The sequence below is a fragment of the Arachis hypogaea genome, chromosome 5 (genome assembly GCF_003086295.3).
Source record: "Arachis hypogaea cultivar Tifrunner chromosome 5, arahy.Tifrunner.gnm2.J5K5, whole genome shotgun sequence".
Classification (NCBI taxonomy): Eukaryota; Viridiplantae; Streptophyta; class Magnoliopsida; order Fabales; family Fabaceae; genus Arachis; species Arachis hypogaea.
The window spans coordinates 108,772,272-108,844,360 of NC_092040.1; the positions used below are offsets into that span (position 1 = coordinate 108,772,272).

General features: G+C 33.5%; 2 protein-coding genes and 1 long non-coding RNA gene across 13 annotated transcripts; 2 read left to right on the top strand and 1 right to left on the bottom strand.

Moving 5' to 3' along the window:
- Positions 1-10,053: 10,053 nt before the first annotated feature.
- On the bottom strand, positions 10,054-19,340 carry LOC112802638 (uncharacterized). 6 transcript variants are annotated; one of them, XM_025845936.2, is made up of 10 exons: positions 18,931-19,340; positions 17,176-17,645; positions 16,926-17,062; positions 15,454-15,567; positions 15,275-15,358; positions 14,712-14,885; positions 13,090-13,249; positions 12,482-12,642; positions 12,239-12,365; positions 10,054-12,090 (listed from the first exon to the last, which is right to left on the bottom strand). In XM_025845936.2, the coding sequence occupies exons 2-10, from the start codon at positions 17,491-17,493 to the stop codon at positions 10,564-10,566; spliced, it is 2,802 nt and encodes a 933-aa protein (XP_025701721.1). In that variant the 5' UTR covers positions 17,494-17,645; positions 18,931-19,340; the 3' UTR covers positions 10,054-10,563. The 6 variants fall into 6 exon arrangements, with proteins under 6 accessions (XP_025701721.1, XP_025701723.1, XP_025701724.1 ...); XM_025845938.2 differs by having other exon boundaries at positions 17,176-17,589; positions 18,931-19,263; XM_025845939.2 differs by having other exon boundaries at positions 13,090-13,246; positions 18,931-19,249.
- Positions 19,341-26,656: 7,316 nt separating this feature from the next.
- On the top strand, positions 26,657-28,571 carry LOC140184762 (uncharacterized). The gene is made up of 2 exons (XR_011882407.1): positions 26,657-28,371; positions 28,503-28,571. It is a non-coding gene; the product is annotated as an uncharacterized lncRNA (long non-coding RNA).
- Positions 28,572-45,285: 16,714 nt separating this feature from the next.
- Positions 45,286-56,398, top strand: LOC112802639 (uncharacterized). Of its 6 annotated transcripts, none has more exons than XM_025845942.2 (10): positions 45,286-45,524; positions 46,306-46,531; positions 46,629-46,763; positions 47,674-47,896; positions 50,614-50,800; positions 52,605-52,789; positions 54,065-54,202; positions 54,886-54,976; positions 55,710-55,860; positions 55,960-56,398. In XM_025845942.2, exons 1-9 carry the CDS (start codon positions 45,425-45,427, stop codon positions 55,814-55,816), a joined length of 1,392 nt encoding a protein of 463 aa, XP_025701727.1. In that variant the 5' UTR covers positions 45,286-45,424; the 3' UTR covers positions 55,817-55,860; positions 55,960-56,398. The 6 variants fall into 6 exon arrangements, 5 of the variants coding, with proteins under 5 accessions (XP_025701727.1, XP_072093886.1, XP_072093887.1 ...); XM_072237785.1 differs by having other exon boundaries at positions 45,292-45,524; positions 46,292-46,531; XM_072237786.1 differs by having other exon boundaries at positions 45,292-45,524; positions 46,292-46,531; positions 55,999-56,398.
- Positions 56,399-72,089: the final 15,691 nt, after the last annotated feature.

The window sequence follows — 72,089 nt, forward strand, 5'->3', positions numbered from 1 at the left end:
CCTAACACTAAATCCTTGCACTCTGTAAGAACCCGCATTTTCACGTAAAATCGTTTTAATAAAATAATTTTAGTGCCCGGAGTAGATTCGAAATTTAGAAGTTTTAATTTGAAAATAAAAATGTGAAATTTGATTTCAGTGAATTTTTCTGAGTTGGAAAATGTATTTTCTGAGAAAAATCGAGAGAAGCCGCAGACCGACAGCCGAACCGGTCGAACCGGTTTAAGTCTGTCCGGTGCTATATTTTTAGAAAAATAAGATTTTGAAAAATTGGTTTATTATTTTAAAAGGACAAAAATAATTTTTGAATTGAAAACCGGGCACTAATCTTAAAGGTTTTGGCCCAAGGTGGGCTAAACGGACCCAAAAACGTTAATGGGTTGGACTGGACCCAAACCGAGTCCAAGACCCAACATATATAAGCTCATTTAATGAGCTTTGAGCTCATTTTTCCAACCCTAAAAGTGAGAGGGCCGCGGTTGTAGAGAGGAGAGGAAGAAGAGAGAGTGTTCTTTTCACCTCCACCTTCCGGAAGCCATAACCTTTGATCCGGAGCTCTGATTGACGAGTCGTTTACGACCACGCGAAGCTCTTGTCGAGCTCTACGTTTCTATGTAAAGAAATCTGGTAAGAACTCCTGTCTCACTTCCCAGTTCTCTGCCCTAAGTTCTGTGCAATTTTGGTTATGAGTTTTAAGTAGATTTTGTGGTTTTGCTTGTTTAGGTGATCTCTAGTAGCGGGTAATTGATAGATTTTACCCCTACTCTCGTTTGATAAGGTAAAAATCTACTAAACCCTTGTGTCTAGTTATTTTGTGTATCTTAGGTTTTGATTTTGATGATATATGTGTTGTTAGTGTGAGCCTTGGTGCTTGTGGGTGTTGGTTGAGGCTTTGGATCAAGCTTGGTGGTTTCGCTGTGGTGTTTGGAGCATTTTGGGAATCGACCAAGGTATGATTTCGGTTTCCTTTATGTAATATGTAATATTCATGGACACTTAGGCTAGTTGACCCTAAGATAGGATTGAATGTTGTGGGTGTATGAGTAATTATATGTGAATTAATGTTAATTATTAGTGTATGGAACTATTGTGGATGATGATGATTGTTGGAGATTATTGATGTTGATAAGTATTGGTGATGATTATTTATATTGATGGATAATGAGCATTTTGAGAAATTAAGATGATGAGTTAATGTAAAATATTTAAGGTGGGTTGGATTAAAGGATATTGATGATTATGATGTTTGATGACATATATTGATGATGATATGTGATTGTTGGTTATTGTGGTTGTTGAGGATTATTGGATATCATTGGTGATTGATGAGTTTTATGATGGATTTGGTTAACGATGGATAGGGTTTGATAATGATTAGTGGAATTTATGAAGATTTGTTTTGGTATTTGAGGTTGTTGTTGATTGATTATGATTATGAGTGTGGAATTATGATTAAGAAGAAAATTATGGATTTGGTAGTGAAATATGGTATAATGGTTGAATAATTTAAGTGAAATTGAGGAGAATGATATGAAGAGGTAATGTGTTGTGTGTGGTGGTGGTTTATGATGATTGGGTAGATTTTGAATTGGTTTTGGTTTGAAAGTTGGCTAAATTGAGCTTACGTGGTTTTTGGGTAAAAATAGATTTTTGGTGATCTTTGTCTGATCATAACTTTTGCTTCGATTTTTCAAAATTTGTTGAAATTGGATTAGAATGAAAGATTATTGAAAACCTTTTGATTTGATATAAAGTTTGCAAAATTTGGAATTTTGTAGAAGAAGTTATGATCATTTAAAGTTGGTGTTGAAAAACTAAGATTCTGCAAGGTTGCAGAATTTCAGGATTTTCTGATATGTGTGGACGCACAGCCTTGTGCGCACGTAAAACTCTGTAAAAATCATGATCTGTGCAGACGCACAGACCTGTGTGCACACACACGCAGAGGCAGGCATTCTGCTTGCAGCGCTAGCACAGCTTGTGCGCGCGCACATCAAGAAAAAATTGCAACCTGTGCATACGCACAGACTTGTGCGAACGCACACGTTGGGAAGGTTGCTCTATTGGGGGCGCTAGCACACCTTTTGCGAGTACACAGACCTTATAAAATTTTGTACCTTTGCGTACGCACACCCCTGTGCGTACGCACACTTTGAAAATCGTCATGGGCGTGCGCATGCACACCCCTGTGTGGACGCACACGCCCTGGTTCACAAATTTAAACTTGTTTTCAGCTATTTCACCTTCCCAACAAGGTTGTAAGCTTCTATAACACAATTTTAAGGCTTTTAGGACTAATTTTGAGCATGGGAATCTGGGAAATAAGATAAGGGCCTTAGTCGATGATTATTGTGAAAGGTTAGCAAACAGAGGTTAGGTTTCTGGTATATTACGGATGAGTTAGTTGAGAAGGAAGGAAGAGTGGTGCATATGGTGATCATTGACAATGCGTTGGGAAGTTGATGACCTAATGAGCTCGGAAAGAAAGTGATGAAGGGATGATGGCTGTGATGAGTTAAGAACTTGGAAAGGAATAATGAGGAAATGCTGGACCACATGAGAGTGTGCGGGGCCTATATCTCCGACGTGGCAAATGTGTCTGTTGCATGTTTAGTTGAATGTTGAGAGTGTGCAGGGCCCATATCTCCGGCGTGGCATATTGTTCTGCTACATGAATTGTTTGTGGATGGTTCCTTCTCTGCTGCAAGAAGTGTGCGGGGCCTATATCCCTGACGTAGTAGACTCCCTACTACAGGAGTGTGCAGGGCACTATATCTCTGACGCAGCAGACTGCTGCTGTATGAGTGTGCAGGGAACTATATCTCTGACGTGGCAGAAAAGGCTACATCCGAGAGGATGTGTCGGGTTGGCATTTACGGACCAACAAGTGATATCACGAGCCAATAGGATAGGCATTCATTATATGCATCTCTTATGTGCTTGCTTGCTTTGACTACTTGGGCTTGCCTATTTGTATAATATGCCTACTTGCTTCTTGAATTACTTGCTATATATGATTATTATCTGTGTATTACTTGCTTGCATTATTTGTGCTTGTCTGGTGCTGAGGAGGTTAGGTAGGCAATGGCGATGGGATCACACAGAGGTTAGGTTGGCGAAGGCTGTGGGACACAACGGTGTTATTAGCATTAGTTAGAATTTCGCTAAGTTAGATAACCCGATTTATGGTTTAAGTTCTTTATGTATATATTTATTTTGTTCTAAGCTTGAATACCCGTATGCGATGTGAAGCTCTAGGATTGCCTTCGGCGTCCCGGGGCCTTACATCTTGCATCATTGGGCACTGTTACCATACTGAGAACCTCCGGTTCTCATCCCATACTTTGTTATTGTTTTTCAGATGCAGGTCGCAACCCACCTCGGTGAGTTGTTTGGTTGGTGATAGAAGCGGGGGATCCGGATACCTTTTGGAGTCTTTTTTGTTTGTTTTGTTTTTGTCTCTCACTTTTATATTTTTGTTTTGGCCTAGAGGCCTGTATTTAAGGGAGAACAAAACTTGTATAAGTCATTTAAAACTTCAGTTTCCTCTTGTCTGTATGTTTGGCTAGCTGGCTTAAACTCCGCGAGCAATGGCTAGTTTCTTATGATATTACACTACTATGCTATTATCCTTGTTTATATCACATCTGTTCTTGTAATTTAAGTTAGACGCGTCGTTAGGTCGCTTTGCGCTTTTAAATCCTGTGTTTGAGCTATATCCTTCATCAGGCTTCTAGATTATATTATTTCTTCTACATATATCCTATGTATGAGCCTTAGGACTATCGTAACCTTTGATTGACCTTTGCTTTACGGCTAGAGGTAAAGTTTAAGAAAATTGGGGTGTTACACACTCAGCCCTCTCCAAACTCACCAAAACATTTACACTCTCCAAAACCTTTACCACCCACCCTCCACCCTCCCTCCACCCTCCTTCACACACAACAAAACTCCGCCACCCAACAAAACTCCCTCACACACAGTAAAACCTCAACCCTCACTCACACACAACAAACACCCTCACACACAGCAAAACCCCAACACCCTACCTTTTTATACACGCCAATACACTAACCTACCCTTCACCAACCTCGCATGCATTTACTCAGGACACTTCCCGTTGCATGTGTTGTCTCCTGCATGGAGACACCTTGAGAAGTAGCAGCCAACACGCACCATGCGTGCTGTTGGGAGGCTGCCATGTGTCCTAGACCAGCCTGCGTTGCACGGTCAACACGTGACTTTCGTGCTGGTGGGAAGCAGCCAAGTGGAATCATGCAGCCTGCGTGTTGAGGGGATGCTGCCACGTGTCAAATTCCTGCTGAGAATCTTTGCTAAAGTGTTTTTGGGAAAGTGCGCGGAATCTCTGTAAAGCTATCACACATGGTGCGTGTTGAACGAGGGCTTGACACGTGGCGAATTTCTGCTGAGAATCCCTGTTCAAGCTGCTTCGAATCTATGCTAAAGTTATCACGCAGGTTGTGTGTTGTCAGTGTAAATATGACAAATTCACATTTCTGTAAAGCACCCAAAACACCAATATTTAACAAAAACACCACTTAATTTTCTATATTTAAAATAATTTCTGACCAACGATCCAACCAATTATCTTAAATAGTCGTTATATCATCTAAATTTCCATTGGAGGGACCATTTGAAAAAATTAAAGGGAACAGGAAGTTGGTTATCAAGTAGAGATGTAGGAAAAGAAACACAAAAAGAAAGAGAGTTAAACAAATGTATTTTATATGTTTTAAAAAATAACCACGCTTGTGTTTAGCTAGTTGTCAATTTATATTTTTTTTTGTAATTTTCAAAAAGTAATTGCTGATTGTGAATCGTCACAGGTTATTTTATTTTTTTATTTTAAAAAAGCAAATTTGCCGGAGGCCAATTTTTTTTTTACTTTTTTACAATTATAATATGTTATGGGCGAATTTCGATCAACATATCTCAGTAAATAATGATATTATACCATTTTTCTAAAAATCACCAAACTCTGAATCATATACTGATTAAAAGGTGTCACTCTTATTGTGTGGAGCTTTTTCTTTCAAAAAAATGTATACTATATGTTTTAATATTTAGATTATATGTATTATACTACAAAATTTTGTTTAATAAATAAAATAAATACTAAATTTACAACTAAAATCGTGGGTTTAAAAATTTACATTCTTCCCCTTCATTACATGTCTCGTCCTCATAAAAAATAATTTAAATATTAATGTATCTCGGTCTCACTAGGGACAAGATATGTATAGAACACAAGCATCGTATCATGTTTACAATTGTGATATATTTTTTAATATGAGTTGGTGCTATCTCATTCGTGCTGAGGATGAGATACATTTAAATTTATTTTATGCATATTGATGACGAGATATGTGTTTAAGCATATTGTTATTTATGTGCATGTGATATGCACGAGACAAAAAAATTTTTTTTACTATATAAAGAGCTTATTCATGCCATTCTAACCATTCTCATTTTAATTTTTTTCTCATATTCTCTAAACATGTCTAGTAATGAGTATATTATTGTGAGTATTTATGCAAATAGTTGTATAAGAGATAATGACAAAGGGGTTGTGTTTGAATTTCTCGGTCCTATGTTGTTTTGAATCCTTTGGGTTGATACCGTTAAGGCTCTAAAGAAATTGATTTTGATAAAGATGTGGTTCATAATTGGAGGGAGGTTATGAGGATCGGGTACAAGTTTCTCACAGTGTTGGCAAATTCTCCAGCTCTCGCAAGAATTGTTTGGGAGTCGTCCTCGGAGGGACTTCCCGAATGACCGTACCGGGTCGCACGACAGAAGAACACCCAACATACAGATGCACACTCCAAAATGTGCAATATTCATCTGAATTGGAGCTTTTTGGTGGTAGTCGTGACCAACAGCCATCAGCTGTCGGCTCGTTGGTAAGGCGAGAGCTTCAAGCCCGATTTCAGGTTCAGGTGGCACACCCCCCAAGATTGTATGGAGGGAACCGGTTCGGTAGATTGCCTCTTCGAGTGACTACACGTACCACTGAAAAGCAAGAACTCTTAACCGTTTGTATCCCCTACCTATGGGCTACTCACTTATACTATTGCTGCTTAAGAGAAATAGCTGTAAGTGCTAACATAATTAATAGATTATATGGTGGAGAGAGGTAGCTGAATGCTTACTTAGTACTTGTGCTAAGGTTAGTCTCTTTTTGGATTTAGGCGATAAACACGTGGGTGTGATGTTTGAGGTTCATGGGAGACTCTTAGAGCGGCAGGTCATGGAGCTATGTGTCAAATGAGATTGGTGGTGATAGAACAGGCCCGTCTATATCACCAGCATTAGATCATCGATTGCTGCATCTCCATAACATTACGCTACACCAAGAGAATACATGGAGGAGGACTTTGAGTCACATGAGGAATATATTACTGAGACCGAAGGGTCCTCCAGTAGTTCTGAGGAAGATAAATTTGTAGTGAATACTACGTTGAGATAAAGATTTTTATTACCTGCACCGCTTTCACTTCAGGACCTATCTAGTGTACTTAACCACTAACAGACATTGAAACTTGATGTGACAGAAGAGGATCCACTTTGAAGTATTGATGGTGTAGAAGATGAATACAACTTGGACGGGGGCATTGAATTCAGGGTGGGCCACTAATTTAGGAGCAAGGAAACTGTGCATATAAGGGGTGAAGAATTATAGTATTTGGTGAGTTGTGAAGTATAGAATTGTAGAGTTTGATTGTTTGAAGTACTATTATCGTGCAAGCAGAGCTCAGTTGGATATCCTTGGAGCATACGCATCTTACTTAAACAAAATTTTGGCTATTGGTAAGTGATTATATTAAGGGAAGATACGCATAATTTATTATTTAACCAAAAATGGTAAACTAAAAAATAGTGCACAAAAGTTTATATCTTTATCAAACTTCTAAAAATACAAACAATAACATATTCTTTTTTATAAAAGGCAAACGACTTTTGTTTTTAGTAAATAACTTATTCATTTGATCTGAATTTTTTTTGAAACATTTGTAGATTTCATTTAGAGATATCATTTTTTTTAATTTCAATAATTTATAATAATAAAAATTAAAAAAATCAATTGACACAAATTACCAAATTTTTAAGGATAAAATGATCTCATTTTTTTGCGTTACATTGCGATTCTCCAAGTTAGCTCCAAACCCGCTAGTCCACTCCGCTTTACCATTCTAAGCAACCCATTGTACCCTATTTTTTGTTTTAGCTTGGGTTGGACTTCTGCCCTATTGACCGACATATAGAAAAAGATTACCAACGTTTTTTCGCCTTTTTCTATATACCAACTAATAGGGTGGAGACCCAACTTAAGCGAAGCCTAGCAAAAGATATTGTTTCTATCCAACCTTAAATTAATCACTCTTCTTCTTTCTCTATGAAGCTGTTCAAAGTACCTTCTCTCTAATACTTAGTCATCGAGCTCTGCCTCTCCTCCAAGACATGTACTCATCATCGCCATTGTCATTCTAGCTCTACCTCTCCCTTTCAAGTATTGTCATAACCTTTTTTCTTACTCACGCTGTCTCAATCTGCTTCTGTTCGTGTTACTATTTTGCTTTTATGCTCTCAATGTATTTTTTGTGTGTGCTCACCGTTGTCTGAATCTGCTTCTAATTAGTTTGTTTGTCTTTATTTATTGCTATTTGAATTTATTCTTCCTTGCGTTGTCATTCAATGACTGAGGAAGAGGGATTTAAGATTTTTTAATTTTTTATATTCTTTTTAATTTTTAAAGATTAAAACAATGTCTTTTTGTGAATTTTGCCAAAACCGGCCAGGTTCCAATTCAATTCAACCAATCGATTCTCGGTTGATTTTTTAGTTAATTCAAAACTTAATTTAAAAGCCATATTTCGATATGTACATTTTTAGGATGCCTCTAATAACTATTTAATGACAAGTACTCTTTTTTAGGTAGATCCTATTTTAATGAGAATTTATTTAGATAAAAATTAAATCCAAAAATCTCAATTATTTTAAAAAAATTAAAATCCAATAGCACTAAGGATGGCAAAAAAATCCACACCCTTAAGAATTATTCGTGACAAAAAGACTAACGAAAATTTGTAAAATCTCAACGAGAATAAAAATTTACTCTCACAAATAAATAGAAATCGAGACAGAGATCGAGGTACTTATTCTGCGAAGACCTGTAAAATTTTTCAAAAAACATTTATTTAAACATTTTTATATGTAAGTTATATAAGTAATTCTATTTTATTTTATTTTAATTTATATATTAAAAATTTTATATATATATTATTATATTAAATTTGTATTTAATTTAATATATTTAATTAAACTGTATAAAATTTATTATGATTGTATAAATTCAAAAAAAAAATTTAAATTTAGTATATTCATAAATACCTGCAAATATCTATCTTCTCCAAAAATAAAAATAAAAATCTGAGACAAAAATTAAATTAAAACCGAAATATCTTACTAAACGGGACAAAGGACAGGGGGCCGGGGGAGAGTCCCCGCCCAGTGGAGACCCATTACCGTCCTTAAATAGCACCAACCTACTATCTTATTCAACCCTTCCCTCCCCACGGCCAAAAAGAAAAGCCTCTCCTATTTCCGCCGGATTCTGCCTCCGTCAAGTTCTAATTGGAATAATGGAGGCGGAGGAGGGAGCAAGTGGCCGTGGATAGAGAGACGACCAGATTGGTTTAGAAAGCGCGATCACAAAGCACAACCGTCAAGCTCTGGCCGCAGCAGCAGTGCCGTCTGGATTCCATGGAGCTGTGAGAACTGCCAAGGAGCAAAGATTGATTGCCGTCATCAGAGGCAGCAGCTCATCAAGAGAGGAATAGAAGCTCGCTCACTGTAAGGGAAGCCAGAGGTGCGGCGCAGTGAAGCTCGTTCGCCGTCTTCAGAATCGGAACCAGCAGCAGAACCTCCGACAGCGCAAGCGGTGCAGCTTAATTGGGATGGCGGAGGAGACGATCGTGAAGATCAGCGAGTTAACACGGATCTCTGAGGACTAGATCGAGAGTAGACTAAGGATCCGTTTCCTTCGGCGAAAAAAAAGAAAAAAAAAAAACCTCTCCTTTCCAATAGCGTCAACCTGCAACCATGGCTGCCTGCACTTGGCAGTTACGCCTGCAACCACACCTTTCCGACACTACCTAATGTGAAGTTACAGTTATACCCCATATATCATTAATTTCCACAAATAACCTTGTGATAAAAAATTTGTGTTTACTGCACTAAACATTATTAAGAGACTGTCACATATAAATTACCCTTCACTCATGCCACATGTTAAGCTATTATGGGTTGGCCAAAATCTAGCCACCTATAGCCATAAACTTGGCCACCAGAAACTTGACCTTGATATATTTTTAGGAGATTGCTTAACTTTTTAAAAAAGTTAAAAATTAATATTTAATTTTAAAAATATAAAAATAAATAATTATTAAATATTTAAAACTTACCGTAACAAGTTAAGCAAAAATTAGATATCATATTATAGGTACTATAGAATTCCCCATATTTCTACATACAAACCAAACAAAAACACCTTAGGAGGTGTTATCCCACACCACAATGACTCCGAAATTTGACGAAACTCATGATGACCGTGGAGTAAACTGTAAACCCCTTCTACTGTCGAAGTAAGTATTTTACCAAATACACACCATCAGTGTTATACTTCCAAAATAACTTATCACTATTAAGCAGTATCTTTAAAAGTGTTTGTTATTCCTCACACTCACTCCTATTGGAGGTTCCAAAACCAAAAAAGCCATCCAGAAAACCACACTACACGGCTCCAAGTCTCCAACCCTTTCGATTTCAGATCATGCAAGGATGAGGTGACTTGTTGCATAAGGCTAAATTTGCGATCGACTAATCTTCCCGGTGTTTTTTATGTAACAAGTTGCGAATCCCCTTTATCTATAGTGAACGGGACTAAATGATTAATGTGACGACAAAAGTATAACTCGAGAAAGGTAAAAGGGAAAAAGAATCAAAAGCAATACGACAATTATATAACGTAACTTGGCAAAGTAACAACAGTTGTAATTCTTGAATGTTATCTTCACAATAGTCGATTACAATTAGCGAAACTTATAAAAGAACAAATTAGGCGATTATTTCAAGCACATTTGTTGTCTCGGCATTATGAATATAGGACGAAATTATTGATGTGAGCAACAAATTATAACTGAGAAAGGCACCAGCCTCCAGCATTTCTTACCTTCCAAAATTATTTTTAAAAAATACCTCTCCAGAAACAAAGGGGGAAAAAGACAATAAGAAAAAAAAAACTAAAATTATGTAACTTTCCAAAGTAACAAGCTGAAATTCTTGAAGGTTATATTTACCCCATTGCCTTCTTTCCTGCTCGTCTAATAATTAGATATGTACATGGTGTTGAGTTGAACTCGGTCTTGTATGTACACAAACCTATCTCATCTTCCCAGCTTGTGGCTTTACTCGCAAAGAACAATCACACATGAGCGTGCGTATTTCATCTCACAATGCCACCAATGGGTAAAAAAACATTCATTACCGATTCCAAGATCTCAAGTACGGCTTTCCCATTTGATCATTCTGATGTGGCAAGCTCATCCATGCCATATCATCAGGTACCAGGCCACTACTAGGTGCCTCGCGTCCACTGAAGTATTCTAGCGGATGAGAAGCCTGTGGAGCAACAGCATTGGTCCTGGAGGTATCAGTATCTACTACTCCATAAGGTCTTTGTGCTAGAAAGTCATCAGTGTTTCGGAACGAATCATAAGAGCTACGCGGATGTAACTGGTTACACTGTGATAGAATACTAAATAAGCTCTGATCAGAGTTTGTTGCAGTGCCAAGACTGTGACTTGAAATACTGCTGCCATCAGATCCATTCCAGCCACCATGAACTTGATCAGCAGGAAACCAATGATGACCACTAAAATCTGCAGTATTTAAGTGAGACTGGGAAGGTGTGCGAGCAGTATTGGAGGTCCAATCCGGCATATTTACAGCGGCCAATGAATCTTGCCCGGGAACTAACCGAGCTTGCCTGGGGACTAAGTACCTTCCTCCATTGGAATAAATATTCTGTGGCATGCTTTCTGATGTGTAAACCTCATTAGCTCTCCTCTGCCCCTGGTCCAAAGACAGTGATGTCTGCAAAGGGTCCTTAAAATGGCTAGATAATTGGCTATCCCCCATTATAACATTGTTCGAAGCCTGGAAGTTCATTTCGGATCCTTTTTGCTCATGATGATAGGATATCACACCATCTCCCTTGAGGAAAGATTGAAGTAAGTCACTTCGACCCTGGCTTTGGTAAGAACTGAAGGTTTGATCATGTAACTGTCTGTGTAACAATTCTTTACCAGTCTCTTCCTGATGTAACCCAGCTTCAAGGTCAATCAAACAAGCTCGTTCTTCATTCTCTCTAGGATTCGCCAATGATAATCCATGGGTTGTGTACTCATGGGTCCCAGCAGTATCAAAGAATGGATGTGGCATTTCAACTGCTTGCCATACATCACTGCTAGAATTGAAAGGGCGTCCTTCATCAATAGAAACATCCCGCGTGTTCTTATCCCCTGGATAATCTATTTTATTTTGTGATGCATTGCCCAATGTTGGGGAAATTAAATTCTTTTCTAACTTCATACTCATTGAGTTGAACTCGTCAATCCTACCACCATAAGTGTCTTGTGGGGATTGGTTCTCTGGGGTCCTTGCAACAGAAACTTCATCTTTCAGGCTAGACTTATCATTTTGAACTTCATCCTCTGCCAGTTCCTGAAGCTCATTCTCCAAGCTCACATCATCCTCATCATGACCTTGAATCTTTCTACCTGCTGTATTATCATCACCCGAATCCTGAAGCCCACTGCTTGATTTCATGTCATCCTCATTCTTATCCTGAAGCTCACCCCCTGATGTCACGTTATCCTCATCTTTATCCGGAAGCTCACCACTTGATGTCGTGTTTTCTTCATCCTGATCTTGAAGATCATCCCCGGAGCTCATGTTAGTCTCATCCTTATCCTGAAGCTCGCTGGCTGGGCTAAAACTGTCCTCTTCCTGAAGTATAAATGATAAATGGAAATGAAGGCATTACCAAAAATAAATGCTGGTAATAAGATATTCAAAGCATTTGAGAAGTTTATAGAAGACGAGCAATCTTGCTCATAGGAAATATGAATTCAGAAAAGGAACCACTATAACAGACCTCGCCGAGTGGATTAGATTTTTCCTTCACCTCCACCAGCAACGAATTTATCACTGCGTGTCTCTGTCTGTGTCTCTCCATCCAATTAGCGTATGCTGCAGGAAGGGCTTTGTTCACCAACTCTAACCTATGGAAATAAAACAGAGTCTGCTAAGAAATACAGATGAAATTTTCAAAAAGATTAATAAAATCATATGTTGAAATGATAACTACTAAAAAATAAAGTGCTCAAATCTCACTAACCAATGCTCATGCAACTTATTCTGTTCTTCTTTGACAAAAACTTCATATGGTTGCACATGAATGTTATCAAGGTTGCCCAAAACACGGTTAAGGGTCTTGGACTGAATGATTCTACCAGACTGCTTCATACTCTTAACAAGTTCATGTTGCTGCTTACTAATCTGAAGCACAGAAGAAACATAAATTAACCTATGAGAATATTAAAAACATTCATAGTTAAAATTTAAAATTTTCCTTGGTCTCCTCATCTTGAAGGAAAAGACTCAGGCAAGTTAAAAAACTCTTTATTGTAAAGAACTCTTAGCAAGTTACCGGAAGAAGTAAATAAAGAAAAAGTTAATAATTATATCTATAACAAAGGCTAGGAGATCCTAAACATTATAGCATGTTCCCTTGGAATAAATACTTCATAAGGAAACAAGTACACGAATAATGTCAGTCAAAATATAACCCAAGAACCCATAAGAAATGAAAATAATACACGTAACTGGAAACAAATTTTGGCTTTCCCTCTAATTACTGACACGAGTGAACCAACTGACCATTCTACCAGGACTTCTCTCCCTGCCATCACAGTATATCTCAGAAACAAGGTAGGATGGTCTAACCTTTATACACGACATGTATTTGTCACCTTCAGTGGAGTGAATATTGCGCTTGGACAGTTTGTCCCCTTTCTTAAGCCTCTCTCCAACATTATGCACATCATCAGATGAAACCATCAAATTCGTAGATTTACCTTTCATGCTGCCTATTTCCAGCACCCTGCTGAAATTTCCAAACAATTATATATGCATTATTAAAAAGACAAGTATTGAGAAATTAAGACAAAAATAGGGAGTAAATAGTTAAACTAGTCCTTGAAAGATCACTTGTTCTCCAAATTGGTCCTCAAAGGATCTTTTTAATCAAATTCATCCTTCAAAGATTTAAAAATTAGTCATGTTCGTCCTTCCGTCACTTCCATTGCTAATGACGTAAAAATTTGCTAATATGGTACATTAAGTGACATCACAACACACACCTAGTAGTTTTAATTGGCAGCTAACATGATAAGTTAATGAAATTAGATCAAATCAACCCCAAATTAAGGGATTCTAATGCCTCAAGTTCTCCCCTCAATTAGATTTTGATTTGATCTAATTTTATAGACTTAATTATGTTAATAGTCAATTACGACTCTTAGTTGTGTGTTGTGATGTCACTTAATGTGCCAAATTAACAAATTTTGACACCATCAACAAAGAAAGTGACAGAAGGACCAATATGATGAACTTAAAATCTTTGAAGGATGAATTTGATTAAAAAAAATCTTTCGGGGGACCAATTTGGAGAACAAATGATTTTTCAGAGACAAATTTGACCATTTACTCCAAAAATAGGACAGAAAAATAGCAAAGCATCTAGCAGGAGTCTTAAATCTAAACAATGCGAACAAAAGCATACAATTATGGCAAAGAAAAATAAACAAGCCAGAAAAGTAATGTGCCCAAAATGATATCAATATAACTTTAGCATACTAAGATTCTTCCATAATAATGTTGCATACTAACATGCTTGTCATAGACAGTCATCAAATTAAAGTAAGAACTTCTTATAATAACAACTGACAACAGTCACCAAATTCAAGATTTTCACAGCATCTCAACAGTATGAGCAAATATCGGAAGCAACCTGGACATCACCTAACAACATCTAGTTCATTCAAAAGCAACCAATGGGGAAGGTTGGGATTATATATATCGCAAAGCATATCATAGGGTATACAAGCATTGTACAAGAGCCACACAACATTTATACAAAGGTTAGCATTTGCCATGCTACAAAAAACTATGACTAGCAACCAATAAACATTGCATCAATACAAATGAGCATCTCATAAGAAAATAAATTTTTGATGATTGTTCAATAAGCAGGGGATAGTGCCAAAAGGAGCAACCACCAATGAAGAAGTTAACAATCATTCAAAACAAGACAACAATCATAAAACCATGATAGTGCCATCAGCAAATATGTGTATTAGTTAAGAATTCATAGATTTATTAAGCAAACATTCAGGTAGATCTATTAATTAAGCAGTCTTGGGTACATAATTCATAGATTTCTTTATCACATTATCTCAGCTTTACAAAATGCTCAAAAGATGGCAAATTAATCAACTTTGTAAACAATTATCATACATGTTGCAGGCCAACCCTATGTGAACAAACCATCCAAATTCACAAGTTACCTTCTTTGGAGTTTTTCATCCCTTTTCACTGAGAAAATTTGATTGTCACAACTAAATTCCTTCTCCTCTGCATCCCAGGAACACGACTCAGATGTAACTGTAAAATTTCCATCATGATCATAGACTTTCAAGTCATTCACATTTGAGGACACTCTTTTCTCTACATTCTTTGACCTGCATAGTACAACGAAAATGGGAATGACATCAATAAAGTCTGAAATTCAAATAAAGAAGGTTCCCCATAACAACAAAGCTCAATATTCAACATGAATTCTCTCCAAGTATTATACATAAGTACATAGGGTAAGATGACATTTCAGATTATCTCTCCATAAACCAAAAATCATGTGAGCAATTTTTAGGATATCTTCCAGTTATTTTCTCCCCTGCTTCTACAGCAATGAGCAGCTTTTTCTTACTGAAGTACTACTGAACCACTAATGCAAGCATTGGAAGCAGCAAAGAGTAAAAAGGCATGCTTCTACTATATGTCCTGTCTGACTTTGTGTGTGCAGGTGTGTTGCGAACAAATAAAATGGATAGAAAGTCTTGCAAGCATCAACCTCCATATCTTCTGCACAATATCCTTTTCTGGATCTTTGCAGCTTTGCCATCTTTCCTTCAACTTAACAAGAAATCCTATCATACTGAAAAAGAAGTGTGTCAATACTGGATTAAGTGCCATGCCAAAAAGACACAATCACACAAGCTGATGAACAGTGGATATCAATGGATGACTTACTCATTATGATAATTATGCAACTGTGAATAGTATGCCCTCTTCTCAGACTTCAGATGCCGCTCCTGATCAACAATTACATCAGGATGAAGATCACCTGAACAAAGTGAAGCACCCCTGCAAATATATATTTATAAGCTACTTGTGACTTTGAAGAGAAGATTTTCATGAAAAGTAACAACAACTAAGCCTTTCCCACCTCCCAGGGATGGCCTGATGGGACAGAACTTTACGGGTCAAGTGACACCATGGTGTCCTGTCACACGTTCAAGATTCTACAATCTTTTCAACAATAAATGCTACCACAACTTTCTCTAAAGTACATTTCCAATTCTACCTAGTCCAATGTGAGAGTCACGCAATGTGACACCCTCATCTTTGACCATTTAGCTTATTTTCAAGTAGGATTTTCACCATCCAATATTCAATCCCATGCTGCTCTTATAGCAGTTCAGTAAAAATCTTCCTTAAGATTTAGTTGTATTTTCTTTGTACACAATAATTAGTTTAATTTCACAAAGGATCAGCAAACCAAGGGAAGAAAGGTATTCCATGTTTAACAATATGACAATAGTAAAACGCAAAAGAATCATGCTGAAAGATAATCAGAACCTATATTAGACAGGCATATAAGTGGTATTGTAAGGAACCACACAATAAAACAGAAAGAATACGTATGGTGTATTATTTACTCACAGTACGCTGGGGTCTCAGCTCTACTGCTTGAGAAGAAAACATATCAGAATTAGCAAAGTAGAAGGGCGAAATGAGACACTGTAGCCAACTCACTCTCCTAGCCAATTCCTACCTTGTCTGTGTACAGGTTTTCCTCATAACATATTCTACTGCCAAACTGGGAGTCTCTCATTCCTCACTCCCCAAAACAAGTTAGTTAGGCTCTAAGGTCCCACTCAATCCTGCCCTATTCTGATTTTGAGTAAACCCCAAACTTCCCCTGAATTTCTTACACTTACAAACTTATAGCCCATTGAGGAATTTGTTTCTAATCCTAACAGGTAGTCAGATAAAACAAAGTAAAATGTGAAAAATAGAAACTACGAATGATGATCAAAGCAAAACTTCCACCAAACAAGACAACTTCAAGTAACGAAAAATAGATGAGTGTTTCTAATGCAACAAAAAGCTAATTCAAGAAAACTGGTCAAGCATGCTGCAAGAATAGTTAAACCTAGACTGAATTAAAAAAGTTCAACAGAACTTAATTTATACTAAATATATAATATATAATTGGTAAAGCTGGTGAACTCAACCCAACAAATTAATATCAGGCCGTCATCTAGACTCAACAATATATCAACAACAAATATCCAATCAATCGTTCAAAATGGAAAATAATCAAAATATAACATGTAGTATAATATAATCTGCAAGATTAGATGTAAATGCTACAAACAGCAGACCATGTATCTAAAGAGCTAAAGAAAGAAATATAAAGAAATTAGAAGCGATATTACCATTTCAAGAAGGGGTTTCCAAAGTGAATGTTATTCCCAGCAAGTAATTCTTCCACAACTTGATGTGGCTCCAAGCCATGAGGAAGAAAATGCACAAGAAGGTTTCTCTCATTTTCTGAAAGATGGTTCTTCCAAACCTGCAAATTTCCAAAATTGTAACAAAAGATTATTTAATAATTTAATTACTAGAAAAAAAAATTAAGGTTAATTTAGCTGATATAAATAGAAACTGAGTGCAACAGTATATTACCTTATATGAAAGCACTTCCTTTAAATTATCCAGGTCAAAGAATTCTTTAGGTACGGTCAACACATCTGCCAGGACATTGTGATCATTGGATACAAAATTGAAAAATGGTTTCATTTGTCTCCAGGTGATGCCAATCTGTTCCTGTTTGGCAACAACCCTTTTCTGACTACTGTCCCACTCAACAGTAATGTGAGATTTCATCCTTAAGTCATGCTGCATCAATCCCAAATTTTTTCTCTTAGCCCTTTGTTGCTCTCTGGAACCATAACTGACAATGCTTGCACCATTTAACCGTTTTCTCCTCTGATCAGCAGCCATGGTTACAAAGGAATATGATTCAAAAAAACACTATACCGGTATTGAGCAAAACACCACCTTGTTCGCACTCAATAAACATATTTCATTCTAAGTTATCTGGCAATCACCAATAGAAGATGAAATCAATTATATCACCATTTTCCATGAGCGATCTACAATTTCCATAAAAGAATAGTTATTTTCTACACACAAAATGAAACTTTAATTAATAAAACTACTAGTAAAAAGTAAAATCAAGTCAATCACTCCCCTACTTAAAAAAGTAGCAGCAATTTTGATATGCAAAATTGCCATTTAATTTCTACAATTATTGCATTTTCAGCAATTTTGGTATGCAAAATTACCATTTAAGTTCTACAATTATTGCATAAATACAACAACAGCAAAGTTCAGGAGAAAAGATTTTAATTGAACACCATAATTTTAAAAAAGCATAAACCTTGTAATTTAGATTAATTCTATGTGGCAGAAGCTTTGAACCAGCATAGAATAGAACAAACACTTAATAGTATCATTTAAACACCAGAGCTCATATCACATCATACATCAAAAGGAAAGAGGTTATTCACAATGAGTATACAATTCAATCAAATAAAACACATACTTATATTTGTACCAGGTTAGTTGGTCCCAAAATTTTACCACTAATGCTGACATAAAAAAAGGTTTCAAGGTATCATAAGTTATGAGCTCAATAAAACAGATTTTCAAAGAACAAATATTCACATAATCAAAGAAACACAACTGTGATAGAGAAACTATCCACAATGTAATGGATGCAAAATGATCAAGATTATCTATAATCACACCATCACAAGCATCATAATTAAGCAAAATGATCAAGCGTTTCCCAGTAAAACTGCAGTGCAGCTTCGCCAATAACAATCAAGTTGACAACAACAACTAGCTTTTCCATCTTAAACCAGATAAGCCACATATACAGTTTTTAGTTAGTTGGAACACCCCATAATTCGAAAAGATAACAACATTATATTCTCAAAAGAACAATCCGAATATTCATGGATACCCGAGCAAAACTAAATTACCATCCAAACATTAAAATCAACCACAGATGCAAATCCATTGTTCTTGCCCTCAACCCTTATGCTCCCCACAAACAAAACCCATAAAGAAAATTTTAAAAAAAAAAAATCACTAGAAAGAAAACATAAAAGAATTCGCAAAATATTATTGACGGATTACATGTCGAACTCCAAAAATTCGGGTGAAATCGCGTTCAAGCTATCACCTTTCAAATTCAGAGCAGCAAAACCCTAAAAGTATTTAAAAGGAAGAAGCAGCAGCTCATAAAATAAATTACAAGTTACTTTCTCGGCGACAGGCCCAGTAAAAGAAGAAGAGCCACTTTATTTGCAGTAAATCCAAGTTAAATAAAAAAAAAAGAAATAAATACTGCGAGAAGGATTGGAAGTTTACCCTGCACCGAAGACTGCGATAACCTAAGAGAAGGAGAGAGAACAAGAGGGAAAGAGAGAGAGAAGTCTTCGTTTTTTATGAGATATAAGAATATGAGATGAGATGAGATTATTTATGAGATTGGGCCTTAGAAAGGAGCAAGAGAGAAAAGACACGCCACAATTGGCAGAGAGACAGAGAGGATCGACGACTGTGGTTTCTCCATGGAAACCGTTATTTTCCACATCGCTTGGCGCCTGGATCAGCTTGGCTCGGCTCCGCTCCACTTATGTTGCGGCTCGGGGCTCCAAGTGGCTCCTGTTTGTGGTGTGGTGTGGTGTGCGGTCTGTGGGGGGTCGGTGTGGACTGTGGAGTGATGTATTTAGGAGGACGAAAGCGATAAGATGACGTCAGGTTGTGTTTGAGACTGTACCTCCGGGTGCTGGACCCAGTTCAAGTATTTAAGTGGTTCTGATTCAATTGGATCCGGACTTAAAATTTTAGGAAAGTTTGGATAAACTGCTTAATTAACTTTTTTTTTAAAAAATAATTTTAATAATAAATAATTATATTAAAAATAATTTATAAATAAATTATTTTGTATTTGAGTTTTTAGTTTTGAAAATTTATGTATTTGTTTGGGCGTTATTATTTTGATAAAAAAAAATATTTTTTAATAATTTTTTTTTATTTTTTAGTGTGTTTGTCAAATTTCGAATAGTAAAAATAAAAGCACTAGAAAAATCAGAAAAATATCTTTTTTGAGAAGCTGTAATTTACATCTTTTTTAAAAGATCTTTTTTCAAAAAAAAGATGTTTTTCATGTAATAAATAAACAAAAAAGTACTTTTATATTGTTATATCCAAACATAATTGATAGATAAAAAGATCTTTTTATATGAGATATCCAAACATAAAATTACTTTTACTTTTTCATAAGATCTTTTAAAAAAAGATCTTTTCTTAGAAGCTCACTCAAACAAACCCATAATAAAAAATAGTAGTATTATGAGAGAAGTTATTTTTTTAACTTCTCTTTAAACTCCTAAATAGCTTACTAGAAAGCTACAATTTTGTTTTAAAAATTGTATCAGACATTAATACTACTACTTTTTATAAGTCAAAAGTTCAAAAAAAAGGTTACTTTTAAAACTTTTCAAACAGACCTTTAGTCTGATTTGGATAAGAATTAACTACCAATTTTCTACGCCAAAAATTTAAGCGTGAACAAAAAAGGTTTTTAAAAAATATTATTGAATAAAATAATTTTTGAATAATTTAAAAATAATTAATGTAAATTATATTTTTTATAAATGATAAAAAGTTTTTGTCTTTAGAAAATGTTTTATACATTTAATTTGAATTTTTTTTAATAGTATTTGAATAAATATTTAGAAAGTATATAAAAAATTTGGAACAAAATTTAATTTTTAGATTTTCTATTTTTTAAAAAATTTTGTCATTCATAATAAAAGAATTTTAAAAAAATCACTCGATATAAAAATTACCAAATTTTGAGGATAAAAATATTTTATTTTTCTAATGATGTTTGTAAAAAATTACATTAAAATATGATCTCTAAAATCTTTTTTAGAATCATTTTTATTAGCGATGTAAACATTTTCGAGTACTTTGGTAGTTTACTACTCTAAGAATAAATATTAGCATTATTGAACTAGTCCCATATTATTATATGTTTTCTATTTTAAAGTTATAATTTTGAATATTTTAATTTAAAAATATTATTTTGAAAACTTAATTTAGTAATTTAATCATTTAAAGCTATTATTCTAAATAACAAAAAAGATTACTTAACAAATAATATTAATTTTTCTAAGACTATTGATTTGTGTTGTAAAATAAGTAAACAGAGAAGATGGAACAGATATAAATAGAGAAGTGAGAATAGAAAATTTTACTATAAATATTTTTTAATGTGTACCACAATTTGGTTGAGATGATTGAGAGATATTATGTAGCCGTAAACCTTTGAGATCAAGATTTTAGGTTAAATGAAAAGTGCTTTAGTTCAACATTAGTGTGGATTAGAATTTCTAGTTTATCAATATAGTGCTATTAAAAAGAGGCTATGCTTCTTATTACGACGACGGTAAATAGTCCAATCAAGGTTGATTTGGCAACCAAATTAACGGAATGAAGACGTTATGAACTTATGAGCGTGTTTGTTTCCAAATAGATTTGAAAAAGTCGATAACTAAAAAAATCATTGTTGAAGGTATAGGTATGAGATTGAATATAAAAACCTCTATTTTATTTGTGACTCTTGCTCTAGGTTTGGATATGATACCAAGGCTTGCAAGAACAATAGCAATTTGGCTATCAAAGAAGGAGTTAAGGCCACAATGAAAAAGGTGGTAACACAACCGCCGGAAAATTTAAATTCAAATAAGTTAGTAAGTGTTAAAAGAGAAATATTTAAATTTGGCAAGAATCATAAAGAGAGTAGTATAACTACCACTATTCCATATTTGATTAGAAGTGATTTGCATGTAATTCATAGATAACATGCAAATCTTGATGATATGGAGGGTCGGACTCAGATCTTGAGAAAGAAAAAATATAACATGGGCCATGAACTATCTTTATCTCATCAGCATGCCCATATTAAGCATATGAGGACTCCTTCTAATCCTTTATATAAGTGGAACAAGCCCAATCAACTATATGAAGCACAGATACAAACATGGATGTGAGACACAATACGACATAGAACACAAATTTTAAAAAATTGTCGAATATAGGAACACATATATATATAAATATTATATATTCATTAATATTAAATTAATGACTATTTTCAAAAACAATGGTATGATATGCAGTTATTTTTAAAATGTATAGATATTTAAAAGATAAAATCATAAACTCTTATGTCTTAATAGAGTTAGTATATCACATGTACACAAAAAAATATTTAAAGTCGCACTATTTCTTCATTATATATGGTTGATATTTTCATCGTTAGAAAAAAGTTACTTTTTTTAACTTTGCTTAGGGGTGGAAACAGGTCAGACTAGGTCAGGCTTTACTCTTAACAGGCCAGACCTGTAATAGAATATATTGGCCTGTCTGACCTGTAGTCTGGTATAGGCTTTTTAATGAGTACTGAGCATGGCCTGTTGTTAAATCTGGCCTGGCCTGAAGCTTGTCAATAGGCCTATTTTTTTGTAATAATAATTAAATTTAAGATATAATTTAATTTTTAAAATTATAAAATATAAAATAATAAATTTATGAATAATATTGATACAAAATAATTTATTCTCCATTTAAAGAAATGGAATTGGCCAATGGATTACTTAGAGTTACAGATTCAGCCATTTCTAAAACCTCTTATAATGCCTAAACAAAAATTAACAGACAATATTATCTCATAATTTTTTTTTTGCTTTCATCGTATTAACGGCATAAAGTAAGAACCTTTTAATGAAGAAAAAAATTAATAAAATTTTATGTTCAAAAAAGTAGAAATAATATCACAACATAAACAAAAAATCGAACTTAAAAAAAGATCTTTGACAGAATAAAACCCTAATTGATGAAAAATAATTAACATTATAACAACAAATATAAAAAATAATAAAATAAAAAATAATAACATGAAAAAAAAAGAAGAAGTATGTACCTTCAAAGGAAGAGAAGATGAAGAGGTAGGAGCGTGTAACGTGGAGAAGAGAAAAGAAAATGACCAATTGATCGTGTATGTTTATTTCTTTATTAGTGTGGACGGAAAGTTTTTAGAATTATTTTATTTGATTGGCTTTTGATATTCCAACATCAAAGATTAAAGATATTAAAAAAATAATATATATATATATATAATTAAAGAGACAAATGGCTGAGTGGATAAAGGTAACATTATAAGTTAGAATACCCAAGTTCAAATCTTTTTAAAAGCATTTTTATTAGTATAGTATAATAAAACTCTATATATATTTGAAGGCTCAGGCCGGCCTGACAGGCCCAACAGGCTATTTCAAAAGCCTAGGCCTGACCTTTTAAAGAATTTAGGCTTTTTTAATAGCCTGAGTCTGAGCCTATTTCCTATCAGGCCAGGCCAAATATAGGCCAGACTACAGGCCCCTGGCAGGCCGCCTGGCCTATTTTCACCCCTAACTTTGCTTCATCAAGGTGGATAACTTCAAGGACACCATTTTTTCATCAATTGCCAAAAAATTATCTCTAATAATATTTTACATCATAGTTTCTCTTTCATTGTATTGTGAATTTTTTTTTAAAAGAAAACGAATATTAGTGTGGACAAATACTAAATTTTTAGTACGTATAGTCAACTTATTTCTTTTTAGGAAATATATAAAAGAATAAATGCTCATATTTCTTTCACAACAAGAAGATGAAGATAGTTGCTCAAGTGATGAGCAGGATTTGCACCGATTTAGATTTTTTCACTTAAAATAACTTTCGTTGCAAATATAGACCAAACCAGCAATGAACTCCCACCTTCAAAGTTTAAAATTTTCTAATCAAATTAACCGAGAGTAATCAAATCTCGGGTCGTCTTTCCTAGGAACTAGTGCCAACAAGTGCATAAAATTGGTTGTGGAAAGTAAGGAGATTTTCAATGATGAAAGCAAACAATTAAAGAAATAAAAGAACACTCAAAATTGTAATTAATAAACTAATGAAGCAATAAAGGAAATATCTATCTAATATGGATAAGTAATGCTTTAAAATGATGAAAATGTGGTTCAAAATATAAATGGAACCTTGACTTGGGATGAGTTATGAAATTCCTTTCTTGCCATAACCACAACTATGATAATTATGATGGATTAATCTCACTAAGTCAACCCTTAACATCGAAGAGTAAGTCAAGTGAGCATAATTGTTATTAATCCACAAATCCTAACTAACTTACTAATGACCTTAGCAAGAAGCTAGCGTTAGTAGAAATAATAACAACTAACAACCCAAGAATTATCACTAAATGTCGAACATTATGACTCTAGTGTCCCATATACTCATTTCCCCAAGTCAAGAGGTAGAAATCTACCCCATAATCGAAATTGACATTTCATCAAACACAAAGTGGGTATAATCATAAAACATGACAAAATTGAAAAAATGATAAAAACTATGAATCACAAATGATCAAGATCAACACAAGTGACTCAAATAAACATATAAAAGCCATCAAACATCAAATTCATTAACTCAAACTCAAAATTACAAAATTATGTATATATTGATAAAGGAAAGGAAAATATAAGAAAGTATAAGACAAGTAGTGTAATAAAAGAGAAAATTAAAAAAATACTTACAACGGAAATTGCTAGAATCCAAAATCAAAACTTGAAGTTATAAAATTTTACAAACCCTAATTAAACCCTAAAGAAATTGAGAGAAAACCTAAAACTAAACTACCCTAAAACTATCCTAAAATCTATCTAAAATGTATTGTATAATATAGGGTTAAGTACTTTTTTCGTCATGAAGGTATGCGGTCAAAATCAAAATCGTTTTCGACCTTTTTTTCTTATTAAAATCATCCTCAATGTTTAAAAATGCTTTAAAATAATCCTTTTTTAAATTTTTAGACTAAAATACCCTTCATCATCATCTCTCCTCTTCACCCTCCTTATTCCAATGTTCCTCAGTCTCCCTACTCCATTCTCTTCACCGAAATTTTCAACAACAACACTAACTATTTTTTTTAATTTCAAAAAATCAAATAAAACTAACACAAAATCAACAATAACAATATATTTAAATTAAAAAATTCACCAACAACACCACCACCACATTCAAATTCAAGATAAAAAATTTCAAAAAATTCAAGAATGACTAATTTAATTGATCAAAATGGACCAATGTTTCCAAATCAATTTACCTATTTAATACGAAAAAAAAGAACGAAGTATCTGCGAAGCTCAAAGGCGAGCTATCCCATTCGCAGGCTTTGACTTTCCAACATAATGCAATTGGGGGTAGTTCCAATCCCTTACTCTTCTCTACTTAGTCACATTCGCATTCCGATGTGCTGCTTTTCTTTTTGGGGAAGAAATTCAACTTAATTGGAAGATTTCAGCTTTAACCCAGATAATCAATAACAATATATGCAGGAGGCAGAACGAAGGCGCGGCGCTGCGAGAGAGAAAGAACGCAGGTCGGTATTGTGCGAGAAAGAGCGCAATAGAAAAGGAGTCGGCGTCGAAGGAGAGAACGGGATTGAGTTGGCGCCAAAAGAGAACGTCAACAACAACGCCCTTTCTTGTCGTCTTTCTTCTTCCTCTTCTCTTTTTTTTCCTCTTTGTTCTCCACCCTTCCCTCTCTTCTTTTTTTCGTTTCTTGCTCTCCCTCCTCTATATAACTCTTTGTGTTGTTGAAGGAAAAAGAACAAATGAAGGTAAATGATGGATGATGGAAATTTTTGTCCAAAAACTAGAGAAATGACGATTTTATAATGTTTTATAACATTGGGGATGATATTAATAACGAAAAAAGGTCGGGGACGATTTTAATTCTGACCCAAGACTTTAGGGGCAAAAAAAGTACTTAACCCTATATTGTATTTAGTTGAGTATGGTATGATATATGGTTGCTTGTCCCTCCTTATAAGCATCAAAGCCTTCAGAAATAGGCCAAAAAGCTCCTCATATCGCGAGCCACGTGACTTTTTAATGAAGTCACGTGCTGTTACTTGTGTGCGTACGCACACTTGCTGATTTTTCTCCTGTGCGTACGCACAGAGCTGTGCGTGGGCACAGTTGCTTATTTTGACCCTTGTGCATAAGTACAGAAAGTGTGCGTGGGCACACTCTGAAATGCTTTTCTCCTTTGATTTTTCATTTTTTTCCCAATTGCATGCTTCTCTTTTAGTCTTATCAAGTTATTCCTACCTATTACACCTGAAATCACTCATAGAAAACATAAAGGCATCGAATGGGATAAAAGTTGAATAAAATTGATTAAATTAAGTACAAAATAGCATGTTTTTACAATTGGACACAATTTAGAGAGAAACACAAAAGCATGTTATTTACATAAATAAATATGGGTTTATATGAAGAAATTCACTCAAATCAATCCAAAATTTATCATCAAATATGAATTCATCACCAAGTAATCTAAGAGCAATTGGTTGAAGAAATTTTTTTTACCACCATGAATTAGCCACCAAAATTTTGGATCGACTATGTCTTTATCATTTAAGTAGTCATAATCATCAAAGACCCCTTTACCATAAAAAAGCTTGCGAATTCAGTGTTTATTTTCTCCCTCTTCTTCGTTAGAAAACGAAAATATTTGGTAACAAAAAATAATTAGCCAAAAACAACCAAAATTTGTCTTAATTAGCATTCATTAATTATTCTAATAATTAGTGAATGCTACAATAATTAATCAATGTTAAATAAGGTAAGTTCTGACTATTTTTTGTCTTCCTAACATTATCGATTAAAAAAATATATCTTCAAATATTTAACTCTTTCATTAGTGATCTCAATATCTTGATGAGAAAAAACTCGTGTAAGGTTTTTCTTAACTATTGGTGGCTATAATACCTATATAATTAGTGATTAAGAAGAAATTAATAATAATTCAATTATCTTTACTTAATACTTATAACTAAAAGATATAAATCATAAATGTAAAGGGTTATCTTGGATTCAATGAATATGATAAACAATGAAGGAAGTATGCTATTTTTGATCCATTTTTAAACTAATATTGAGTGTCTAACATTATAGAAAGATGATGACTCTTGTTCTTTCTTTTTTGATATAGATATATAACACTTTTCACATTCTTGATCATTGATCATTGAATCACACATCTCATGAACCAAATAAAGAGTAGGTACATCTATGTCTGTACTTCTTAAAATATCATAAATAGAATTTGTGAAAATAAGAATACAATCAATTTTTGTCATAAATTTCACTCAAAATTTTTTGAGTAACAAACTTAACTCTGCTAATATTATTTTTCTTGTATGAAGACCACTTCTCACTTATAACCATCTCTTTAAATCCTTTCTTTAACAACTTAAATCTTTTGAGTATCATAATGATAGAGGCAAATCAAGTAGGAACAATATTAAATAACTTAAATGTATTAAACTCATTGATATGATGATTAACATTAAAATTTTTTATAAAAGAAGCATCTTTAGCAATTTAACTAATCCATGAGCATTTTTCATAAATAAATTCTCTGTATTTTTAGCTGCACAAATATTCTTTAAAGCAAGATTGAGAGTATGAATAACACAAAGAATCCAAATAATAGATGAAAATTTAACTTTAATCAATAAATCAATGGCTTTATGTAAGACCTCGGATTTTAAAAAAATTAAATAAAAAATTTATTTATAATTTATTATATTTAATTAAAATGATATTTTTAAGAAATTTTATATATCAATTAAACAATTTCTTATATATGATTTAAAATTTTAGTAATTGAATGATAATAAGAATTTTATATACTTTAATTTGAATAATTAGATTTTTAGTTCTATTTTATAATTAAAAAAAATTAGTTTGATTATCCCCAAATATTGAATTAAAGTATTAAGTTAAAAATAATTTATAAATTTATAATTAAATAATACTTGTATAGATATTATTATTAAATTTAAAATTAATTTTCAATTTCTATATTACCTTTTAATTTAATTAAAATTACTAAATTATCCAAAATCTCCAATTTCATACCCAAAACCCTAATTTTACCCTAAATTACCCTAACCTAACCGCCTCACCTCTCTCATCCTCCCCAAACACGCACACAAACAAACCCACAGAAACACAGAGATGGATTAAGGGAGACGAGAGAAAGAAGGTTGCGATGAGAGAGAGAGAGAGATGTGTTAGAGAGAGCCAAAGGGAGCTGCTGCCACCACGCCTAGCTATCGAAGCACTGCCGCCGAACCCGTCACCTGTGTCGCCACCGTGAACCGCGAACAGACGAGAAGGAGAGACGAGTTCGCAGGGAAGAAGTGGAAGCAGCGTCGTCACTCCGTCGCTGTTCCTCGCCATTGTCGAGCCACTGTTCGTGCTTCCATTCAGCACCGCTGTGACTCCCGTTATCTCCAGATCTGTCGCCGCGAGCTGTGACCGCCGCCGTTGAAGTCCCCCTCGCCATCGTCCTTGAGCGCAAGTAAGAGAGAAGGCTCAAGGAAGAAAGGAACGCGATGGAGGGGACTGGAGAGGAACGCTGTTCCGCATGCATCGTCGTTGTTGAAACTGGACCGCCGTCGTGGGAGGGAGGTCTCGCCGCCAAGCTATTGTCGCCGAAGTCCTGTCACTGCCGTGGAGTTCGACGCCGTTAGATCAGAGAAGAAAGGAAGAAACTTGCGCCGTCGTGCTCCTTGCTGCCGTCGACATCGCCATTTAGGGTTGTGCACCGCCATTTGTCAGTGCTCTATCACCGCTGAAGCTTTCTGCCGCCACTCTATTATTGGTTCCTTTTGTTACAGTAAGTATTTTGTTCCAGAACCCTTGATGTATCAATTTCTGTTATTTGTGGCTGAGTATTCTGCAGCGTTATTAGGATAGGGTTAAGCTTTGGTTCTTGCATGTGGTGTTTGATGGTTGCCGCTATTACAGGTCGAGAAATAAAGTTTAACTGTTCTAATTTATGAATACCATGGAAGTTTAGTGGGTATTTGCAAATAATTTATGATTGTTTGGAATGACTGAATGATGAGTTTAAATTGTATTTATGACTGAATTTGGTGAATATGTGTTGATTTCTTGATTGTTTAGGAATGCTAAAAGATTATGATTTTACTAGCTGGTTATAATGAATATTTGTTGAGTTCTGGTTGTGAATGCAAATAGATTTGGTATTGCTTGTTGAATTGGAGATATGAATTGAATTTTATTAATTAAGTTTGAATTGAGGCTGGGATTGATGCTGGAAACTCTGGTTATGTCAATGTCTTGGTTGGGTTGTTGATTTGAGAAATTATATAAGTAAGGGAGTCCGTAAAGGTAGTGAAGACGAATTTTAAGAGGAGGTTTTGTCCGAGCTTTCATAAAAACATTTGAAAAAGTGATCTTATTTTGGAAATCCTATTTATAAGCTTATTTTGAGAAATAATTCTATGTTGGAAAATACCTAGTTTGCACACTTACCCATACTGAGAAAAGGATTTTGTATTCAAAATTTGAGTTATACATTTATATTACGGAGTGACTTAGATTTGAAACCGTTGAAAAGAGTTTGAGAAAATATTGGTTTGATTCAAGAGCAAAAGATTTGGAAAGAGGCTGAATTTTATTGAAAAAGAATGTGGCTTGGTTTCAAAGGAAACGATTTGATTATTGAGATTTATTTAATATTTGAAAATGGTTTGATTATTGAAAAGGATTTGATATTCAAAACGGTTGAGAGATTGTTTAGTGGGGACCTGAAAGGGTGGCATAGTCTGAATTTTAAAGGAGATGTTGCCGAAATTCTTTTAAACTCCAAAGCTTTGTTTAAAGCATTGTTTAAAAGCAAATATGATTTAAGAATATTATTAGATTTTAATGTATTACAGAAAGAGTCTTGTTTTCAATTCGATTTGTTAAGAAAGTATAATGTTTTAAATTCAATCTTTTTAGAAGAGTTTTTATTTTAAGTTATGATATGAGTTCGGTTTGTTAAGGAAAAGAAAGAAAGAGATAAGAGAACACGGTATGTGTGATTATGAAATGGATAAAAGGTTACGAGAGGGTGACGGAAAGTAAATACTTATGGTGCCGATGTGAAAATGTTAAGCCGTGGGCTTTGTATGTGAATAATTGTGCGGGGACGCCTGTGTCTATGGAATGACTTCTAGGACAAAGGGGCTATAGTTATCAAAACCGAACCGGTAATCGAACCGGTCAAGCTATTGGATTACTGGATTACTGGTTCAATCGGTGGGTTACTGGTTGAACCGGTTAACCCGGTCACTAGTCAAGCTACTAGGTCACTGGATCATTGCTCTTGTTTTCATGTGAAGTTGATATTTAAAAATCGTTAGATGATTTGACAAGTTTGACTAAATATCATTTAACGATTTTCAATTATCAACTTCATATGAAGACAAATGTATGTGAGTCTTTACTTATTATTATATACTATAAATATTTGTTGAAAAAATAATATTAATAGATATCGTATAATCATGAAAAAATAAATAAATTGTGATTAATAAAATTTATTTATTTATTTTTTTAATTTGTATTAAATATAAAATTATAGTTAAATAAAATATAAATTATTTAAAAATGAGTGACATTAAAATGAAAATAAATTGAATATAAGTAAACTAAAACTTGTACAAATATTAACAAGAAGCATTGCAGTCTGGTGGTCATGCTAGCATCTTTACTATCCTTAGGTAAGGGGTTCGCACCCCAGCCATCACATTTTTGATTTTCCAAAATCAAGGCATGACACTTGGCAGCGAATGAGCAAATGGAGCACGGTGAAGTTGCGGAACACTGGTGCGTCGTAGGTTCTCCTTCAATTGCGACTGAGCGGTTCGGTCGAATCGATGCTCACTGGGTTTGACCGGTTTTCGCTGGTTTAGTACGGGTTTGACCGATTTTCGCCGGTTCTCTACCTTAAGCGGTTAGACGTTTGGACCGGACCGGTGTTAGGTTCGGTTCATTAGTGCTTGAAAGTACTTGCAGAGGTCATGTTCGGTATAATTCAGCTGAAGAATTAGTGCCTGCAAGAAGTGGAAACTTGCAGAAGTTATGCCGCTGGAATGCCTTTTATCTGATTTGCAAGTAGATTGCGTCGGGTGCGGGTCGAAACCGACAAATGAGTTCATCACCTGCATTAGGGATAGACATGCATCATGTTGTTTGCACATTTGCATTTGGTTGTGTTTGCTTGTATTATTTCTCTATGATTGTTCTGTTTGACTTGTTTGTGTGTTGATCTGTTTCTTGTGCTATTAGTTTGTGGATTGAGATTTGTTTTAAGTTTGGAAATTTAAAGAAGGTAATTAATTATATAAAGTAAAAGTAAAAAGTATTTCCAAAGTTTTAGCATAATAGTTTTGTTGAGTAAATTAATTATTCGCATTATATTCATTACTTTTATGACATTCTCATTTTCTACTGAGAACGTGTGGTTTGTTCTCATCACCCCAAAGTCTTCCATCCTTTCAGTGACACAGGTTCGAAGTCTCTGTATGAAGTCGCGGACGAATGTTTAAAAGTTAAGTTGTTTTCATAGAATTATCTCGCCTTTATTTATTAGGATTTTATTTTACCCAGAGGGATAGGTAATGTATTCGAGTTTTGTGTTAAATTTATTTGTATGGCATTTATTAGTAGTAATAACTATGTGATTACTATTATTTGGTGATCTTTGATATATGATTTTCAGTTAATAAAAACAAAATTTTCATGCATTTTCTTAAAAATTGAAACGCAACAACGAACTGAAGGCTCAATATTAAATAGATAATAAGAAAAACAGGTTAGTAACGCTTTACTTTTGTTACGATCATGACGTGCTAAAAATTAGGGTGTTACACTTTACAAATCGATGCACTATCAGTCATAATTTGCACTACATTTGAGAGACCAACTTCTCTTATCACAGCTCTTATTTGCTTTGCAACATAATCTTTGTCTTTAATCTCATCTAAACAATCTACAACTTTAAAAAACATAAGCCCATTATCAGTCACAACCATAAAATTAAGAAAAAGGCTTTTTTTAGGAATCACTCCATCTATCACTTATATTGTTCACTCCCTTTCCATTCTATAAATTTTTAGTAGGCTCTAACATTCTTTTCACAATTGCTTTTTTTCGCAAGCAAAGTTGTCCTCAATTTATTATAACTAAGAGGAACATATTAGATGGGCTTCATTGATCGGCAACATAGATAATATCAACTCAACTTACTATGGATCTAACGAGTCTGAAAATGCATATGCACGGGTCTTTATCTGATCTTCCAAAAGACACATGGTTGGGGTTGGCATAAATTTACACTTCATTGACTGCAAATTTTATAACAAAATAATTAACACTACTCATAATAAACTAGATTGTCAAATGTTGGTGCTTAAGAGATAATTACATTGGTAATCAAAAAAGAAATAAATGGATTTTCTATAATCTTTTTTGGATTGGTTCAGTGCATAAGATGCCTTGGATTTACTGAATGATTTAGGCTAAATTTTTGGCTTTCTAATTCCGCCTGGTGGAGTGAAAGGTAATTTTTTCTGTGTCTCTGTAATAGTCTTACCCTAAGAAAAAATAAGTGAGTAAACACTTATTATCATATTAAGAATATACTAATAAAATATTATGATGTATGAATTTTACTACACATGTCTATACCTTTGATATGTTTTTCTCTCTCGTTGCAACTCTTATAGTTGGAGATACTGGTTTGTTCATATTAATTTTGATGTTGAATGCATCATCAGGAATGGAAGATCTCTTGTCTAGCTCAATAAAATTATCTTCATCATTTGATATAGCAGTAGATATCAGTATCTGAACCTTTAGCCTTCAATATATTTGGGAATGGATGTTTCCTTTGTGAAGAAAGTTTGGTTGAAGTCTCAAAATCATTGTTCAGGATCAGTTGTGCCATCGTTGCCTCAATGCGACTTACAGATTCAAGTATTTTTTTATCATTTTTTCGTCCTGAGCCATGTTTGCGACTCTCATTGACTACAAAAATTTTAAAATAACTTCATAAATATAAAAATAAAAAAGATAATGTTGTTAATGTTATTGAAAAATGTCACTAGGAGAAAAAGAGTAATGGTTGTTTTGATGAGATTGTTAATGAGAAAAGACGATTTTTCTAACCACAACTAATAGCATAAAAAACATAGGAATTAAACATGAAGATCATGAAAATAATTCTATTAATGTTGTATAATATGAATGGGAAGAGAAGAGCCTCTAAAAATTTTAATTATATTACAAAAAAATGTATGACTATGATAAAAAATTCTTTCGTAGTTTATGTGTTGGTTATTTTCATCAAATTGATATACATAAAATGTATTACGTAATATAGGTTACATTACTATTTGCCAACTAAAATTACCTGTATGCTAAGGAGGACCTCATCCATACATCTATTGGACAATTTTTCACTTTTATTTAGATCAATGTTTGAAATAACATCGTCGTTGTAACACCCTAATTTTTAACACCTCATGATCGTACTAAAAGCTTAAGTGCTACTTATCTCTAAACCTTTTTATTCTATACTATTTTTATTTAATATTGAGCCTTCGCGAATACGAACCGAAATTTTCACCAAGAAAACGAAGAGTCGGTACTTTAAATCATTTAATCACAAAATTATATATATCCACATATCATTATATACATAGACTTAATCAATGATCCTCAACTATAAATCCTACCCCTCTAAAAATCAAAACGATAAACAACGAGGAGAAAATAAAATCTAACAGCTCAACTCGTAAATATATTCTTCTATGCTCCTATAGCTCCACGCTAAATCTTCGCACCTATAGCTAAAAAGGGTGGAAATAGGGGGTAAGAACTGGGGAGTTCTTAGTAGGGTCGGGATAGTTAGTTAAGTCGAGATTATCACAGCTCAATTTAATTCACAGCCCAGCACAATGACCCAGAACAATAACCAGTCATAGAAGTAAAATTAGCAAGCAGTTAAAATCACAAACACACTCAAGCAATCACAAACAATTCATAACACCGAACCAAATGCAAAATATGCAAACATTGATGATGCATGTCTATTCCCATCGCAGTTTATGAGCTCATTTGTGGTGCGGAATTTACAACCCACAAACTAACCGGCAAGTGCACCGGGTCGTACCAAGTAATACATCAGGTGAGTGAGGGTTGATCTCACGAGGATTGATGGACTAAGCAACAATGGTTGATTAATTTACTTAGTTAGACAAGTAGAAAATGGTATTTTGAGTTCAAAAGCATTAACAGTAAATTCAGAAATTAATAAAGCAAGCAGTAAACAAATAGTTAAATATGCATGGAGAAATAGTTAAGGCTTCAGAGTTATCTATTTTTCGGATTGACTTTTCTTACTAACTATTTTAATCATGCAAGATTTAATTCATGACAAACTATATATGACTAAGCCCTAATTCCTTAGACCTTCTTAGTCTACTCTAACTTTCATCAACCGCCAATTCCTTGGTCACTTAATTCCAATTAGAGGATGAAGTTAAATTCTAGTTTATATGCCACAGAAACTCTAATTACCCAAATATAAAAGAATTATATATCACGTATCCCGTTAAGTCCAAATAAATAGAAGTTTAGGAGAAATTGTTTTCAAGCTGTTGTTCAAGTAAAGAGCTTTTCCAAGTTATACAAGAACTCAATTAGAACAAGGGTCATACTTTCGTTCCACCCAAATTCATAAGATAAGGAACGAAAACAATTCTTGAATTATAAATCAGTACATGAATTAAAATAGAAAAATAATAATATCAATCCATACAATAGACAGAGCTCCTAACTGTAACAGTGGAGGTTTAGTTGCTCATGGTTCAGAGAAAAAAATTAGGATTCAGGTAAACTGTAAAGTGCGGAATCAAGTAAGAGAAGAGAAGATCCCCCGAAGGGCTGATTTTTTTTCCTTTTATATCTAATCCTAATTAATGTAGATTATATTTTCTAAAACTAAAATAATATCTTTTCCTAATTGTAAATAAAATAAAAGTTGAATCAAAATTAATTTGATTGATCCGTGCAGGGCTTGGAGAGTGTGGGGTCCATTGGATTTATTAAGCTCCACGTTGAACTTGGCTTTTTCCAAGTTCAACGTGGAGAAGGCAGCAAGTGCTTCAGCGTGTTCCTTTGAATCCACGCTGAACTTGGCTTTTCCCAAGTTCAGCGTGGAGAAGGCAGCAAGTTCTTTCCTGGAAGTTCTCCAATCCACGCTGAACTTGGCAGGAACCAAGTTCAACGTGGAGGATGCAGAGGTTGCTGGAAGAGAAATGTGTACTATTATATATCGTTGAAAAGCCCTGGAAGTTAACTTTTTAATGCCGCTGGAATCACATCAATTGGACCTTTGTAGCTCAAGTTATTCCAGTTTGAGTGCAAAGAGGTCAGGATTGACAGCATCATTCGCTTTTTTCCTTTTCTGCTACAAAACTCCGTCAAATCCCTCCGGATGCTACCTGAAATAAATAGAATTGTGCGCAAATCAAAGTAGCATCCATAGTGGCTAAAAGATATTTAAATTTTGATTTAACTTAGCAATTCAAGTGCAAATTCACAAGGAAAAGATAGACAAGATGCTCACGCATCAATTTGTCAGTTTCGACCCGCACCCGATACAATCTAACTCGCAAGTTGGATAAGGCATTCCAGCGACATTACCTCTGCAAGTTTCTACTTCTTGCAGGCGCCGATTCTCCAGCTGAAGTATGTCGAACACGACCTTTGCAAGTACTTGCAAGCGCTGATTCTCCAGCTGAAGCACGTGTCACCTTCTCTTGGAAGTCATTCCATATTTATGGGTGTCCCCGCACAATCACAAAAAAAGCCCACAGCTTATTAACATTTATCCTTCGACACCTTACCCATACTATCATCACCCTCTCGTGACTTTTCCATGATCACACGTGCCGATTTATCTTCTCTTTTTCTTTTAAAACCAAAACCACCTCGTTATGACATTCACCAAAACCTTTAAAACAAATTCACTTAAACCAATTTTTCTTTCAAAAGACAAAGGAAAATCATTTATTAGTTAAACCCATCAGCAAGGCCTTTAGACTTTAGGGGAGCAATAACCAATCTCATTTTCTTAAGTTCATTAGAAATTCTTAACAATCATTGTTTTCTTAAATTGAATTAATTAAATAAAGTTTCTAAATCAAATCAAAACTAAATCATACAAATTAAAAGTTCTAAACCAATTTCAAAACCAAAACCAACCCCAGTTTCATCCTTAAAACTAATTCTTTAACTATTTCCAAGACGTCGCAAAACGAAATCATTCAATCAAAATTCAATTACTTTTAAAGTTCACTAAAATTCTTCTGAATGAAATTTTTAAGTCAAATTCAAAACATAAGCCCTTTTCATATTTAAATCAACCTTAAAACATAATACCTTTCCTAAATAATTTAAAATCGTAAAATAATTCTTTTCCAAATGAATCGAACTCAAAACATATACTTTTCTTAAATGAATTAAATTCGAAGATAACTATTTTCTTAATAAATCAAAAATAAAAAATATAATTTCTCAAACCCAATCTTTTTTTAAATAACATTTCAATCAAAGTCTTAATTTTTATAACAAAATTTTGACAACATCTCCTCTAAAATTCGGACTTTGCCACCCTTCTCGGGTTCCATCCAAACCATTTGTCAAACTCTTTCAAATCATTTCCAATAAATCAAAACTCATTTCTAATATCAAAACATTTATAAAATCAAACTAATTAGAAATCCAACCGCTTCCAAAATCAAACCACTTTTTATATCTCAAATCATGTCATCAATTCATTTCTTATTAAATCCCAATGTCATCATCAAACTCACCAATTCCACTTGATCACAACAATATTCTAGCCCCGAATTCATCAAAATAATTCGGTTCTTGGCTATGCTTAAACTGACTGAACTCCAAACTAATGACAAATACCAATATATCACAAAAATTTAACATAAATTCAGTCAAATTCAATCAACAATCAATCACAACATCAATTCACTTATTCAATACACATTTATTCATTAAGAATTTGCCGAAACCCTACTTCCATATGAAATCAAAATAACGAAAACTCTGGAGAAGCTTTTTGACTGAGCTACTGAAGAAGAAAATGTTAGAAATCGTCTGTGCCTCCTAGAACTCCAATTAGTCAAACTCAAGGAGAAGGGAAGTTACGTCACCATCAATTTCTACCAAATAAAAGTGACGCCAATGTATAGAGTAGGAGGATATGAATACTTTTATCAGATTAGATTTTTTATTGGAATTACGGATCTCAAAAAATCAGATGCCGAAGATTCATGGCTTCTATGGAATCTGTCTTCTCTCACTCACAGTTTCTCCCTCTCTTTTCTCTCTTGTTTACGCTGAATGGAAATGAAAGAAGAACGTGATGATGATATGGTGGCAATGAGGGGACACGTGTCACGTTTTGAAACTGCTGACTAAGCGATTCAAGTTAAATATCTTAAACGGATAATTATGAAAATTGGATATATTAAAACACAAGTAATAATATATATGAGTTACTAATATAATGACATTAGCAACATTAATAATAAAAGATATACAGTGAAGCATTAGCAAATTTACGTTCACCGAGAAGTACTGATATTTACTCATATCGTCGAATTTTGAACTCGATAATAATAATATTAACTAAACTTTATTTTAATCAAAGCAAATAAAAAATATTAATAATAATAATAATAATTTTATCCTTTCTCAACATATCTTGTTATAATAAAAATTATATAAAAACTCTAATTAATTTAAATTCTAGTAATCATAAAATTAATTATGTAAAATATCTTATTATAGAAAAATTATATAATAACCTTAATTTATCCAAATTCAAATGATAATAATAATTATAAAAATTAATTTAATTTTGCTTCATAAAATAATTTTTAAGAAATAGTTCAGATTAATAATAAATATAATTAAGTTAAACTTTAATAATTATAAAATTCTATTTAATTATTTTGGTAAAATAGCTTTCTTAAAAATAAAATCTTAACAAATATAATAATTCATAAATAACTTAACTATTTAATTTTCAAAAACTTAAGATGTTACAGTCGTTGATAATTAGGTTATCATGTATGATAAAAAAAAATAAATAAAAGATGAAGTAACTCATGCTTAAATCAAATAAAAAATAGAAAGCCATTAAGCCTTACCTTAGCAATGGAACTATAATTCCATTTTGATCAACTAGATCAATTTTGACAAAATCACCGCCTGGTGTCAGTGAGACATCCTGTGTATTACACATATTATTAGGTACTAAATTTTTGTTAGGAGGAATATTTATGATAGTTGTCAATTGAAGAATAACGTATGAGTAAAATTAGTGTGAATGGTCAATATTTAAAAAAATTCGTAAAAGTATAAAATATTAGTCGGAATGAATTAAGGGATCATATATAAATATCTATTTAATAAAAATAGTTAATTCCAATTCTATCTTTTTTAATTTTTAAACTAAGTGAGCAACCCTAAAAATAATTATGTTATCTTATCTTTAGTTAAAATCAAATATAAATTTAATTTTACCTTATTTTTTATTTTAAATTTTAAACCAGCTGAGTTTTAAATTAACATGATCATATCTTATCTATAAGTTTTTTAAAATCGAAAATACTTCAAATCTAATAATATTGGATGGGTGACTAATACATAAAGAAAAAAAGAACAAACCAATTGATTAATATGTACTCTCAATCGAGCTAACACACCAACGATCTATTTTCGAATAAAAAATATTCAAAGAATCGATTTGAATTCCAGTACAATCGAATCGATTTATTCTTATACCAATTGATTGAATGCATACTAGAAGACTTCAAGCATACTTCAATCGATTTCATGCGCAAAACAATCAATTGAATGCATACTAAAAAGTATTCTTCAATCAATTTATTTCCTACTTCAATCGACTGAATGCATATTTCAATCGATTTTAAGTACAATTCAAACGATTTCATGCACCTTTAGCATGTTTTCTTCATTCATCAATACATTTTCTTCAGTCTCCGGGCCTTAGGATGATGCCCATTGGGTTTGTGATGCCTACATTAGTATATAGATGGTCAATTGCTTCTCCTTGATGATTGATAGCTTCAGTTTGCCTGTCTTGACGATCCTTTATCTCTATAAATTGTCTCTCTATGTATAATCTCATACTTTACAATTCATCCATCAAATTTCACATTGTTGGCAAAGGAGGCGGTAGTGGTGGAGATTCTTGGGGTTGTGCATGCACCTGAGGTTCTTGGGCATCTGGATCTCTCTCTATCTATCTTAGAGTGTTGTCATCAATCTTGGCTACATTATCCAAGATAATACTTTTTTCTTTACTCAAGTAAATTTCAAGCCATTTGAAATTCTTGGTCCATTAGCAAGCATATTCTAGACTAACACTTGATTTCTCTCTCTTCATTTCAAGAATATAATGAACCATAAAATAAGGCCAGCTTGTTTCCTTTATGGTCACCATAGCGCAAAGCACTAGAATATCTTCGTTAAACAAGATTTCATGATTATGATTTTTTGGAATCAACACGTATAAAAACAAATACATCAATATACGCTGCTCATTATCCAACTGCAACTTATATTACCTCTAACATCCATGTGTGGATCCTCATATTGTAGACTCTATAAACCAACCAACCTATCATATTTACCCTATTCTTCATCTGCCGCAATACCTCCAGTAAATTTTGCCCCGTGATAAACTAAATTCTATTATTCAGCTAATTATTCCAAAGTAACTTTATAATACCATGACCCGAAATCAAACTCAATCAATGGCATTACTTCCTCATCCTCTTCATCATTTTCAGGAACAATATAGTTTAAAGTACTATAAACAGCCCTAACTAAGTGGAGATAATATTCATCTTTAATCTGTACAAAATCAGTCAAGTGCTGTATTTGCAAAGCATTCTAAACCAAATTATAATTTCTACCACGAATGAAATCGGGTTTTATGTACCTGGGAGGAACAATTGCCCTTGACTGAAACTTTTTCACATAGTTGTTCAATGCTCTCAGAGATGGCAGCCACCTTGCCATGTAATGTGATAAAGCAACTAGTTTAGCGGATGCAAAACTTTCACCCTCAACCCTAGCTCTCTTTGCATTTTTAGTTCTAACCATTTTGGGGATATTGGTTCGGTGGGGTTTATAGGAATTTGTATGAGGATTAATAATATGTATGTAATTTGGAATAGGTGTTGATGAGATTGGAGAAGATGAAGAGAGAAGTTTTTTGGTTTTAAAGAGAGAAGAGAGGTTATACAAAAATGGATGTGTTATGTTTAAAAAAGGGAGGGAGGCGAAACATGGAGAGTTATCAGGCTTAATATATAAGCGTAGATCAAAATTTAATCGATTGTATTATCATACCAATCGATTGAATACAAAAAAAACCTTAATCACGTACAAATTTCAATCGATTTTATTATCATACCAATCAATTGAATACAAAAATACCCTTAATTACTTACAAACTTCAATCGGTTGTATTATCATACCAATTAATTGAATTCAAAAATACCATTAATCACGTACAAATTTCAATTGATTGTATTATCATACCAATCGATTGAATTTTGATATCTCTTTCTACGGTGTAAGTCAATCGATTGGGTAATACAACCAATCGATTAATTGTGAAAACCCATATTGCTTTGAAGATTTCAATCGATTGGACAACACGAACAATCGATTAAATAAGAAAAAAATCCATACTTTAAGCATAGTTCAATCGATTGTGTAACAATTCCAATCGATTAAATTTTGGGAAAATCCATATTGTCATCCAACATTCAATCGATTGTGTTGTACATCCAATTGATTGAATTACCAAGAAACCCGATTTTCTATAGTGTTTATGGATGTAATGGATCAAGAATAAAAAAACTTGTTGATTCGTATTGTCAAAATATTTATAACGATTAATAGAAGATCTATTTGTTATTTTTTTTAATTATTAATAAACATAATAGATAAATGATAAAATAATAACTTATAAAATAGATAGTAGATTTTATAATTAAATAATATATAAAGGATTCATTTATAATTAAAATTAAATTAAAACTATTTGACAATTATTAAAAAACTTAAAAAATATATTTTATGATTGAAATCATTAAATAGTCCAAAAGTTATGGGTTCATCAAATCCTTTGCCTAAAAAATAGGCATGTCTCATAGGCCTTTAGATGGTTATCTCAAAGCCATTCAACACTTGATCCATTTTTAGTAATCCACATATATATATATATATATATATATATATATATATATATATATATATATATATATATATATATATATATATATATAGTTCAAAATTTGATTAAGTCCAAATCTATTTTTTTATTGTCATTGCAAATAATATAATAATTAGAAATTGTTTTTTTTAAAACTTAATCGGTAATTATTCATTATTTGGAATTAGATTTAGTCTTGAGATAAGAACAATATTTTCAGCTTTATTATCAGTAAAAGTCTTACATTTTATCACATAGTTTTCTATTTTTCTAACTTGCGTTCTCGTTCCATTGCACAAACCATTAGTTTGATTTATAATCCGCAGCAACATAATAGGAGCGCCAACTTTCACGATCAACTTTGTGGTGGTAGGCCTGAACAATTTATTCAATTTAGAATCTCTGGTGAGAATGTATCTAACTCAAATTTCATATATCCATCCTCAACACACACAGAGTCAGAATTTAAGTAAACTCTTTCGTGTCCAGGTAACCCTCAGTCATCTTGTTGTTGACATCAGTGACACAATCCAAAGTTGGTGCAAGAATTGCTTTATCCTTAAAATTCAACGGATAAATTGGATAACATATCTGGATATACAAAATTAACGAGGTCATCCAAAGTTGTCTCAGAGTTCTTAACCAAAATGCCAGATGGTATATGAACGATCGATTTACCATCTGTTGTATCACCAGCCAAACTATCACCAATTTGAGTAGCCATTCTACAAAATTCTTGAGTTCTTGTATGTTGTTTTCACCTAGTGATAATCTCATATTTTTTGTAAACTTTAAAACCTTACAGTTATACCAAAAATAGGAAGAATTAATAGAAGATTGAATTATATCTTATCTTGAGCCTTTAGGAATCATAGGTAAAATTTGTCTAAAATCTCCTCCGTAGACAACAACTTTACCTCCAAATGGCAAATGAACATTATATGAATCTGAGAATCTCAAGATGTCTCTGAGGCATTTGTTTAAAGGTTCATAACAATACTTACTTATCATTGGAGTTTCATCGCATATGATTAATTTGGCCTTGGTTATTAGCTTTGCAAGAGGACTTTCCTGTTTAATGTTATACAAAGAATCTTCATTTATGGTCAAAGAAATTTTAAACCTTGAATGTGCAGTTCTTCCATTAGGCAACAAAAGTGCAGCAATTCCACTCGAAATAACTTTTAAAACTATACCTCCTTTAGACCTAATTGAGTATGATATATTTGACCATAAGAATATTTTTGACAACTACCTTGAACATATAAGAAGAAAAGTTCACCGATATTATTGCTAACAATACCCATTATTTGATTGTATGCAAATTTCTACTCATCAATTAGTTTTTCTAAATATCCACTTAGTTTACTCGCAAGAGTATTAACATCAAAGTTCAACTCTTCCATTATAATTCTGTCTTTTAAGTTGGACACCAAATTTTTTGGAGGATACGACATTCCACAATATTCTTTCAATGACTTGCCATTTGACTAGAGCAATTCTTCAATTTTTGCAAGTATAATATTTTTTATTTGGACTTTCGACGTCATTAAATCTATATTTTTTCAATTTAAAATAATATAATTAATTAAAAATTTATTAATAAGTCTTTGGTAAAAGAAAAAAAATCTAAAATGCATTGTTGAATAATAAATAAGGCTCTTTATTTTTGGTTTAAAAAATATTTCATTAGTAACATGTCCTTTTAAAAATTATTCTTGTAATTAACATGGATATTAATATCATTATAATATAAAAAAAAGGCACACAGAGACAACCAATTCAAATGCAAATATTCAATGTATGTGAATTTAGTTATGATTTTTTAGATGCAGCAGATATGATTTATAGTAATGAATCAAAATATGTATTAAGAGAATTTAGTTATGATTTTTTAGATGCAGCAGATATGATTTATAGTAATGAATCAAAATATGTATTAAGAGAAGAAAGTAAAGTAAGTATGAAACTTTTATATATATATATATATATATATATAAAATCCAATTTTCGAGTAATAGTTTTAAATATATTTTGTTTTGTTATATTTCCAAAATATTATCAGAGAGAAAGAGAAAAAGTTAAAATGGACACCAATAAACAATTGAAAATTTGAAATATATGTATGATAATTTTACTCTCAAAAAATGAAATTATTGTTTATATTCTATTACTCTTAATATAAACCATGCGAAATTAATAAATAATTAGTCAATAAATTAATTATTATTTAAAAAAATTAAGAAATTAAATTTTATAATTTAAACTTTAGAAGAGTAAAAATATTTAAAATACGAATTTTAACATTAATTTTAAAAATTTTAGTTTATAATTAAGTCAATGGACCGAACCGATTAAATCGGATCCATGTTGGGTCAAGCCCAAACCATTTAAGCCTCACCTTTACCTTTGTTTCAGCCACATTCACAAAGAATGAGAACGGTGAGATTTGGGGGAAGAATGTAACCCTTTGTCATCAATTTCTTTCGACTTTAAATCCTTGTAACTTTCAATTTGGAGCTCCGATTGACGAGTTGTTTGTCGTCACGCGTTCGTCTCGAAGTCTTCTTTAATTTTATCTGAACAAAATGGCAAGAAACTTTATAATTTGTACCTAGTTTTTTTTCCCTTTCTGAATTCGCATTTTAGTATAAAGTCTTGAGTGATTTTAATGATTTTGGTGGTTTAGATACAATCTAATATTGGATAATTGTTGGGTTTTGTCCCAATTATCAATGGATAAGATAAAAAAACTTTAAACTCTTGTGGTTTGTCCAATTTAGTATGTCCTAGTACTAATTTGAATAAATTATATAAACTAGCTTGACTTTATATTGAATTCGAGTTGAATTTATTAAATTGGAACTCTTGGAACAAATCTTTAGAGATTGGAATCATTGGGTTTGATTTAGAGTCTTTAAAATTTGAAGTTTTAACATTTTGATTTGGAGTCTTTGAAATCTAAATAAATAAAATAAATAATAATTAATATTATTTTTTATTTTGTATATTCAATATTTACTGTAAATATAAAAGGTACAATAACCAATGAATAAAAATATGAGTAAAAAATAAAATATCAATTAAAATTAAATTTGTTAACTAATTAATTTTGTATCCATATAATATAATTTCACAACAATATTGAATCACAGCCTATATATTCCACAAAAGAAATACTATAGGTAATCTTTAGTAGTACGAAAATATTTATAAGAATTAATTATTGATATCGATATCAATCACAATTTATTATGATATCCTAATCTTTTTTGAAAAATATTTTATTTTTTTAAAATATAATGCATGTACCCTTTTCTATTATTATTATTATTATTATTATTATTATTATTATTATTATTATTATTATTATTATTATTATTATTATTATTATCTAATTGATATCAAATTAAATGGGTCATCATTAATGTGTGCATCAACTATCTACTAATAAATTATTGCACATGAATGAGAATTAGAATTATATCAATTAATATAATTAGAATAATTAAAAATATTCATAATTGATAGTTAGTTTAATAATGTATTAAATATTAATTTTATATAATTATAATAAAGATATTTTTTTAAATTAGTATAATCATACATTATTTATTAAATACTAATTATAATATAATTATAGTAAATTCATTTGGGAGGAACAAAAATTTATGAAAAATTGACACCTTATTTTAATTAGTTGGAGAAAAAATTTAGTTTTAATATATTAAATAGATAAGTAGAAGTAGATAGAACCGATAGATATATATTTTATAGTAAAATTGATAATGAAATGTCATATTTTTATATTTTAATTATTTTTACATTATATGTGTTTTTCATTTTTAGTAATTTATTTTAGTATAAATATTATTAAATTAAATTTTTAAAGATAATATTTTATTAATTTATTATATAAAATTTATAAAATTATATATACAAATTATATATCAAATTTATTAATTAAGTTTATTTTAGATTAATTTAGAATTCAATTTGAATATCTAAAATAGGATAACTAAAATATTTAGTCCGGGGAGCTAGATGAAATATTAGAGAAGGCCAAAAATATTTACATAATAAAATAAGACTAAAATAAAAGTTTAAGAAAAATTAAATTAAAATTTACATATAATTTATATATAAAAGATTAAAAATAGGGACCATTGTCCTCCTTTGTCACTATGTGACTTTATATTTAGATTGAATTTTTAGTTAATTAAACTCCATCTTAATAATAGTAGTTAAAATTTTGATTTAATTCTAAAAATAATATTGTACTTTTAAATGAATAAAATAATTTTATAAAATTTACATTAGATCAAATAATTTTATAATTTAAATATTATTACAGTTTTATGTTTTAGGTATTTAATTTACATTTCGATTTTGCATAAATTCTGGATTTTTGCTGCCTTGATAGCCCCAACTAAACTAAAAGTGCACCCTTTAAAGCCGCGCAGCCCACCCGCTTCTCTCCGTCTTCGTTTATGGGAAGGCTGAGCACATCCTCTTGGATAAGTGGACGGCAAAAATGAAGCACATGCCTACGCTTCTGATGAGGTCATTCTCAGCTTGTTCTTTGCCAGCTACCCCAACCACACTTCAAGAAATTGCCTACTCAAATTCCAAAGGTGTTACTTCTGCTTCATTTATTCCAACCGCTAACAATTCTCTCTCTTATTTCAATCTGTTTGTTCGGTTCCTTTGGATGTGCTCGCTCACTTGAAATTCGCCCCTTCAATGAGATGCATTTGCTCATGCCTATTTGTGTTTGCGTTTATCGGAAACTTGCATTTGCATATCTATACATTCCGCTTTACACTTTTTGAAAATAAAATTGAGTGGGTTCTATTTTTGAGTCGGAGAGTTACTTTGTTACCGAGAAGTAACTTTGGTGAAGATGAAGACGGGAAAAACTTTGTGCCTTGTTGGATTCTAACATGAAGTTGGCTTTTAGTGATAACATTGGCATGTATTGGACTATTGGTTGATGAATTCTGTTACTAAATGTTGAAAATGGGTTTTTGGGGGGGGGGGGGGGGGGGGGGACTAGTGTTGTGTAATAATGGTAGTTCTCTGATCGATGCTGAAAACTCCGGTTTAAAATGGCAACAATTTTGTAGGACCTGAGCCCATGATGCATGTAATAACAACTGGGTACATGTATGTCATCTTCAACTTAAAAAGGGATACTTTGCATATTAATATAACCAAAATTTCGTGTTTTAAACTCAATTCTTGCTCACTATATTAATAAAATAAAAAACACTCTAGAAAGACTTACTCGGATGGCTTCTTCAGTTCACTCCAAGGACGAGATCATGAGATAATGACAGAGTTCTAGATTGAGGTCAAAAGTCATGTCGTGTTCAACTTGCTGAATTTATTTCATGAACAGTTTGGATTTGGTAGGTTTTGCAAAGGTTGTGCTAAAGAAGGGAAAAACACAACTCTTTAAGGATGGCAACCCAATGGTGTATAGCGGAGCAGTTGATAGAATAATTGGGAGGCCACCACCTAAGACTGGAGACATTGTTTTGGTAGCTGATGGGACTGAAAAGCCAATTGGTTGGGGCTTGTATAACTCAGTTTCGATGTTCTGTGTTCGGCTCATGCAACTTGAAGTTGAAGCTACTAGGTTTGTATATTTTGTTCATTTTCTTCGGTTTCCAGTTACCTTGTTGACTGGGTCCTTTTTTTTTCCTCCCCCTTTTTGAAAATTTTTTATGATACAGTGACTCATCATGTGCATTGAACATGGAGAAACTGCTTGAAAAGAGAATTAATGAAGCTGTTGATTTGCGTAGAAGGTTGGGTCTTCCTTCAGTCCATACAAATGCTTATCGTCTAATAAATAGCGAGGGTGACAGGTGAGGGATGCAAGGGTTGAGCTTTTCTTTGTTGCCTTTCCGTTTCTCAGCTTTTTCAATGTACCAGCATCGCTAAATGATTAATGTATCTGGATATTTTACAACTAATGATTTGGTATATTTGGTTTCATCAGCACTCGGCCTTGTTTTAAACCCTTTAAATTGTGTATATATATATATGCCCAGCTCACCATTTTAGTGTTAAGGTTCATGTTTTTTGCATATTAACGTATTATATTGCTTTTATCTTCGAAAATTATCAAGAAGGTTTTTCTTGATACATGATCCATTGCATTGAGAATGTGGGTTTAAGATAGAGAAGAGGAAGTTTGGTGAGAAAATAAGAACTGAGTATATGAATACAATATTCTGATGTATCATGGTGGGAAACAAGAGAGAAAAACTAACCTCAATTTATAATAATAGAGGAACCCTAGTCTAAACAAATAAGGAAATAATCATGAAACAATAGTAGATATCTCAGCTAATCCTGAGAGATACTATATGATAGATAAATCATAAGATATACTCTTTATTTCTAACACAGTATATGACTAACACCATCAATGTACTAGATTGGACATGTTATAGTGTTATACACCAAATTCATATCTCTCTTCTCTGAATATCTAGTATCATACAACTCATATTAAGCAGGTTTATTAATGATAAGTGATAACCACTCTTTTGTTGCTCAAACCACAAATGATTGTACTACTAACGCCATAATGTATTAGTATTGGATACATATTAAACACTAAATGCAACTCTCTCTTTTTAGAATGTCTAGTATTGTACAGCTTCGTATACTTAGCACCTTTATTACTCATAAGCACTCTTTCTTGCTCAAATGATATTGACGAAAAGAGGTTCACTTGCATGATTTTAATTGGGTATTTGTCCTCTACAGATTATCAGGTTTGATTGTTGATGTCTTTGGAGATGTAGCTGTAGTTGCATCATCCGCAGCTTGGGTTGAGAAATACAAATCAGAGATAGAGGCGTGCATCTGGAAAATCAACTATATCAATCATGTAAATTGGAGGCCATCTGTTGATATTTTAAAGGAAGATGGAGTTGATTTGTCTCATTCAAAGGAATTACATTCATCTAACTGTCCTGAAAGAACAAAGGTATGCAGGAGTCCAGTAAGTAACTGTTCAGAATTTGAAATTTTCTTTCCTGTTGCTTGCTGATTAACAGGAATCTCTGAAGACTCGAGTGTGATTACACTTTAGTTATAGAATATATATAGTGGGAGCAGGGAAATTTGAGTAACTATATACTGGAGGCTGTTAGTGTCAGTTATGACAGCTGTCGTTGATCTAACTACTCCTGAACTTAATTGCGAGCTATGAAGCACAGACACTTCGCTAAGTTGCCGTGTCGGCGTGTCAGACACATTTTGGACACAACGTGCATAGACACTTGTCCGACATGTGTGTCTTCCGTGTCCATACATGTCCTGTCCAGAAAAACAAAAAGATTGCCCGGACACGGTCTAGACACAGAGGACATGGCCCAGACATGGAACTTCAGTGATTTTTACCAAAAGTGAAATTATAAGATAGTAAAACCTAAAAACCCTAACTTTTCTCCTTCCACCCCAAATACCCTCTTTGGCTCCACTGTCCACACCCACTCACCCTCTCCTCACTGCCGGTCTGCCGCCACCTTTGGTCGTTGCCGCTGTACGAGTGTTCGTTGTCAATCTCCACACCTTCGGTCGTTGCTTCCATGGGTGTTCGTCGTCCCTCCCCACACCCACTCACTCTCAATCTCAGCATCTCTTCCTCACTGCCGCCACTTCCGCAATGCTTGTCATCTCGCTGCTTCCATGTCCTCTCCGGTCGCTACTAATTTCTTCTTAACCACTAACTATATAGGTATTATAGTCATTGATGGTTGAGAGAAGACCTACACGAGTTTCTCCTCATCAAGATATTGAGATCACTAATGAGAGAGTTAAATGCTTGAAGAGGTATTTTCCTGATGAAGCAGAGAGGAGAAAAGTAAACGTTGAATTTGCAAGCTTTTCTGATGGTAGAGGTGTCTTTGATGATTATGACTTCTTGAATGATAGAGGCATAGTCGATGCAAAATCTTGGTGGCTAATTTATGGTGGTAAATCAAAACTTCTTCAACCAATTGCTCTTAGGCTACTAGGGCAACCATCTTCATCTTCTTGTTGTGAAAGGAATTGGAGCACTTATTCCTTTATCCGTTCCCTAAAAAGAAACAAGTTGAAGCCTAAATGTGCAGAAAATTTAGTATTTGTCCACACTAATCTTCGTCTTCTTTCAAGAAAAACTTCACGATACAATAAAAGAGAAACTATGATGTGGGATATTTCCGGAGATGATTTTTCACCAATTGATGAAGAAAATGGTATCCTTGAAGCTGCCCACCTTTCTCTTGATGAATCGGAGTTGGAAAGAGTAACTTTTTCTAATGATGAAGATATCAATCATATATGATAGAGAAATAGTATGACTTTAGATAACTTTTTTGTGTATATGTGATGTATAAAACTCTTACTAACTCTATTAAGACATAAAGAGTATATGGTTTTATCTTTTAAATACCTATACACTTTAGGAAGAAATGCATATCATATGGTTGTTTTTGAAAATAGTTATTGGTTTAATATTAATGAATATATTATTTATATATGCTTGTTCCTGTGTCCGACAATTTTTTAGAATTGGTGTGTCGCCGTGTCCCGTGTCCTGTGTCCGTGTCCGTGTCCATGTTTGTGCTCCATAGATCGCTAGCTTTCTCTACTGACTGCTTTGAACTAAGCTCTCTAAGGCTTTGCATCTGTTACAAGTAGTATTCCTCTCAAAGTTTAGAAACCAAAACTGCTTTTATGATTAATCTGCAGGTTACTACTCTTCTGGGTTGCGTGCAATGAACAGCTTTCCCTGGGACACCTTTTCCTTTTCAAAGAGCAGGCTTAACTAACAGAACTTAAGGAGAGTTAAGGATGAGAGAAAACACATAATGAATTCATATTAGTTCGGTTGAGAGTTGAGACTTGCCTACATCCACTACTCAACAATCCTTGAGATTTTTAACTACACTTTCACCACGTACAAGATGTTTTGGTCCATGCCTCCTCAATCTTCCTCATTTGTCATTGATCTCACTAGGACTGACACCTCTCGGATATTCTTTCCTCAATCTTTTCCAGCTAAGCGTACAATTGTCAGTTTACTGAGTGCATAAAACAACCCAAAATTAAAGACTAAGTTTTCTCAGATATGAACTTTTAAACTGAGATATTCAGTTTAGTCTTTCTGGACTAACTGAAGTGTTCTGCAGTGACTAATGTTCATTGATTCAAGTTCACCTGATCTTTTCTGCACTAGCTGATGTATTCTGGACAAGCTGATGTCCTTTGATTCAGCTTTAGCTGATGTTTTCTGTTCTGTCTTCTGGTTTAGCTTCAGCTTATGTTGTTGTTTGCTCTGGCTGTTGTATACTTGCACAAGCTGATGTCTTCTGGTTTGATGCAGCTGATGTGTCCTTGCAAAGTTGATGTCTAAACTGATGTATCTCAGTTCACCTAAAGTGACAACTGAGCTTTACTAAATTCAGTTATAGTTTTAAAACTGAATCTTTTGCATCCAAGATTATATATTTTACTTGATGAAATAATTTGAGTGTCTGGTTGAATCAAAACTCTTGAAATGAGTTTCATAAATCATGTGTAACCATGTTTAGACTTTCTTGAACATCTCAAAAAATAAAATACTGTTTGCTAAAAATAATTTTTGTTAACTTACAACATGTAGCAAACCATTAGCTATCAATGAATTTTTTGTGGAATGTTGTTCCAATCTTTCAGATTATGGAAAATGGGATTGTATACACGGTTTCACTGAAAGGCCAGAAGACAGGATTTTATGCAGACCAGCATGAGAATCGACAGTTTATATCAAGCATTTCAGATGGTCAAAAGGTTCTTGACCTTTGTTGTTACAGCGGTGGGTTTGCTCTAAATGCAGTACGTGGAGGTGCCATAAATGTCACTGGTACATTATATGTTCGCTAATTCTCATTCATTTTTAATGTCTATGATTATGTATTATGATGTAGGAAATAGGTTGTTCAACCAACTCATGCGTGAAATTTAGAAAGAAATGAAACATACAACTTGATAATATCCACTAGCAAATCAGATTTAACACAATGGTGAATAATCCTATTTTGGAACTAAAGTTCTGAAATGTTTAAGTGAAATTTTAGACTGCTATAGCTAGTACTCAAGAGTTCCGAACTGTTTGGTTCATGTAAAGATTGCACTTGCCATGTGCACACTAATGATTTGAAGCAGACTCATGTTTGTGATGATCCCACGACTATTACCAGCATTACTCCTGACTAAGTTTATGTCTATCATTTCTGACTGATCCTATCCTGGTCGTTAGAGATTAAGACTGAGAATAAATGACTCAGTATTGTTCCCCTTGATATCCCTAATATTTATTAAACATAGTTGTCAATAGTACCCATAATAGTGACTAGAGCATAGTTACATAGAACATAATATGCTCTGACATGGGTATGGGTATGGGCATGAGATATGCTACTTGTCAAATATATGGTATGTTGGGTTGTACTTCTTCGGTATATGCGGTATGTTTTCGAACGCCCTTAACTCAAATAAAATAAAATAAATAAATATAAATAACTTGTGTTCTTCACCTTTTTCTTAGTTTAGCTATACCCATTTACCTTCTCCTTTCTTCACCTCATTTTTTTCTTTAATTTCTTGTGAATTTGTTTGTTTCCTTTGCCTCTTCCTAAATCCAAACATCTAAGGAGTGATCATTCAACAGCAGCCCCGTCACATTGTGTTTTAAAGAAAGTGACTTGTAGCTGCAAATTGTGCCTAGTGTAATTTCAGGCTCAAAAGCCTGACTTTACCTTTCCACATTGTGCTACTATGCTTTTCATGAGGAATTCTTAATGATTGTTTGGTACATGGAATTAGGTATGGAATTGATACAGAGAATTGGAATTTGGGCAGATGGATTTCGTAGTTTGTGTTTTGTGGCTATTTTTCATGTCATGGTGATTCAACAAACTTTTTTATATTGGTTGTCGATGGCCTAACATAACTTTGCTTTTATTTGAGCTTGGAACTGGCCAAGTCGAACAAAGACTTAGTGTAGGCAGAGTGTAAAGAGAATAAATGGGCTAAACAAAGTTATGTTCTATGAAAGGGCCCCATAATGCCGTTTGATCCATGTGGCCGATCTATCGAGTGGAATCAAACTTTGTTATGTTGGTGGTGGTGTTATTTGGTGGCCCATTTAGCATTCAATTCGCCAATCATGAATCCGTATGAGAATTCCATGGAATTAATAAAAGAAAAACAGCCCTAGCCCTTTTCAATTGTTTACACAATATAATTCCTAATTTCATGCCTCAGATTTTTCTATTTTTTATTTTATATATATTTTGGTTCTCTGATGTGATTCTCTCTCTCTCTCTCTCTCTCTAGTTTAGCAACCCAAACTTCATGCCATGATAAAGTTGGCATCACTTTACTGGACAACTCAAATGGGTTAAAAATAGCAATTAAGATTCAATTTAACTACTGTAATATTAGAAAACATAAACTTTTTATTTATCAAAAATAAAAAAATAATACCATTAATTTATAGATTTTTACACAAAAAGCACTCGCTTGGTTTTTCCTATAGGTTTTGTTTTAAGTAGCTCCTTTCATAATATGGATCTATGGTTCTTTGCATACTTTTTCATTATTTATTTATTTAATTTTTTTATATACATCGAGAAACCGTTCTCATCATGGAGTAATTTTGTTAGGTATTGACACATCATTGCCAGCGCTGGATCTTGCTAAAGAAAATGTGGTGCTAAACAATTTGGATCCAGGAAGAATATCATTTTTCAGAGAAGATGCAACTGAATTTATGAAGGATGCTCAGTTAAGGGATGCATCCTGGGATATTGTCATCATTGACCCTCCTAAACTGGCGCCAACAAAGAAGGTATGAATTATGGCTTGAGACAAAGTTATGACGCTTGGTTTCAGTTAACTCAAGGAGTGAGTTGCTGACCACATTGCTTCAGGGTTTGCCATTTTAGCTTGTGGATGAAACCATAGATATTTGTTAATCCTACTTCTTGAACTATATGCAAATTATGAGCAGCCACTACCTCTAACTAAAATTATTCTTTGAGAGTGACATATCTGCCGCTGCACTCTACAGTACTTTACTATATGATACTTACTACTTAGGGGTGGGCATGGTTTTAGATTTTAATATAAAGTCGTATACGGGTTCAAGAAGTAGGATTAACTATACTTGCTCAAAGTCGTGTTTCACAAGACACTCTTTTCATAAGAATGTCATTTAATATAAAAATTTGTTATGACCATATCCACGATGTGCTCCATGAGCAACCAAGAATTTCTCCTTTCCAATGAGGTTTCTCTAATGAATATGACAAGGATTGGCGGCTTTATTTCTTTTCCTTATCCTCTCTTTTCTTTCTACTGTGTACATCCAGAATTTATTTTTTCCAGATTTTATTTTTTCCTTCGGCTAAATATTTTAGAAGTTTTGTATGGGTCCACCCTCCCAACCCTTTATTGAGAATGGTTGATTTTGAAACAGTAACCAATGGAAGTTGAAGAGACGCCTTTGCTTATTGTTAAGTATCAATGAAAAGTGGGGAACTACATTTTAAAAGCTACTATTAAGGGGAGAAGAACCACTCTCTGTAAATATAGTATCAAGCATTTCATACTACCGATGTGGGACTTTTTGGGCATCCAATAATACGGAAGTCCCTAGCACATATATATGGTGCGTTGCTCTATTTGAAATTTGATTTGGGACCAAGGTTAAGGTTGATAAAGATAATATTCTTTTCTATGATGTCTAGTAATATCAAAGAACAATCCCATAAGATTAGTTTTGCCATCCATTATTTCATGATTATTATTTGGTTGGATTAAGGTTTTTAGGATTCTTATAAATAGAGTTTAATGTTCCTCCATAGGGTACAACACCACATGGTATTTCTCTCTTCTCTTTCTGCTCTCTTATCTAAAACCAACGATCTCTACAAAGATATTAGCCTTGCATTACTATGTATGTGTCATTTGTTTTTGGCGAGATACTTAATCCCTTGATATGTAATCATGAAAGCAGTGCTGTGGAATTTCGCGGTGCCAATATTCCTTTTACAGTCTGCACATTGTCAACTTGAATTTTTGCCGCGAAATTTCAAATTGAAAGTTTGAAATTATGTTGCAGGCTTTACATGGTGCATCTGGTATGTACAGAAAATTGAATTCGTTTGCGATGCAACTTACTAAAAGAGGTGGTCTTTTGATGACCTGTTCATGTTCTGGAGCTATGACCCAAAGTGGAACATTCCTGCATATCCTTCAGGTATTATTGGGATATTTGCTGTACCTATTTTCTGAAATGTTTGATTAACTATCACTCTCAACCATTGGGTCTGGAGTTTGTGGAAGTTATGTTGAAGTAAAGATATTTTATTTTTCACTGAACATCTTAGGGTTTCGTTAATGAAAAGAAACAGAATTATTTAATTGATTAATTAATATAATAATAAGATACTTTGGAATTGGCTGGTTTTCTATACGATACTGGTTAGTATGTTAGTCATTTAGCTTAAGTATAATAAAGGACAAATAGGTCTTTGACCATTTATCTTAGAGATAAATAGGTCATTAACCAAAATTAAATACTTATATAGGTACTTGACTATTGAAAAAACGAGACACTTATGTGCCATATATATTTGTCGAACTTGGATCCTCTAAAGTGATTCAATAGTGAGATACCTAATTGTCTTTTGTTCAAGAAACTATTACCTCGACTGTTGTGATATATTTTGAAAGCTAACAGAATTAGAGTAGTTTGGACCTTATTCGAATTAGGGACGCGTCATTAGACGAGTAAGGAATATCAATAACGCTAAAATGTTTTGTTTTGATAATGAATTCATCTTGAAATGCTTAGTACAAGGTAATATGAAAAGTTTTATAATACTGCATGAACGGTATGGCCTCGCTATCATTAATCTCTCTCTCTCTCTCTCTCTCCAGGGTGCAGCTGCTATGGCTGGGAGAAAAATCACAGTTCTGAGACAGGCCGGAGCAGCTTGTGATCATCCTATTGATCCATCATACCCAGAAGGCGCGTACCTATCTAACATTCTATTAAGAGTCACATGATTATTATTTAAATTCATTCATTTACTAACATCAGAATTTTTAGGAATTTAATTCTAATTAATTTTTGGTTGATTTTCATTAAGATAATAGTAATTATGTTCTATCTTTTTGTGTACAATAATTAACTTCAATTTGGTATAAATTGAGTTTAATTATTATTATTATTATAATATTTGTTATTTTATAACTAATTAAAATTTACGTGAACGTATGAGGGAAATATAGAATATAACGGTAATTGAGATTTAAAAGCTCAAATGGTATAATCATCTCATCTTCACATAGAGAAATGTGGTTCGAGTTTCACTTCTAATATTGGGAAAAAAAAAATTTTTAACGAAAAAAGTTGCTTAAGTTATTAATTTTTTTAAAAAAATTACTTGATTTTGTACTTAAAAATCTGTTATGAAATTTATTAGGATAAAGTATTAAATTGGTCCTTACGTTTAGGGTGAATTTTATTTTAGTCCTCTACGTTTAAAGTGTCTTATCTACGTTTAAGATAGTTTTGATTTGCATCAATTAAGTCCTGCCGTTAAGTGGGAGTGTAATAGTTAATGTTGTGTTCGACGTGGCAAACGAAAGGGGACAGTGGCTCTAGTTAACCATTGGAAGCAAGGAAAAAAAAAGAAAAACAAAATCGGGTCCAATAAGTGAACTCTAATCCCTAAAATTGTTGTTCTTTGTATTCTTAGAATGGCTCCTCAGACGTCTTCCCAAGGTTCGCGTAACAGCAGCAAGACTTGTGGGAGGAGGACGTGCTTTTGTAGGGAGAGACCAGTGTTATGGACATCATTTATAGCGGAGAACCCAGAAAAAAGATTTTGGGGATGTATCAACTATCAGGTGAGTCACTTCTTTGCAATCTCTTGTTTCGAAATGGCGTTAGGTGCCAGTGTGTGGAGGGTTTGAACTGTTTAGTGTCTTCTTTTTGTTTTTTTTTAGAACAAATCGGAGAAGAATGTGATTATTTTGCTTGGGCAGATGCTGAAGGACAAGACCTACAAATTCAGAGACTGAAGAGAAAAGCAAGTGTCTTAAAGGAAAACCTGCAGAAAGCTGAAAGGAAAACCTGCAGAAAACTAAAAGGAAATTTGCATTGGCACTTGCTGTTGGAATTCTTAGATGGATAATGGCTGGGCTGCTGCTATATACTCGATTTAATTGAGGTTTAGGGGGTTAACAATTATCTTGATTTGTTTTACTGTTGTTGTCCCTAGTTTGATAGGAATGTCAAATGTTGAGTGGAATGAAAAATTGACATACAGTTAGAGTCCTAACAACAATGTCTTAGGGGATAACAAGTTGGCACAGTTATGTGTAAAGGTATGTGCTGTAAACATTATCAATTATTAAGTGAAATGAAAAACTATGTATTCCTGTATTTTGACATACATTATTGGACATTATAACAGTTTAAATCAGTTTGATCAAATAATAAACAGAAGGCTCAAGTTGCCAATCCATATAACTATACTCCTGACAATTCATTTTAACCATTTGGCAGGGAGAAGTCTTAAAGTAACTTCTCTTAACCATTACAATATCCAAACAAGTCTTAAAGAAAACCATCAAAAGTTAACAACACAAAAGATATCAACATGAAACTAGATGTCTTAAAGTAGACTGTCTAAAGTATTACAGGGACATCAGCCCTTGGTCATTGCCACTTTCACTATAAAACACAAAGTAAACATTAAAATCTACTATAAATTCATCCTAATGCTTTCCAGGCCCTAGGTGGTGTTTTGGCCATGTATTTCAAGGTCTTTCTTGATGGACTAGTAGCTATTGTTGTGGATGGCTGGGGCTGACTGGCACTGCTGATGCGTTTAACTCTCTTGGAGGAGGTTTGTGACTGTTGGGTCCCTATAACTTGTGTAATTCTCTTACTCTTGGTTGAAGTTTTGTTGCTGCTTTTGTTGTTGTCTTCGCTGCATTCTTGTTGGGGTTTGGAGTCCTAGTTGTGCCAGCACTCTTCTTGGCATGTGGAGCAGCGTTCTGCTACAACTAGTAACAACAAATAGTGCCATCAACAGATTGGGATCAACACATTAGTAATAAACAAGCCATACAAGGATACTCTAAATTGATATCAGTCCACATTTACCTGTTTTGCCAAGGCTTCCACCTTACGTTTTTTAGGAAGGTTCTTTTGTTGTGACCAAGTGCAAAATAGTAGAAGCATTTTTGTTATTGTCCAGCCCTGGATAATTTAGACAGTGGTCCATTGTTGCGTGACTCATCACCATCCTTGTTCCTGCTTAATTTTGAGCGTCCTATTGGTTTCCTAAACACTGGTGGCAGCACATCATCATTCTGAGTCCGGTCCCATAGATTTGGTGCATTCACAGGGTAGATTACATGTTGATAGCAGTCCATGTATGTCTCTTTCTTATAGCACTTGTTCACATAGTTCTTAACATCTAAACACATTTTTCTAATGCAACTTATGGCATGCTCACAAGGGTAACCTATTAGTTGAAACTTTCTACAGGAGCACTCATGTAACTTTAAGTCCACAACAAATTTGTCTCTATTACCCTGGCTGCTGGACACCTCATATTTGTCCCTACCCGCATAGATGGCCAACCACTTCCCACCCTTATCAAACTATCCTTCAATTTTCTTGTTTATTTTTGGCAAAATTTCTCCAACATATGTAATTATACTTTGTCTGTTGTCAGCCCAGCTATTCATTACATAGACACTATGGGTTTCTCTCTAGCCTCTACAATAATAGAGTTAAAACATTCACACATGTTGTTTACAAGTATATCAACTCTAGAAAAATAATTAAACCTGGACTTGCTCTAATACTTAGCAGAGATCTCCATGAGATGATTATAAGCTCCTTGATCAACCAGTTGAATCTCCTTCATCCTTCCCTTCCGCTCCTAGACATATGTTGCCTTTGCAGCCTTTCACATCATCAATTTCAGCTGAATACCTGGTAACCTTTTTTTGAAATTGCTATATAAGTACCTGACACAAAATATGTGATCTATGCTAGGCAGCAACTCATCAAAGGTAGGAATCAATCTCTTAGAAACAGAATTTAAAAACAGCACAAGTTAATAACATCACAACATGAGTTAAACACATAATCAATTACACAATTTTAGGTGAAAACTGGTTAAGTTGAGGGTCACTTTTTGTTGGTCGCTCATGAATGTACACCATCTGATCTTGACAGCACCCAAATCATCGCACAAATTCAACAAAAACCACGTCCAATTGTCTTTTGTCTCTGCTTCAACAACAACATAGGCAATTAGCAAAATTTGATCGTTGGGGTCCCATCTAATGGCTATTAGAAGTTGACCACCATATGGAGTCCTAATGAAGTATCCATCAAGGCCGATCATGGGTCTGCACACCATGAAACTCCGTTTGCAAGCATCCAAGCAGATATAGATCCTCTCAAATCGTGGTCCATGTCCTTACCAGGGATTGGTGTCTTTAGTTGAAACTCAAGAGGTCTCTGCACTTGTATCCGAACAGTGGTACCCGGATTCGACCTCAGTAACTCGGCAGTATAGTCATGTATCCTCATATATTGCTCTCCACAAGTACCATTAATTTCATCCAACACTTGCTGCTTTGCTCTGGCAGCTTTGGTCTTTGTGAGGTCAACATTTCACTTGCTATGAGCCTTCCTTATCAAGGTTCTCAACTTGATTTTAGGGTTTTCACAAATCTTCTTCACAAAAGTCTTACTTAGCCATTGAGAACTCATGATACCAATGTTGGTTGCCTTATTGCATGTGTGTTTTTTATAACAGCTGATCAATTGCCATGCATCTTCTCCTTTCATCTTATGGCAGTATGTAAACCACTTGCAACCTTCTTGACAAACAGCTTTGCGCCTATGGCTATCACACTTTGAGAACCATATTCCTCTACCACTGTGCACAACATAGCTAGTTGCACATTCCTTAAAAGCATTTCTATCTGCATACATTGTCATAACCTCCCATTTATACTCTTCATATTCTTCAAACTCTTGTGCAATGTGTACTTCCTCAACAAGGGATCCCCTTCGTCGTCACTTACAGGGACATCCCATAACTCCTCACTCTCATACCTATCATCTTCATCCCTTAGTTCAGCAGCCACCACTTGCTCCTTTTCCTTGTTAACACTAGCACTAAATTCTCCTTGCACTCTCTCAGCTGGAACACTCTGTTTTATCTTTTGAGAATCTTTCATAGTTGTGATATCAACATCATATAAACCCCCATTACCATTTCAATCGTCATTGCTGTCATCAAAGGCTACCTCTGTTGCACTATCTCCAGAGCTGTTTTCACTCTACTATTCATCACTATCTTCCTCATCAGTGGCATCATCATTCTCTAGCTGGTAGTCATCATCCTCAAATTCATTTTCACCTGAAAAATCTGACCTCTCTGCAGACATAGAATCATCCTCCAACATATCAGTTTGGGCTTTTGTCACCACTCTGGGCTTCTGACCCACCTTGGCCTGAGCTGATGATTGGGTCTTGTGTAGCACAATTGGACCAGGCCCAACAGTCCTTGCAGTTGGTGCAGCAGCCTCACCACCATCTATCTCTTGAACTTTCTCAATTGTACATCCTTTCTTAGCAGTAGCACCATCTTTGTGAACAACAAAAAGCTCCACCATGTTATCCCTCATTCCAATTTTGGCCATGTCCATTGCATTGTTGTCCGTGTGAAGCATCCTCAGTCCTACATCTATTTCATCTTTTAGAGACTTATACAATATTGTAGTGATGTTCTCTACCACATATTCCTGTTCGACTACTATCTCAGTTTTCTCGAACCTACTCCACCTATCTTCATCACAGTAGTCCACTATCGAAGTCTCACCCCACATAGTGTAAAGGTTCACCATCAAATCCAAACTTCTCCCATGGTGTATCTTAACATTAACATAACTCATTTTTCGAACAATCTGTTAAACAAGCATAATAGACTTCATAAAATTTTCACATTGATCAACAAACAATAAAAATGCATAAATGCAATCACTAGGGCAAAATTAAAACTTCTAAAACAAAACAAGAAATGAATATGAAACTATAAAACAAAACAGTCACACACACAACATCATTACATATCAGCATGCATTGAGATGAAAACCAAATGAGTGGAGGAGATTTGATAAGAAATACCTGACACGATCTTCTTCGGAGAAGAAGGGTTTCAAACTAACTGCTTCTATGGACCTTTAATGTTACTGAAGGACAATGTCATCTCTCTAGTTGCGAATCGCAACCCTTGAGTGACTATTGGTAGGGTTTGTAGGTTTTTTTTATCGTTTCGTGCTTCATAAGAAGAAGAAGAAGAGTCAGTGGTAGAGTAAGTATGCGTTCTATCCAAACACGGGAACCATTACACGTCTCTTAACCCCTGCCCCCTCTCGTTTGGCACGTCGGACACAACATTAACTATTACACTCCCACTTAACGGCAGGACTTGATTGATGCAAATCAAAACTATTTTGGACGTAAATAGAACACTTTAAATGTTGGGGACTAAAATAGAATTCACCCCAAACGTAGGGGACCAATTTAATACTTTACCCAATTTATTATAACGAGTGATTTATGTTGGTTATTCTACTAGTTACGAGATAAGTAGTAAAAATATTAGATGTTTCTCGTTAGCAAACGAAATATGTCAAAAGAGTTATATTGAATGTATCTTATTAGAGTTCGTTTGGATGTTATTAAATTATTAAAAAAATATTTTTTAATGAGTAATTTTTTTATTTTTTAATGTATTTGACAAAATTTTAGTAGTAAAAATAAAAATATTAAAAAATAAAAAATTGTGATACTACAAGTACAAACATTTTTGTACTGTGCATGTGTTATTTTTCTCTTTTTCTATGCTTGTTTGATGCATAAATTTTTGTTAGAGAGTATAGAAACTTTGTTGACATTCCACATAAATTTATACATAGTATATAAATTTTTGCACATACAAAAAATTTTATCGATATACTATAGAAATTTATATATATAGTATAGAAATTTTTATACATAGGGAGGGTAAATGTCGGTTAGGAATTTTCACAAAAATAATTCCGTTGATAGTATAGTTCCAAACCAACAATCAATCCTCAATCAAAGTTTAATTTGTTTGTCGCAAGTACAAACCCAATAAAAATAACCAAAATATTTAAATCTCGGGTCGTCTCTCAAGAAATTGTAGGAAAGTGTGCATATTATTGGTTATGGATTTGTATATTTTTGGATTTTGAAATAAAGGACAAGAAATGTAAATTGCAAGGAAGTAAAGGAAACTTAAATGATAAAAAGGTCTTGGCAATGGTTGATGGTTAAAGATCACTATCCTTGTTACTAACCACAACATAATAATTATAAGGATCACTCCCACTTTGTCATCTCCAAAATTAGAAGAAAGTCAAGTGAGTTTAATGGATCCTAGTCCATAAGTCCTAGCTAACTCACTAATTAATTTAGTGAGAAACTAGAGTCAATGGCAACAAATTATCAATCACTTGGATATTAGTAACTCTAGGTAACCCAAGTTACCATCTAAGTCAAGAATAGAAAAATTTACTTTAAAAACCAACCAAACATTTTATCAAATACTTAGAAGGTATAAGAGAAAAGTATATTAAAATAGCAAGAAATATAAAATCTAACAACTACCAATTACAAGAAATTAACAATAACAACTCAATTAAGCATTAAAGAAACATAAAACATAAATGACATTAATGGAAATTAAAGTTAACAAGAGTTCATAAACATAAAGACAAGAAAATAGAGGAAATAACAAGTAAGCTAAGAGAACAAAGATGTAAGAACAATAAATTGTAAAGAAAACTAAATCAAAGCAAGAATTAAAACCTAGATCTAGAGAAATATAACCTAAATCTAAACTAATTCTAGAGAGAAGAGAGAGCTTCTCTTTCTAGAATTCTAACCTAAAATATGATGAAAACTAAATTATGACTCCTTGGTTCATCCCCCTCCAATTCTTGGATTCAAAAGCATCAGAAATGAGTTGGATTTGGGCCTCCTTGAGCACAGAAATCACCCCCAGCGTATTCACTTTAATGAGGTCACGTTACCAACATCACGCGTGCGAGTGGTTGACGCGTGCGCGTCGCTTGCCAGATTTTCTCCTCACGTGTACGCATCGGTCATGCGTACGCATCGCCTTGAATCTTCCAAATTTTATTTTCCATGAATTCTCCATCTTGCATGCTTTCCTCTTCACTTTCTTGATCTATTCCTTGCCCTTTTAATCCTGAAATCACAAACAAACATATCAAGACATCAAGTGGAATCAAAAGTGAATTAAATTTGACTAATTAAAGGTCTAAAAAGCATGTTTTTAACCATTAAGCAAAATTAGGAGAAATTCAAGAAACCATGTTATTTTAGTGAATAAATGGGAGAAAAGTTGACAAAATCCACCAAATTCAATACAAAATAAACCATAAAATTGTGGTTTATCAATAGCACATAAAATTTTTGTTGCGGATATATTTTGTTGGTTGGGTGAGTCAATTGTGATCTTTCAAAAACTTTTGTATTATGCATAAAAAATTGTTGTGCTATACATAAAAAATTTCTATGTTGTGTACCAAATTTTTGTGCTATATGTATTTTGTGGGTTGGGTATCAATGTTTTCAATATATAGTCCTTAAAAAATTTTTGTGCAGCGCATCAAATTTTTTGTACTGTGCACTAAATTTCTATGTTGTGTACTGAAATTTCTGTATTGTGCATATTTTGTTGGTTGGATGTTAATATTCTATGTAGTCATTTTGTGATGTGCATCAAAATTTATGTGATGTGAATCAAAATTTTTCTATTCTAACTTTCTGAACATATAGAAGAGAAGAAAAAGATGGAAAAGATGATGATGATGATAGTGAGCGGAGGATGAGGAAGAAACATGAGGAGAAAAAATCAAATAAGAGAATAAGAGGAGGACAACAACGACGACGTTGTTGAAGAAGGAGCGTGTAGAAGAAGAAGCTCGAAGTTACTGAAGACAATGACGACTTGGTTGAAGAAGAAGAAGAAAAGAAAAAGAGGAGGAAGAAAAAGACGATCACCACCACGTTAAAAAGAAGACATGCATATCTGACTTAGTTGGTGAAATTACTTGCTGCGTAAATTTATTGAGTAAAAGAATATATTTTTTTTATTAATTACAAGTTACATATTTTTTAATTTAAAAAGGATATTTTTGATATAGTAAATAAACAAAAATGTATTTTTATATTATTGTACTCACACATAATTATTAGATAAAAGATATTTTTAGCTAGAGTAAAGTATTAAATTGGTCTCCTATATTTAGGCCTAATCCTATTTTGATCCCTAAGGTTTGAAGTGTCCTATTTATATTTAAAAAAAAATTTGATTAGCCTCAAGTACCTGCCGTGAAGTCATGGTGAAATAAGAAATTACCTGTCCTACGTGGCCGTTTAAAGGATTTGTGGTTAATAGACATGTAAGTGTTTTCGTGTTGAGACTCAAAATACATACACTCATACTGACTCTTCTTGTCAAGCTTGAAACAAAAAAAAAAAAAACCACAAACTCTATCGATCGTCATTCAAAGGTTTTGATTTAAGTGTAGAGAAGTGATATTGGCGGTCACTTATATACAAGTTCAACTTGGTCAGTTAGTTTGAAATCCTTCAACGCCTGAAGAACAACGTGTCAGGTGTTCATGAATGAAATTTTCTCTACCCATTTGGTTCCCATCTTAGTGCATGATAATATGTGATGCTGCTGTGTGTATGATTGTATTTTTTGATAATTCAATATTCATTTCTTGTTTTGTTCTAGAATTTTTTATTTTACCCTAGTGAATGAGTTTATGCCTCTATGTTGATATTGTTGATCAATGTGAGAGTTTTATTGAGTAGTTTATACTTATCTGACAAGTTGTTGAAGAAATGAGTTATTTTAGTATCAAAATACATCATGGTAGGGTGGAAAGTTTTGGTTTAATGGTGAACCTTTATCAAAATACTTTATTATATTATATTTTACATATCAATATATATCTTATTATGTAATTAAATAAAGATATTTTTTTAATAAAAAATTTAATAACCAAACTAATCATTAATTATGTTAGTAAGGAGTGATCCACAGCAGAAGGAGGGATCTAGTGAGATGACATCGGCGCTGACTATACTCGGAAGGACGAGAATTCAACGATATAGTTAAAGAATGATGCACTAAAGAAAGAGAGATTGCGTGAGAGGACAGTGGATGACGACGACGTCAGCGCTTCTTGTCATGACGGCGATGACGATTCTTGGAAGGATCTAAACTACGCGACGAAAAAAGAATTGAGGAATGAAAAGATGCTACAATTATGGAAGTGAGATTTTGATATTTTAAGAAATTATACCATTATCCATTTCAAATAATAAATTACACAATAACCCAACTATGGTTAAGATAATAACCAATTAAAATTTGATACATCATAAAAAATAACTTACATATTATTTTAAAAGAAGTTAAATAGCATTCACTTAATATAATATATCATAAAAAAATTAGTTCATGTGTCATGTTAATGATACGTCACATATTATAGGACATATCATCAATTTATGTAGTTTCAAATTAGTGCGCGAATATTTTTTATTTATGAAATTTTAAAAAGCAAGTCAAGTTCGTTCTTAGATAAATATTTTTTTATAAACTTAATTTAAATATTTTTTAATCCCACTAATTTTAATCCCATATTCCAAACAAAATCAGTATTATTTTTTGGATCTATTTAAGAAAATAAACTAATAAATTAATTCCCATAACCTATAATTATTTATGCATATGTTCTATTTTTTATTTAAAGTAAATCTTAGTGGGATTGCATCAATTTAAAAATATACACATAAATCATATTGGGTTGGATCACCTTAATGTTTTTAAAGGGTTAATAATTAAATTCGTTTCTAAAAAGATATTGTATTTTTCATTTTTATCTCTAAATGATTTTTTTTATTTTCATCCATTCGTGTTTCTGTTAGTTTTTTAACATTGCCGTTAATGTTTTGATTATCTAAAACATAAAGTGATAGCACAATATAGTAAAAGACGTAGTTTTACACTTAAAATATGTGGATTCTCCTTCACTCTCACTTTTACTCTTTGCTTCCTTAACTCATGCCCTACCATCACAAACACGAAGAAGATCGCAATATTATCTACAATCACTAGAGTAGTTGTAGAACATTGTTAGTGCATCTGTTTTGGAGCTTAGAATGTGCTAGATCACACGCCTCCAACTTTCCTTAACCCTGTTCTGATTCCTATGGAAACTCTCCAATCTGGTAAACCAAGAGTTTCATCAATGTTTGGTCAAACGCAGCAATGAATCATGAAACTAATGATGCTAACAATAAAAACTCCGTTTCATCAATTGGGACATTGTCTATTTCTTCTCTTAATTTATCAATGGGAGGTAGATATATGCATGAAGAAGTGGGGTTAGACCTAATGAAAGAGAAAGAGTCAGAAAAGAACAACACAAGCAATAACAATAAACCTGACTTCTCGAATTAGCTCACATCACCTTGGGTAGCTTCAACTACCACTCTTGGTGGTGCACTAGCTGAAGTTCTTATCCCAAGTACAATCACTTCAACCAATGATGGTACCACCGCAACTTCCAATTCGAAACCGTCATCTCCAACTAGGATAATGGCATCATCTCAATATGGGATATTGCACAAGACACTTGCCTCATCGTTCTTCCTTCTTCACATGCAAAGCATAGCTATCATGTGAGTGCGACAGCAACCCACCACCATGACCTCCACTTCCACTCCTATCATGACCTTGAAAATGAATTTTTCGTCTCTCAACAACTGTTGGATATGCAACAACACTCAAACAATGCATTCATGTTTATAGGAAGATGGGGATTAGGGTTTTTTTAATTGAGGTTTAGAGACTAAATTGATACAATTTTTTAAACATATCTCATCAGCAACACACAGGACATGCCACATGTAATCCGTGCTTTCACTTCATGTCACTTCATGTTTCAGGTCAGCAAATCATTAATGACAGTGTCAAGAAACTAACAGAGGGACAAACGTAATTTTAAAAAAATTATGCAGGAACTAATTTGATTAAAAAAATTCATTCAGAAAAAAAAAATAAAAAATGTGTGATGAAAATAAAAAATGCGTGATCTTTCAATGAAAAATTTGACTATTAACCCGTTTTTAAAATCACTATTAAATTGCACTAGACACATGCAATTTAAGACTTGTTAAAGCAAAAACCTGTTTATAAATCGCAGTAACTTATTGCAATTTCTAGTTTGTTTCCTAAATTTTTAAAAACTCAAATCAAACCTAACTGTTTTATTCATTTAATCTTTCAGTTAAAAATCAATTTCTGATATTTTAATTTTATTAGTCTTTTTTTGTAAATAATCAAGAAAGAAAATAAAAAATTTACTGTAGTTAACATTAAGCAATATCGTTGTTATAATTAATCCACTTTAAAAGTTATAGTAGGTCAAACAATAATCTTCTTCCTTACATGTCACAACAGAATATTTATCTATAGTAAGCTGGTAGATTTTTTAGAAATCGAGTAACAGTATGTATAATATATTGTAGTAAGTTGGTGTATTTTTTTTTATTATGAATGTTAATTTTTCTTTAATTTTAATTATAAAATCTAACTCTCATATTTGAGGAGTTATAAAATTGATAAAAAAATTTGACCCTCAGATTTCATGAAGATTGAATTGTGTTAAAATTTAGTGGAACATAAATTTGTAGGTCATATTTGTATATTTAAAAAAAAATAAAAAAATTCAAAACCTCTTTAAATTTGTATACCCAAAATTTGACTGTTCGATATATTGATATTCGACTCCACATAATGGTGAAACATGCCAAGTTCCAATAACGTTGAAAAATACAATTGTTGGCCCAATATTAAAATTAAAAGTGTAGTGAGGTAGCCACTAGCTTTGATGTTACCTTGTAAAAATCTAACACAATTAGTTAATTAGATTCATACGTTTAAAAAACTTTTTTAAATAAAAAAGTTTAAGAATTTAGTTGCTTTTGCTAAAAATTAGAGAAGTTATATCCGTTCAAATTATGGCCCAAATAGTTTAAGATCAGGGAATCTACAAAGATTGGACCATTCTAAGAAAGTCATTAAGCCTAAAGATCCAGTCCAACGAGATTCTGGATCTGCCAATCCGACTTGTTCAGAACACGGGTTCCACTACCTGTGTTCAACCCGAGTTGCGCAGCAAGTAGGGCCTCTCTCACCCCACTACCTCATATGCTATCTACATATCATCATCTATTACAGCATTAGAGAACCTCCCCAAAAATTAGGAAAAATCACCAACTACTACAAGTGTAGAAATACAGAAGTGATGGCCAAGTCATCACTTCCTCTATAAATATCTCATTAATGTCAAATATTTCTCAATCCCAATCTATTTAAATCTGTTTAAAACTCTTGCTAACTTAAACATTGGAGTCTCTTGTAAGTACCTCTATCATCATCCATTCATGAATGTCGAATAACTTTATTATCCTGGCAAATAAATCAGGGCCTCATCTAAAGGAGTCTAGACCTCACGTCTAGGACCATATCACTTTTGTTTTAGGTAGTCCTTCGGAACACTGGCGTTGTTGCAGAGGACCAGAAAATCTACCATCAACCATGGCAGACGTTCACCCAGAAGATAAACATACTGCATCAGACTCAGAATTACAAAATGGAGGTCACCACAATGATGATCGAGCACTCTCTCTATATATCATCATTCTAAAAGAGATAAAAGAGAGCAAGGAAGGCGAAGAACAAGCCCCCAAATTCACATCCTATAAGGACTGAAAACTAGAAATGCAGCAGAAATCATGGATGTTGTCCATGGTCACTAAAGATGACTCGAGGAATTAGAAAGATAAAGAGAATCCGGGCGACAATTGTGGAGGGAGTTGCACAATCACAAAGAGCTAAAAGACAAATTGAAGAGGTTGGAAAATGACTTAAGGAATAGGGAAAGTCTAGAAGCAAAAAACTTGGCTCCCTTAGGAAGTGATTCCTTTTGAGGAGATCATACATGCTAAAGTTTTCAAGAACTTTAAGAACCCAGACATGGACCTTTACGACAACAAAACAGACCCCTCCGACATCTCCTTAATAATTCTAAGAGTTGTATGTATTTAGTGGATGCTTATGATACGACCCAATGCAAATATTTCCAATCACCTAACTAAGGCGACAATGAAGTGGTTTGATAACCTATCCCCAAGGTCAGTAACATGTTTTGATTATTTGGCAAAGAACTTTCTTATCCACTTTTCTATCCAAAAAGACAAAACCAAGTATTCTCCGAGTTTGTTAGGAATGAAACAGAAATTAGGAGAATCCTTAGAGCCTATATAAAAAGTTTCAATAAAGCCTGGTTAAAAATCCAGAGCCTACCTATAGAAGTGACCATCATGGGATTAGTAAATGGCCTTAAAGATGGACTATTCTCACAATCAATTTTGAAGAAGCACCTGACCTCCCTCCACGAGGTACTTGAAAGAGTAGAGAAGTACATTAACATGGAAGAAACTTCACAACTAAAAAAGCCTCACCAGAACGAAAAGATCAAACAAACCAACAGAAAGGAGGAATAGAAAAAGAATAAAGACTATTCTAGTCGGACAGAAATATACATTCCTACACTTCATTAAGGGTGTCCCTAGTTGAAGTTTACAAGGATATTTGTCAAGTGAAAAAGTAATCACCTCCACGACCCATCCAAAGCAAGAAAGGTGATAGCAAGTTGGAATATTGCAAATACCATCGCACTTATGCTCACCAAACCAACGATTGTTGTGACCTAAAAAATGTCACTGAAAAGCTCGTGCGAGATGGAAAGCTTGATAAGTATCTGGAAACCGACAAGGTAGACAAAAAGCACAAGACACCCAGGGAAGATAACAAGATAAGAGAAACCGAGGGATCAGATGAACCCAAAAGAAGGAGGTGTACTAGGTCAGAACGGGACAGCAATAACCCTTATCTACCTAAGATTACCTTCATCAACGAGTACACCCGGGGAGTGTTATCCTACCATGATGATCCAGTAGTAATCATAATGGTTTTGGCGAATGCCAACCTACACAGCACTTTAGTTGACCAAGGTAGCCTGGCCGACATCTTTGCAGATCTTAGTTAGGCGGCTAGAAATTATAATTTGCCACGGAAAGCATATAAAATGAATAAATAAATAGAACGTTACTAATGAGATGAGAATTCAGTGGTATAGAATGGTTGAGGCTTCAGAGATGCTTTTTCTTTTTGGATGAACTTTTCTTACCATCTTCTTTAATAACCTTCTGATTCCTTCAATGGCAGCCGTAAGTGATTAACTCATGTCCTCTCATCAAGTTAACCTCCTCTACTGCAGCAATCTACCATGTTGAGATGACTCATGTCCTCTCATCAAACCACCTCTAGGTTTCTCACTGTACCAGAAGATGAGATTCTAAGCAGTCCACTTTCCTTCACGATCCTACTCAAGATGCCATAGATAAGGCAGATCTTTTGGATTAGAAAGTGCTACTTCTCTGACTCTAGCCTTAACGCCACAGAAACTTCACGCACCCATAGTCAACGGGATTATATGTCACATATCCAGAGTTGCTCAAATGCTCTATAGGAATCCGCAATGCAATCTCTAGCTTTAGTTCAACGCTATTCGGGTCAAGAATCACACAGAACCCATGTAGAACAAGGGTGATTGTCACAGGTCACCCTCAATTCATAAGATAAAGAACGAGGTTGCATAAGAGAATAGAATCAGGCACATTAAATAAAAATAGTAATATTATTGATCCATGAAACTCAGCAGAGCTCCTAACCTTAACCTTAGGAGGTTAGTGACTTATACTGTAAAAAAGTAATGAAAATATTTGAATGGGGGAGGAAGAAGATCCTAAACATGGGTGATCTTCTCCTATATATACTAATCTAATGACTAAGAATTACAGAAATATGATAGACTAGACTTAGGAGTGCAAAAATTTACTTCTGGGGCCCATTTAATGAGTGTTTGGACTGAGCTTGAGTGTCTCCCATGTGCTAATGTCCCTTAGGGGTATTGAACGCTGGCTAGGGACCCCCTTTTGGGCGTTGAACTCCAGTTGCTCCCTTGTGAGCGCTGGACGCCAAGAATGAGGCTGGTGGCTGGCATTAAATGCCAGTTTTGGGCCTTCAATTCCAAGATAAAGTATGAACTATTATATATTTCTGAAAAGCCCTAGATGTTAGCCTTTCATAGCCATTGAGAGCGCGCCATTTGAACTTCTGTAGCTCTAGAAAAGCTCCTTCAAGTGTACGGAGGTCAGATCTTGATAGCATCTGCAGTCTTTTCTCTGCTTCTGAATCAGACTTCTGCTCAAGCTCCTCAATTTCAGCCTGAAAATACTTGAAATCACCATAAAACACACAAACTCAAAGTAGAATCCAAAAATATGAATTTTGCACTAAAACCTATGAAAACACAAGAAAACTTAAACAAAACATACTAAAAACTATATGAAAATAATGCCAAAAAGCGTATAAAATATCCGTTCATCAGTTAAAGCAAAACTACATCAAGAACTCAAGCAGGAGCTAATCAAACTCCTACAAAAGAATTTGGATTTGTTTTCGTAGAAAGCATCTGATATCTCTGGTATCTTGCTCGAGCTAATGTGACAAAAGCTATCAATATATCATGGTTCAAGACTAATTCAACAGAGAAGAAGAAAATTAAGTGAAGAAAGGACTCGTGTAGTAGAGGAACAAGTGGAAGCTCTCTTCAAAACAAGGTTAATTAGTGAAATTGAGCACTTGCTTTGATTTGGCCAATGTAGTCTTCGTCGAGAAACAAAATAGAAAATGGAGGATGTGCGTTAACTACACAAACATGAACAAAGTATGTCCTAAAGATCCCTATCCTTTTTCTAGCATTGACGCCTTGCTTGATGCAATATCAGGTTATAGATTTTTATCATTCATGGATGCCTACTCTGGATACAACTAAATATCCATGCATTCCCCAGACCAGGAGATGATCTCATTCATCACTCCAAAGGTGAATTACTGCTATGTAGTAATGCCATTTGTACTAAAGAACGTAGGAGCTACATACTAAATTTTAATGAACAAATTTTTTCACGAGCACATCAGGTCCCTAATGGAAATATATGTGGATAGCATGCTTGTTAAGAGCATGGAGGAATCAACCTTGGTGTTCGACCTACAGAAAGTATTCAATACGACTAGAAAAGCATAACATGAGCTGCAGTCTTTTTTTTTTCACTTCATAGTTTTTCTCCAAGGGATTTTACTAGAGGGAGATTTAATGAGGCATCAAAGCAAGGAATAGGAGTGGATACTTATAAGACACTTAGTAGCGATTAATACATATTTTGTAAAATTACTTCATCAATAAAAAGTAAATTCATTCAACTGTTTTCTTTTATTTGTTAACCACACCCACTCAAGCTCGAGAAAACACAAAAGTTGTAACCGACCTTATCTGTCCAGCACAGCAAAGCGACGAGGCCTGAGTTAGGATGTACGAGTTATATACGCAATACAGGCTACAACCAAAATCTCAAAATAACTTACAATTTAAGTTATATAAAACAACAAACAAAAGCAACAAGCCATGTAAAAGAAAATAAACATGCAATTAAAAGCCCTAAAAAAGGAGATAAAATTGTACTTAAACCATTACAAAATAAAAGTGTTCAAAGCCCACAACCTAAGCCATCAAATGTACAATATAAAAGAAAAAAAAAACTAAGAAGACGTAGGAGCAACTTCATCCTCAACAGGCTGGGAGGTTTCATCAGTTGAAGCAAGAGTAGAATAAGAAGTCTAAGGATCATCCAGCTTGGGCTCCTCTAGGATAAGGACAATTTGATCATCGACCATGATCTTGTCGAGATCTATGATTGAGATATTGACCTCGAGAACTAAGACTTGAAATTGGGCTTTTACGTCATCTATTGTATCATTCAAGCCCTTCATTGA

Excerpts from the sequence above, each read along its gene's own strand:
- LOC112802638 (XM_025845936.2), bottom strand. The coding sequence starts at position 17,493 with ATGGCTGCTGATCAGAGGAGAAAACGGTTAAATGGTGCAAGCATTGTC. Across the intron at positions 17,063-17,175 it reads AGGAAGTGCTTTCATATAAG|GTTTGGAAGAACCATCTTTC; the intron begins GTAATATACTGT and ends GGAAATTTGCAG. Across the intron at positions 13,250-14,711 it reads GATGAAAAACTCCAAAGAAG|CAGGGTGCTGGAAATAGGCA; the intron begins GTAACTTGTGAA and ends TGGAAATTTCAG.
- LOC112802639 (XM_025845942.2), top strand. The coding sequence starts at position 45,425 with ATGAAGCACATGCCTACGCTTCTGATGAGGTCATTCTCAGCTTGTTCT. Across the intron at positions 46,532-46,628 it reads CTTGAAGTTGAAGCTACTAG|TGACTCATCATGTGCATTGA; the intron begins GTTTGTATATTT and ends TTTATGATACAG. Across the intron at positions 52,790-54,064 it reads AACTGGCGCCAACAAAGAAG|GCTTTACATGGTGCATCTGG; the intron begins GTATGAATTATG and ends ATTATGTTGCAG.